The sequence below is a fragment of the Onychomys torridus genome, chromosome 9, assembly GCF_903995425.1.
Source record: "Onychomys torridus chromosome 9, mOncTor1.1, whole genome shotgun sequence".
In the NCBI taxonomy this organism is placed as follows: Eukaryota; Metazoa; Chordata; class Mammalia; order Rodentia; family Cricetidae; genus Onychomys; species Onychomys torridus.
Window position 1 is genome coordinate 7,369,855 of NC_050451.1, and position 69,674 is coordinate 7,439,528.

General features: G+C 49.6%; 5 protein-coding genes across 6 annotated transcripts in view; 3 read left to right on the forward strand and 2 right to left on the reverse strand.

Moving 5' to 3' along the window:
* The first annotated feature begins 5,611 nt into the window (after positions 1–5,611).
* Gdf10 (growth differentiation factor 10) lies at positions 5,612–17,781 on the forward strand. Its single transcript, XM_036199593.1, has 3 exons — positions 5,612–6,218; positions 14,169–15,097; positions 16,840–17,781. The coding sequence occupies exons 1-3, from the start codon at positions 5,912–5,914 to the stop codon at positions 17,029–17,031; spliced, it is 1,428 nt and encodes a 475-aa protein (XP_036055486.1). The 5' UTR covers positions 5,612–5,911; the 3' UTR covers positions 17,032–17,781.
* Positions 17,782–23,858: 6,077 nt separating this feature from the next.
* Gdf2 (growth differentiation factor 2) lies at positions 23,859–27,911 on the forward strand. Its single transcript, XM_036198730.1, has 2 exons — positions 23,859–24,201; positions 26,962–27,911. The coding sequence occupies exons 1-2, from the start codon at positions 23,859–23,861 to the stop codon at positions 27,909–27,911; spliced, it is 1,293 nt and encodes a 430-aa protein (XP_036054623.1).
* Positions 27,912–34,766: 6,855 nt separating this feature from the next.
* Rbp3 (retinol binding protein 3) lies at positions 34,767–42,721 on the forward strand. The gene is made up of 4 exons (XM_036200065.1): positions 34,767–37,820; positions 39,859–40,049; positions 40,918–41,060; positions 42,399–42,721. The coding sequence occupies exons 1-4, from the start codon at positions 34,767–34,769 to the stop codon at positions 42,719–42,721; spliced, it is 3,711 nt and encodes a 1,236-aa protein (XP_036055958.1).
* A 6,054-nt stretch (positions 42,722–48,775) lies between these two features.
* Positions 48,776–59,901, reverse strand: Znf488 (zinc finger protein 488). Of its 2 annotated transcripts, none has more exons than XM_036198477.1 (2): positions 59,701–59,898; positions 48,776–51,203 (listed from the first exon to the last, which is right to left on the reverse strand). In XM_036198477.1, exon 2 carries the CDS (start codon positions 51,108–51,110, stop codon positions 50,124–50,126), a length of 987 nt encoding a protein of 328 aa, XP_036054370.1. In that variant the 5' UTR covers positions 51,111–51,203; positions 59,701–59,898; the 3' UTR covers positions 48,776–50,123. The 2 variants fall into 2 exon arrangements, 1 of the variants encoding a protein (XP_036054370.1); XR_004945858.1 differs by lacking the exon at positions 48,776–51,203 and adding an exon at positions 51,248–51,349 and having other exon boundaries at positions 59,701–59,901.
* Positions 59,902–64,904: 5,003 nt separating this feature from the next.
* The window catches only part of Antxrl (ANTXR like), a 20,784-nt gene continuing 16,014 nt past the window's right edge, over positions 64,905–69,674 (reverse strand). Inside the window, exons 13-17 of the mRNA XM_036199284.1 lie at positions 69,670–69,674; positions 69,134–69,172; positions 68,068–68,190; positions 67,051–67,128; positions 64,905–65,114 (exon numbers count right to left, since the gene is read on the reverse strand). The exon at positions 69,670–69,674 is cut by the window's right edge and continues 256 nt beyond it. Coding sequence (XP_036055177.1) covers positions 64,905–65,114; positions 67,051–67,128; positions 68,068–68,190; positions 69,134–69,172; positions 69,670–69,674 — 455 coding nt within the window. The remainder of the gene's footprint in view (positions 65,115–67,050; positions 67,129–68,067; positions 68,191–69,133; positions 69,173–69,669) is intronic.

Here is a 69,674-nt window from a genome sequence, read left to right on the forward strand (position 1 = left end):
ACATGTTTTAGTTACATCTCCTAGGAAAGGAATATGGTCTTCTTGGGCCTAGAGCAGTCATAGAGGTATAGAGTTTTAAGTTCCTTAAGAAAGCACACCAACCACAGTGCCCCAACTCTCAAGGAATCCTCCCTCCCCAGCAGGCAGGCCCCTTACTTTGATACAACAAACTAAACTCTGGAGCTCTGTCACCTTCCTATTTAAAACCTGGTCCAGTCCTCAGCTGGATCATCTGCAAGAAATGGGGGTTTATATTTTACTGTGAGACCTCCTGACGCCCTTTGCCTGAAGTCGGTTAGCAATCAGCCCTTCGCCGTTCATGATCTCTCTCTCTCTCTTGCCATGTGTCCAGGACCCTCAACGGAGCCTGACATAGTCTCCTACGTTACTCCTTCCCCCTGGACCTCTGAGAGGTAGGTAGACACAGCTGTCTGCCGTGTAGACACTACTGTACCAGTCCCAGCCTGCACACAGGCCTTCCACCCTCAGAGTCCATAGTCTCGGGTCTGAGAGACTGGCACTGAGATGAGAAGGGATATGTAGAGTACTTAACAGAGAACTTTTAAGGGAGAGGTGTGTACATCTGTCCAGAGCTGGAGGGATCTAGTCTTGACCAGAAAGAGAAGCCTAACGTGATGAGCTGTGACATCCTGGAGCATGAGGGCACCCAGGGCTGTTAGGGCCACCAGCCTGCTTCTGCCTGATGTACTTGGCTGGCCCCCAGGGAACAAACAAGGCCAGGAGAGGAAACTGGGGGAGGCTCTTCTGTAAGTTCGCTGAGCGGTTCCTGAGGAGGGACTCTGCTCCGAACCCTCAGTGGACAATAGTCGGGCCAGACAGCAAACCCCTGGCAGTCAGTGGCTTGAGAGTCAGGGAGACATCAGATGTGTGTGACAACATCCACCAACGTCACCTGAGAGCAGCAGGAGTGGGGCTGGGAGGGGGACCAGAGAAGCAATGTGGCCCCTGTGAATTCTGGGGCCTGAGGGGACCGACAGGAAGAGACTGAAAAGGTTGAACCAAGACAAACAGGACAGACGGCAAAGGCCTGAATGCCAGCCAGAGGATGGAGGCTTCGTCTCTCAAAGAGGACCATCGAAGGTTTCAAGGAAGATTGGGGGTTGTAAGATGGCTACACAACCCCAAAGGAGTCGCAAAGTTTCAAAGTGTCTATTTGGCTGCGTCTCCAGCAGACTCCTCTTAGTTAGCTGGCCCTAGCCAACTCAAACACACACACACACACACACACACACACACACACACACACACACACACACCACCGCCTTCTCCAAATCGGCTCCCTTCAAATTGTCACTCCCCACAGGGCTGCATGAATGCAGCCCTTCTAAATAGTCCCACTGTTCAGCTTTAACGAGAAGTAATACCAATCCCCATGTTTGCTCAGAGAGCACCATATTTCATCAAACCAGAGCCCATGCAGGCTCAGATTACTGTCTGAGACAATGTTCTGTAACCCTGGTTTATTCACATGTCACGGGTATTTTAGCAAAACAGAAATGAATGGCCCTCGCCACCCTAGGAAGTGCCGGGAGAGCTGGGTCCCCGCCCAGGGGAAGTCATGCCTTCCCTGGCCACAGTTCTCAGATCCTCTAAGTTTTCCCGACTTTCAGAAAGAGAATATGGGCTGAGGAGGAGTCACAGACTGGGTAGTTATTTCCCCATAAAATGTGAACTCCACGGATGGATTTTGCCAGAGCAAAAATAAAATCTGTCATTGATTATAAAGTCCTTTGTGCTTGTTATTTCACAGATTTATTACACTCTGGCCTGGCAGCCTGGAGAGGCCCCGAGAGATCCTTGTCTCTAGCGCCCCACAGCTCATACCCCAAGTGGGGACAGGGGCTTGCTGGCATTTCTTTTGTCCTTTAAGGGCCAAGAGCTTTGGAAATTTAGATGAAGAGCGGTGAATCACCGCACAGACACACGGATAACAACAGCTCATTCTTGAGGGCTGACGCTTGCTAACCAAGGAAACATGTCCTGTCCCTTTTAGCTGTTAGCAGTAAGCGACTCCTCTGCAAAGCCTCTCATCACGTCTTCCAGGGTCTGGGTCCACTCTGAAGGTGCACTAGCCTCTTTCAAGCCCATCCCCAAAAGAGCAGCAATAATGTCATCAATGCAGTCTTCTACCATCTCTCGTTAGGACCTTACCAATTAACCTCACAATGTGCTGCTCGCGTCGGTGTTCAGAGCTGAGGAGATGGGAGCCCAAAGAAAGTGATTCAGTTGCTTAAGGTTTTACACAGCTGGGGAGTAGTGGAAATAGGACAAGAGCCTAGTCCTAAATGACTGCACAAGGTCATATGGATGCTCCTGCTTTCAAGACTGGGTTGACAAGAAGCCACCTACACAGACACAGCACATAGTCCTGGAGGTGGAACAGCCTGTCGATCAGACTTCCAGGGTTTAGAGGGCCTGTGGGGCTGCCCCAGAGCAACAGAGCTGTTTAGAATCACTAACTGGCTCAGTCACAGAGCTGGGTAGTACCATCAAACAAGGACAGGGTGAGCTTTTCATTTGACATCTACTTGGGGAGTGATTTTCACCCTATGGTCCTGGCTCCCTGGAGTTATCAGCTTGTCCCCTGCTACAGTGAGGCATGCAACTTCCAATCACAGGGGTTCCTCATTTCTTTCTCACTGTTGTCTGAGCTGAAGGTACCCCCACTTCCCCAGAATGTGTGGCACAGAGGATGGAAGGCTGAGGTCCCCTGAACTACCACCCTGTCTCTAGAGAGAACACTCCTCATCCCAATCCATAAGGTCAAGAGTCTGAGTTTAACAGAATGGTCCCCCCGAGAGCAAAATAACTGTGTGGGAAGCTGTGGAAGCAGGGGATTGGAAGGCTTAGATCCATAGTCAGCCATCTCCATTCTTATTATTCTGAGCTGCAGCCGGAGCTATTAAAAACAAAACATGTTCATTGGCAAGTTCTACAATTAGCCTCATTTCTACGCTCAAGCCCTGTTCAGCACGAGCTGCCTTTGCACAGATTGCTTCTTGTCTGTGCTGTGCTGTTTGGAGGGCTGAGCTGGGAGCTAGCAAGGATGTGACCCAGTGGTAATCTGAATTGCTTCACCAACCACATTTTTATCCCATCATCTCGGCCACATGAAAGGGGGCCACAGTGCTCCAGTGTTCGAAACTTTACAATCCCCGCTGTTCAGCAATAAAACGAGGCAAGAAATATTAGCCGTCCTGGCTGATGCCTTAATTCTTTCGAAACAATGTCAGAGAAGCTGTACCCTACAGGTTTTAGTGCCTGCTAAAGCCTGACCCTCGAGCTGCCTTGAATGGAGCCAGAATGAGTTAAGGAGGGCGCGGAGGCTTTAATGGACAAGGATCCGAATAGCCCAGCTTGTACGGCCTCCTGCAGACTCTCCCTCCTTTTCACAGGCTCCGATTGTGTTTGGCCCCAGCAGAGACAAAACTACCCCTGAGCAGAGGCTACCCCCAGCTGGCACAGGTCAGAGGCATTCTAGGGGAGAAGAGAAAAGGGGGGCAAGGGGAAGTGAGGGGCTCATGGAGAAAGGAGGGAAGTGAGGTGGGGGAAGGCCATTTATAAGGAAGAACAGTCCGGGACATTTATTTGGAGAGATTCAGCTAAGGAGCTGGGACTCTCACCTCCAGGCAAACCTTTTGGGGAAACCAGTTACAGCACAATTGGGAATTACATACATATGAATGGGAAGTTGAACACAGTGTGTGTTAATTTACAAAATGATATATATTCATATACATGATAAACGCTACCCTTGAGCACTTCCAAAAAAAATGACAGGCCTGAATCTCGGTGCTCTGGGTAGGATGAACTCCAATGTGACAGTCTGAGATTTTTTTTAAGTTATAAGTGGGTTGCTTTACATAGTGACAGAAACTTTTTCCAGGAAATTTTCAATGATTGCATTGTGATCCCTCCCAGAAAAGTAACTATTTTGGTTCCCAGAGCCCAAAGTCCCCAGATAAGAGGAACATTGGGTTCACAAGTGTGAGGCTATTGCCATGCAACACAGAGGATGTCCAGGAGCTGGCTTTCTAAGAGATCGTGGGTTTGAAGGGGGTCCTCGCTTTCCCTCTAGAGCAGTAGTTCTCAACCTGTGGGTCACAACCCCTTTGGGCGAATGACCCTTTAACAAGGGTCACCTAAGACCATTGGAAAACATAGATATTTCTATTACAATTCATAACATAGCAAAATTACAGCTAGGAAGTAGCAACACAAATAACACGAGGAACTGTATTAAAGGGTCACAGCATTGGGAAGGTTAATAACCACTTTAGAGTTTCAAGATTCCTTAATGTTCAGACTCCTTTTTCAGTCTGCTGAATTCTGCCCCTAAAGAATGTTTTCAAATGCACAAAATGAAATACTCAAGTTAATAAAGGGAACCAACAGTGCTATAATTATAAAAATATTTAAAGCAACTCAGCAGCTTAATAACACATGAACATCCAATTACATATTGAACATAATGAATATTCCCTTTCATTAATTCTTCGATTAGCAGGGGACCAAGCGTTAGAGTAATTTCAGTGTAGTTTAAGCAAAAAATTTTACTTTGGGAAATTTGGAACACCTTCCTTCCAAATGAAGGTGACTGAGCAGTGTGCATCTGTGAAAAAGCTCTACTTCTAGCCACTGTGATTGGTTGCTTGTTTGCATACTATCAGGAAAAAAACAGCTAAGTCGTCCAGATTTTTCCCCAGTAGGACCTTGAATTCTATCTCTGGGGAAGTAGCTTTGCTAGAGTGAAGCACTTTTGGGGTCACCTTCTGCCTCAGGGCTAAGCTGCCTAGCAGGGGTCAGTGTTGCCCTACAGCAACACTTTACTGGGAATTCTTTTTGAGAAAAGTGTGGGCTTTTCCTCCTCCCTCTCTTATGCTTTGAAACTTTTTATAAAGTAAATTGAAAGCATGCCCTTTTCTTTTTTAGCAATCCTGTCTGAAGATTTATAAGGATTTTTGATGAATTTCTTCAACAACTGGAATCACTGTTGCCAAATAAAAGGTCAGTTAATCCGATAATTCTAATTCTGTATTTTGATCAAGACCTTGCTTTCCACTGCCTTGGTTAGGTCGGCTGAGCTTGGAGCCACACACACCCCTTTTGTTGTTAAATCCCAGAGCTCCTGTTCCCAAGGCTGCACCTTTGCATTTGGAGCACAAACTGGCTCAGAGACAACTAGGCACACATCCCCTCTGGGGGCCTCATGGGGGAGCTGTCATCTTCCAACCACATAGCCATAACATGTCATCGCAGGGACAACCCCCGCAGGTGGGCCCCCCTCCAAAGGACGTCCAGGCCCCGCGACGCCCCGGCTCAGCTGCAGGCAGCGACACTCCGGAGCCGGCTGCGGGGCTGGGTCTCCGGCTCTCGGCGGGGGAGCAGGGAGCGCGCCCGCCCACGCCCACGGCCCCCACACTCGCGAGCGCACACCCCGGCGCGCGCACGCCCGCACACCAGGGCGCACGCACAGCACACCGGGCCACAGACGGCCTCTCAGCAGCCGCGAGTGGGGACGCAGCCGGATTCCCCTCCAAAGGCGCCGTCGGCCACCCCGCCCCGCCCCGCCCCTCGAACTCGCCAGTCCCGGGCGCCGCTCCGTGGGCTGCAAAGTTTGCAGCGTGAGGCAATCAAGGGAGCGCGCCGGCGCGGGCTCGGCTGGGCTCCACGCGGCTCCCGACAGCTGTGACCACTCGCTCTCGGCGGCGGCGTGGATGCACCGCGCACAGCGCTGCCGCCCACAGCCAGTCCCGCTACCTCGAGTCGGGTCACACGGGCTGTCCGCCTCCCACACGGACCCTCCAGCCACGGACGAGGTGCGCAGCCAACCCTGAGCCCTCCCTGTCTGTCCTTCTGGGCTCAGACCCTTCACAGTCGTCACTCAGCCATGGCTCCTGGTCCTGCTAGGTTCAGTTTGGGGTCCCAACTGCTGCCTATGGTGCCACTGCTCCTGCTGCTGCGGGGCGCATGCTGCGGCCACAGGGGCCCCTCATGGCCCTCACTGCCTTCAGCAGCCGACAGTCTGCAGAGAGACAAGGACCCCCAGCCATCCCCTGGGGACGCAGCAGCTGCGCTGGGCCCAGGCGTCCAAGACATGGTCGCTGTCCACATGCTCAGGCTCTATGAGAAGTACAACCGACGGGGTGCTCGGCCAGGAGGAGGCAATACCGTCCGAAGCTTCCGTGCCAGGCTGGGTAAGTCGAGTCTACACTGGGACCCAGTCCTCCTTATTCATGGAACCTTGTCTGATCTCTCTGCTCCTTTACAGCTCCGCTTCTCTCTCCTTTCTTGTATTGACTTTTAATTCATCTTTTCACTGACAGTCCACTCGGTTCTCTGTACCAGGCCAGAGCTTGCAGTAGGGACCAAAGTGGCACTGGGTGGCAGACCAGTCCTGCCGCTGGGAACTTCCACAACTGCTGGACAAAGGTCAGCATATGCACATGGCTTTAGGCACAGAATGGAGATGGACATGGGCTGGAGGACAATCCGTGGCGTTAAATTACGTTGGCGCTTGCTGTATGAGAGGGCAGCACTGGTAGAAGTACCAAGCACTGAGCCCAGGTAGGAAGCATGATTTGGGTGGCAAGCAGACAGAGTGCTCTGAGAGGTTTCAGAAAAGGTCCAGAGCACCTTGTCCCTCTCCTGGACCATGCTCCACATCACCACTTTCCACTTGAGCTTGTCAGGGTTGAGCTTGGCAGATGCTCTCCCTACCGTCTTCTTAGAGAAGGTCACTCTGAGCCCTTGCCCACTAACTTCCGGGCTGTGCAGCCCTTGCCAGCCGAGAGCTAAGTGTAGCCTGGGAAGCAGGTGGTGAGAAGCCCCTGGTTGTCATGGTGACTGCTCATGGTTTGAGAATGGTGTTCCAGAAAATGTGGGCAAGGGTCTCCTGCAGTCCTGTCTGAGAGGAGGCCATTCCCCAGAAAAGAAATCCTTCTCTGGGCAGTCTTCTCTCCCAAGATCGATAGGGACAAACCTCAGCCAACTTTGAGGCAGAACAGTGCAGGCTTTCTACCTGCTGCTCACCCTGGGCAACATTGTGGCTTCGGATTCAGACATAACATGACTAAGGGAGCCACTCATAAGGAGGCACATCCTCCATCATACTAACCAGGCCAGTGCCCCTAGGTTCTAGGCCAACTCTGGCCTCCCTGGTACCTTTTATTCACTACCTGGAGTTCATTTCTGGAGAAGCATTATTAAATTAAGCCACTTAAGAAGCATTTGGCATGATTGAGTTCAATCACTAAAACTACGTGGACTTGTTTGTACTCTGTAAAATGGGCAGTACATAGCAGTATCTCCCTTTCGGCCTTGAAGAAGGATGAAATGAAGTGATAACGTAAGTTCAGAGCCCTGGCTGAATTAGGTAGCGAGCATGGCATGTTGTAGCTCCGAGAACAAAAAGCACTGTGATGAGTGCTTTGGGTTCATATAGGCTTGAACTTGACCTTTGTGGCCCATTAACTCTGGTCCTTGAAGCCTTGAAGCAGAGAGAGAAAGGTCATCAAGGTCACCACTGCCACAAGAAGTGAGCGTGTGCACTGGGCACAAGCACCTGCTGCAGCCCATTCATCAAGGGGTGCAGTTCTGTCTGTTTTCACCAAATGGAGGTAACACTTCCTGGTCCAAATAACAGCGACATTTTAACCCCCACAAATGGTCTGGGGACTAACCTTAAATCCAGCTTATAGCCAAGGACAAAAGGACGGGCAGGGGAGGAAGTTATTGTATGCGCCATGCAAGAACGGCTGTTCTCACTGCCACATACCACCCCCACCTCCCCATCAGAGCTAAGCCCAGAGTCTGGGAGCAGAGTGTCAGGGTGGAACAGGCAGACACACTTGAGAATCAAGTTCTGGTCCAGTCCCGAAGTGTCTGAAAATACCTTTTATTTGGATTCCTGACACAAACTAAAGAGTAAGTTCCAACTTCCCAGGTTCCTGGCAGTGCGCTGGGGCACACGTCACTTTTTCTTGTGTCTCTATAGAGGGTGGGCATTGAATAGAAGGTAGGTTTGTGTCTGGCATGGAGTCAGGGCTTGGTTTCTTGTGCTTTGCTTGATTCATCTAAATTGTTTCACACTTAGCCTCAGATGCTCCTACCTCTTGAAGATCTGTCTGTGGGGCGTTTTGAGCAGGGCTTAGACCCCTTTCCACCCCTGATCCCGGAGCATACCAATTCCCCTAGGCTCCAAGGAGACAGGTTTCTGCTGCCTCCCAGGCCGGCACATCCTGCTGTCTGGCCCAGGTTCTGAGCATGAGCTACCATCCTGATCCCAGTTCTGAAGTCCAGCCGCGGGACTGCACTTCTCATGACTTAGAGTTTCTTTCCAGTTTTAAATTGTGACTCCCCTTCTGATTAATAATGTTTTTAAAGGAGCTCAGATATGGCAAGGACTTTGAACAGCTCTTGGTATGTGCTCATTTGCAATTTATTAGCTCTTAACTGTGACGACAGCAGCTTTCCTTGTCCCCATCCACCTCCCCTGTGAAGTTCACTTTGTTCCCTATTAGTCTGCATCTATGGAGGGAAAGCCTTTGAGGCTGACGACCCTAAGTTCAGGTTAGACCACGGTTCACCTCCATACTCCCCATGAATGATCTGTGTGTAATCTCAAGATCAATCCCTGGCAATGTAATACTGAGCTAGTTTTCTCCTTCTCCCAAGCATACCCAGCAGTCAAAATTGCCAAGTCAAGCTCATTTCATTGTCCAGTGGATTGTCCTAATTTTGTTACCGTAGCAAAATACCAGAAGTTAAGCAACTCGTGGAGAAAAAAAAGGTTTATCTAGCTCACGTTGAGAGACTGGAGACAAAGCATTATGGTAACGGCTCTGGGGGTAAACTCTGGGGTTGTGTCATAGGGTAACAGATGCGTTGTGCTGGAAAACTTGTGGGAAGGACTAATCATGAGGCAAGACAGAGAAGCAGAAAGCAGGGAGAACAGGCAGCGTGACAGCGCCTCCCTTGGGAACTAAGTGAAGTCTAATGAGAAGTATCTCCAGGGACTAATGTTTACCCATTAGATGCCACCCCTTAAAGGTTGCAGTACCTCTAAATATTGCCACACTGGAGATGAAATGTCCTGCATTTGGAGACAAACCAAATCCAAAACATAGCATCAGTCATTTCCTAAGCATTTCATTTGGAGGACACATAGATAGATGCATAGAATGTTGTTCTCACCCAAAATAGCCCATGAACTGGCAGGGCAGGTAGGGGGAAGCACAGGATAGGGCAGTGGGATGGGTGTGGTAGGGTAAAGACAGGCTGGGGGTGCTCACAGGGTCTCCCAAGGGTAGTAGCACTGACAGGGGACCAGAGAGGACCCTAGCCTGTTCATGGGCAGGTAGGATGCAGAAGTGAGACAGTCCATTGTGTGTTGGCGCTGTTGAGCATTCGGTTAGGAGGAAACCAAGGAGGCAGATAAGCAGAACTCAGCCAATCCCAGAGAATCTTAATTTTGCCTGTTGACAATGGAGCAATATACCACATGTACACCTGCTGGGGGGGGGGGGAGGAGAGGGGGGTTGAAAGGGAAAGTGTGTCAAAAAAAAAAAAAAAAAGAAGGGGGAAGACAGGCTGTTTTTTTTTTTAAACACAGTAAGAAATGTAAGTTGTTCTTAATCACACATCCAGAGAGAACCAGAGTTAAAATAATATTTTGTAGAATCATTTCAGTCCTGTACAAAAAAATACACATATGTCTACAGAAATATGCACATAGCCATTAACCTTATGGGGCTGCATTTTCTGCATGCAGCTGTTCCCAACTGCAGCTTTCCTTGAGGTCTCTGCTGTGCCCCTCAGCCTCTGCACTTTTGCCCCTGGAGATGACCACCTCCTATGGGTTCTGTTGGGCTTCTTTACGTGGTGGGGATATTAACCCTCCATTTCTCATAGATGATGCTTTTGAAGCATGTGTGACATCGAGGGCTGACAATTCTAGAATAACTGTTACAGTCAAGCCCAGGTGAGAAGGAGACCATGGTGAGACAGGTGCAGCATCTAGAAAGCCAACAGTAACTGGGCTTGGCTTGAAGCCAGAAATGGAAGGACAGAGAATTCTCTACCACTGTTGGAAGGGTGGGATGGCTTGTAAGGCCTCCTACTCAGAAAGACCCTTGAAATCAGTAATTAACTCAGGCCCAGCCTCCTTCTTTGCTGACAAGGGACTGGCCTTCTGCTTCCTACCTCCAGCTTGCATAAATGTTTGCATCTTCAGCATGGTTTGTCTACTCTGTTGTCTCTGATGACTGTTCCAGGGACAACGAGGAAAGGGTGGGTGGACTTCTGTTTGGACAGAGCCATCTGTGCATATGTGTGAGCTGGTACTCTTAGGCTGAGGGCCATCGGGGTACCTGTCTCATTCCCACTGTCACCAGGGTGAACTTGAGTGTTCCACTAAGAGGTTGGGGTCCCGAGAACCCCAAAGATCCATAGAGATTGGTTGTTTAAGAAGTCAAGGCAGCCCTTTTTCCTGGGAAATACAGAAATTAAAATTACCCATGTTTATAGTATTTATGGACTCTTGGGCACATCTTGACAATAGAGCACACTGGAGAGCAAAGGGCATGTGTTTCAGATGAGATCCTCCTGGGGACACACCTTAAATCTGCCTCTCGGCTGCTGTTCAACTTTAGGCTAGTTACCCAAGAACTCCCCCTTTGTTAACTGAAGCAACAGAGCCCACTCTGCCCCACCCCGCCCTGTCTTCTTACAGTGCGGAGCCTGCCCCGAGAACCCACCCTTCACATCCGTTTCTGAACAACAGCTATCACCAGACCTTGGGATCTAGAGATACAGTGTCAAGTCTAGTTGGCAAAGCCTTGCCCTTTAGGAGTATGTGTTCTGGAGGGATGTGCAGTAATAAACAGACACATATCAGAATGCTATGGGTTCCCTGAAGACAAAGTCAGGGTGGACAGGGCTGAGTGGATCTTCAGCCACAAAGCCAAAAGGGGACACTGTAGGAGCAGAGATCTGGAAGGGGCTTGAGGGATCAGGAGAGCCATGAAGGCAGAAGAAGTATCACACCTGACATGTACCACTCATCGGAAGGCCAAAAGAATGGGACCTGGGAGTGAGGAGGACAGATCTAGTTGGGGAGGTTGGCAGAAAGCCCAAGTGGGGCCTTCGTAAAGAATGGAGTATTTAGGTGGCAAGGACCTGAACTGGAGTGCTATGCAATTTGAATGTTCCCTTAGTATGGCAGCTTGTTCAGACTGTTCTGTAAAGCTGTAATGTGACCAGACCCTAAGAATAACTGTGATCACTGCCATTCTGTGTTCCCAAGAGGCTTTCAAGCACCTTTGACTGCCTCTGCCTGGACTCCAAGCAGGCGATCACTTAGCCCACACAGACCTTTTGCAAATGTTTATTGAGAAACTGGGTGGATAAATGGAGGAGTGGAGGAGAGAGGCTGTCTTCTCATTGGCTGAGACAAGAGCCATAGTGTTCTAGCACAGTATATAGGACAGAGGGACTTCCTGTTTGCTCCTTGGTGCCATATGTCCCACTTAGCTGGAAACATCAGAGGTTCCTCCACTCTCAGCCACAGCCTGGAGCTCCTGCATTGCATGCATGCAGGCACATGCATGCATGGACACCCACACTGGGGTTAGGGGTGACCCATCTGGGCCGCAGATCTCCCACCAGGGATCATCTTTTTGAGCAAGTTGTCCAGTGAGGGGTGAGCCCCCTCCACCCAAATGCATTCAAGCCAAGTGTAGTAGAATCGTTCTTTCTCACTTGGCCTCTGGAAGCTCTTCCACAGTCTGGACAAATGATTGGGATAATTGATGAAAAAATACCTGAGCTAGATTAAAGGTAAATAAAACCTGCCAAATCGCATATAGAGGCCAAGTGGTGAGTGAGCAGGTTTGAGTTTGCATAGGAAACCCTTAATCTGCCATCCTTGATCCTTTACAGGAAAATGTGAGGGAAGTACCTTTGTGGACACCTCCTCTGCCAAGCATATGGCATGTGCCATTTCTTTAATCCTCCAAGGATCCCACAAGCCGAGGGTTCTAGTCTTCCTATGAAACTAATAGAAGAATAAGGTTTAGAATATGATGTTCTCCTCTAGGGCCCGGAGCTTGTTTTCCAGCTTAGAGGTGTGTCCTGCAGCCAGTAAGCTTCCCTATACACAGATCAGTGAGTGGGAGGCAGAAGGTGGCCCAGGCTATCCACTTGACACCTACATACATGCTGTGCAGGAGCCCCAGGCTGTGGCCAAGAGCAAAGACTCCTGTAGCTTCCAGCTACAAAGTTCAGCACATCTACACACCTCCTCTGAGGTGTGTGTTATTCCAGATTTCCCAACAGTCATAACCCCTAAATGTACCAGTTAGGATGTGGGCCTCCAAGTCATGACACTCAAAGCCACAGAGTTCTGGGAGGCCAGGTTTAAGTCTTCAAGACCGAGCATCACTTTACATATGGAGCACAGGAAAGGGCTGATGCACCTGTCTGGTGGTGGTGCATGGGGACCAAGTAAGAAACATCTTCAGCCTCTACTCAGCCTACTGTAGATGTTTCTCCCTTTCATTTTTCTTTGTGAGGCCCATTAAGAGATCATGGACATTCCCAATAGAGTTATGCTTCCTTCCCAATAGAAACAAAATATTAGGCCAGTGGGTGGATTTTTTAAGAATTAAAAAAATTTACTTTTTATTATTACTTTCTGTATATGTGCGAGTGCATGTGTACAGTATGCATGCATGGTGTTCAATAGACCATAGTGGGGCATCTAATCCTCTAGAAGTAAAGTTACAGGAAGTTGTGAGCTATTGTGTAGGTGCTGGGAATCAAACTTGGGTCCTCTACAAGAGTAGCAAGTGCTCTTAACCACTGAGCACCTTTCCATTCCTAAGTCAATGGTTCTTGAAAACTGATCCCAGCTCATCCTCTGGATACAGGTGTCATATAGACTGACCAACCTGTCTCACGGAGAGTGTAATGCTCCCCTCAGTACCCACCCCTTCAGCTGGACAAGAAGGGGGAAGTCCAGCCAGCCACTTTGGCCTCCTGCTAGTCCTCAGTATCCCAAGGTGGCATCCACAAAAAGACCTTTTCTCCTTCTGAATCCTTGACTTCCTCGTTATAGGGAATTTGCATTGTCATCAAGGCTGGGGCTGCAGGTGGCCCTGGGGAACCCCCGTGTAGAACCAGGAGAGAAGGAAAGGGCTTCCTGCTGCCCCTGGAAAACGGAAGCAGCAGCTTTCTTCACACACACACACACACACACACACACACACACACACACACGCACACGCACACGCACACACGTGACTGCTGAATGTACCTGGCCCTCCTCAGTTGGACCGTGCATCTCCAGATGGCAGTGTGAGCCTTGGAGTGGCGTGACCTACTGTAATCCTCATACTGTACTTCTTTTGAAAAACTATTTTTTTTTTTCAAGACAGGATCTCACTGGGTAGCCCTGGCTGTCCTGGAACTCACTCTGTAGACCTCGAACCACCTGCCTCTGCCTACCAAGAGCTGCAATTAAAGGCAGGCACCTCTGTGCCCGGCTGTAAAATTACCTTGAAAGGTGCTAAGACTGCCGCAAAAATAATGAAGCTCTCCTTATTTCACCTCATCTAGAAGAATGACCACATTTAACAGAAGCTGCCTTTAAAAACTGCGTAGTATAGAGTGCTGGGCAAACACTGGACTAGCTAGCTGCCCTGAGGCAGGTCTTGGATCTGACCCAAACTGTCACAAACCCTTAAGGAAGGTGTCACTGACACTTCTTTGTCCTTTGGAAGCCAGTGGGAGGCAAGGAGGGAAGAGCAGGAGCTTTGGAGTCTTTGAGTCTTGATCACCCTCTCTGTTCCATTCTCCCCACTCTGCCTGCCACTCCCCCTCTTCCCCTCTGGTCTCATCCTCATTCCTCTCAATAGAATGGTGACAGTTTCCTACCTCTGGATATCAGCTGTGCAAGTTCACTGAGGGTAACAAAGGAGGCCCTCATGCCTTCAGGACTGCAGGAATTGAGGAAGAGGAAGTGAGCCCTGTTTGGAAGTGCCAGTCCATGGGAATTGTTCCATTGCCCCAGCTCTGGGCAGAAACCCAAGAACAGGATGCACTTCAAGAAAAAATCTAACAGGTTGCTATCTGTCTTTCCCTTGCAGAAATGGTCGACCAGAAGCCTGTGTATTTCTTCAACTTGACTTCCATGCAAGACTCGGAAATGATCCTCACAGCCACCTTCCACTTCTATTCAGAACCCCCACAGTGGCCCCGGGCACGGGAGGTATTCTGCAAGCCCCGAGCCAAGAATGCATCTTGCCGCCTTCTGACCCCAGGTCCACCAGCACACTTGCACCTAATCTTTCGAAGCCTCTCACAGAACACGGCCACTCAGGGGCTGCTCCGAGGGGCCATGGCCCTGGCACCTCCACCACGTGGCCTGTGGCAGGCCAAGGACATCTCATCGATTGTCAAGGCTGCCCAAAGAGATGGAGAACTGCTCCTCTCTGCCCAGCTGGACTCTGGGGAGAAGGACCCGGGGATACCCAGGCCCAGCCCACACATGCCCTATATCCTTGTCTATGCCAATGATCTGGCTATCTCAGAGCCCAACAGTGTGGCAGTGACACTGCAGAGATACGATCCCTTTCCAGCTGGAGACCTTGAGCCTCGCCCTGCCCCCAACAACTCAGCAGACCCCCGTGTGCGCCGGGCTGCTCAGGTCTCTGGACCCCTGCAGGACAATGAACTGCCAGGACTGGATGAGAGACCAGCACCTGCCCTGCATGTCCAGCACTTCCACAAGCATGAGTTCTGGTCCAGCCCTTTCCGGGCACTGAAACCCCGCACCGGGCGCAAAGACCGCAAGAAGAAGGACCAGGATACGTTCACCACCTCCTCACAGGTGCTGAACTTTGATGAGAAGACAATGCAGAAAGCCAGGAGGAGGCAGTGGGATGAACCACGGGTCTGCTCCAGGAGGTACCTGAAGGTGGACTTTGCAGACATCGGGTGGAATGAATGGATCATCTCACCAAAGTCCTTCGATGCCTACTACTGTGCCGGGGCCTGCGAGTTCCCCATGCCCAAGGTACGGCCTCTGTGTTCTGATCTCGTCTTATTCTAACTTGGCTCTGCCCTGTTGGCCATCCCTCTGTTTGCCTGATCTGTTTCATCATTTGCAAAATGGAGATGATACATCTCCTGTCTGCAGAGGCAGGAATAGACAGAGATGACCCACAGCCTGTTAGGGTTTATTTGGTTTGGTGGTGCTTTTTTTAAACGTTGGCTTTGATTTTTTTTTTTTTTCCTGAGACAGTCTCTCTGCATGTATCTCAGTCCTCCTGTTTAGCGTCCCAGCTTCTGGGACTGGAGACATGTGCCACTATGCCTTGCTTTGAATTGGGATTTTTCAAAAGCAAGGCATTGCCTCCCAAATGCAGGGAAAGGGCATTCATCCCCACAGAGCAGATGTCTTCAGAGACTGAGTCGGTGCTGCCTCCCTGTGGACTAGGCAGGTATCCAACGTTCCCTCCTGACCGAGGCTCTCCTAGCCTGCTGTAGTCTGAACTCCATGATCAGACTGCTTTTGGTGTCAACAGCTCTCCCAGTGGGCTCCCCCTGTCTGTCCATCCCACAGCCCAGCCAGCCTTCACAGTGCACAGCCATCTGAAAGATACACAGTCCCGGACTAGTTTATCTTCCTGACCCTGAGTTTTCCCTTCCCCCCAGACTGGGGTAACTCCAGCCATCATCCTGCAGCCTGTGCTGCAGTGGGCTGCCCGTGTCAGCCCTCAGCACCTACAGCAGTTCCCCCTGTTTGGTTAGCTCTGCAGACTCCGCTGTGGTATGTCTTCCAAGAAAGAAAGTCGGTGTGTAAATCCAATTTGAACCTCAATAAACAGAGCGAGTGGGAAATGGCAGGCCAGATGTGGGCCATATAATCTGTCTGGAATTAAGGGGCTTCCCCTCAAATCCATTCATGTACAGAGAGAGGAAAGGAGGCAGCTGGTAGAGAGAAGCTGAAGGCATTCACAGGGGCCAGGACAGATGAGGGCTCACAGCAGCTAACTTTATCAGGCTGGCGTGCCGCTGCCCACTTTCAGAACGCTGGCTGAACCCCACACGGACAGGTGCTCTTGCCTTTCTCTTGCTGCCCCTCCCCCCACCCCCTGCAGCCCCACAACAACATAAGGCTTCTTGTCCGCTACAGCTCTGATCAGCCAGCCAAGAGCTGAAGTCCACGACCTGGCTGTTGGCGTTCATCTTTTCAGAAGTGGCCAGTTTCCAAGCCAGGCCCCTTTCTAACTGAGGCGTCTTGATCGTGATTCTTAGCCATTTTAAGCCTTGTTATCTGTGTCTGTAAAACGAAGGTCATACTGTCCACATAAATTAATGAGATGTCAAGATGAGACGATGCCCTAACGCTGCACCTGTCACCCCGAGTCAAGCGCATATTGAAATGCCTGTCTGCAGCCCGAGCAACGCTTAAGCATGTCATTTTAATTTTAGCCAGGGGTGCTCTGGAGGCGTGTCTGAGGGCTGAAGCATGGTTCTAGGCAGGCTTGCAAAAGCTTCCTTCCAGCTCAGCTCCAGGTGCTCCCAGGAAGGTGACATGCAGGCGCCCCCAAGTGGCCAGTTTCAAGTAGCAGCTGTGACATCCCTTTTAGACTAGAGTAAGTGAGCACCTAAGGTTCCAGAATTGAGCCTATAGCTGATTTTAGAGGAAATGTGTCCAGCTCTGGGGTTTTCTTCCAGGCCACCCTTTGCATGGCCTTATTTGAGAAAGAGCGGTGAACCCTTTGCTCTGAGCTGTCTTTTCTCATCTTGCAGATTGTACGACCATCTAATCACGCCACCATCCAGAGTATCGTCAGAGCTGTAGGCATCGTCCCTGGCATCCCAGAGCCCTGTTGTGTTCCAGACAAGATGAACTCCCTTGGAGTCCTTTTCCTGGATGAGAACCGGAATGTGGTTCTGAAGGTGTACCCCAACATGTCTGTAGAGACCTGTGCCTGCCGGTAAGACAGAAGACGGAAGACAGTCCAGCTTCACCCCTGCCCTGCAGAGTGGCATTCTTGGAGCCAGGACTTGACTCTGGGCAGTTCCAGGTGCTAGACAGAGCTTATGGGCAACCCTGCTGGGACCTAGAAAGATCTGAGCACAGTGCCATCGTTCTTCAGTTTTTTCCTTGCTGGGGTGGCTCTGTGAAGACTTTTTGAGTCACTGGAAGGAATCTGGAATTAACTATGGTCTGAAGTTTGCCCATCAGCCCTACCCACATTTCTCAAGGTCTGTGTCCACAATGTCGACTCCATGCATTCATCATCTCAGAACCTGGAAAGACTATGCAAATCTTGGGGTACTTACCCTATAGCAGTTGAAGCACTCATCAGAGAACCCTTGGGCTACATACCAGAAACAGGGCCTAAATCTCGGCATAGATGGGTGTTTCTCTTACAGTTCGCTACCCATGCTTTTATACATGCAGTATGCACATGAAATCAAGATTGGTCTCTTCCTTTAGTATATGTATTCTCTATTTTAAAACAAAGGAGAGAGTTGACCCCATTCCCCACAGAGGTAATAGTGCAGGTTAGGTGTGGGCAGTTTGAACATGCATATGGAAATAACACATACAGTAATATGTTGGAATACTAAAAAATAACCAAGATTTTATATTTTTGTAAATTATACTTTGTATACTGTAGATTGTGAGTGTTCTGTGTTTTTATGGAAAGCTAATAAATTAAAGGTACAGTGATGTCTGGAAAAGCTGAATGTCACCCAGTCCAGAATATCAATTGTTCCCTTATTCAGTCTGTAAATTCCTACCCTGGGTTAACATCAAAATGAGAAGTGGTTCCAGGACGGTAGCCACATTCCTAGAGATGCCTCGTATCCCTAGCCTAGATGATTGGCAGGTGTCTGTGGCAGCTTTTGTCTTGAGTGACAAGAACAGATCTTTTAGTCAGGATAATAAAAACAGATTTGACCTAAGCAGTTAGGGACTATCTCAGGAGGTCCACAGTTCAGGAGGGACTGGAAGGGCATGTTTTCTCCTTTGCATGTTTGCAAAATGCGAGGCTGTCTCCCCACAGCCCTATCACAAACAGCCACCCCAAGTGACTCCTACTATAAATAGCTTCCACATGATCCTTGCCTTCCTTGCAGTGGTTATTTCTGAAGCCCAGGCCTGGGCGTTTTTTTTAAAGGAGAGTATGGGTCCAATCTGAGGCAGATGCACCACAATCCCATCAGCCAGGCTCTGGGGGGATAACAATGACAAAAGCCTCACCACATGGCCTATAAACTGCCAAAGCTAGGAGGGGAGTGAGCTGAGAAGCAGCGGGAGCATGTGTGCTGTGTTTAGTCCTCGGTAAGGTAATGTTCTGGGAAATGCAGGTAAGGCAAATGCAGGTAAGACGGGGAACTGTGCACACCACCCCCACCCAGCCACCACATTCCCTTGGGGCTGTGGGGTTCTGCTGTCTGCATAACCCTTCAGTGAGTCCAGCCCTGGAGAAGTGGAGCTGGATGTGCAGCAACTTCTGCTTCCAGGCTGCCCCTGAGTGAACTGCCAACTCCCAATTCCATGGCCCTCTGCTTAGGTGGCCCCGGTGCCTTGACAAGCCTGGGCAATGCAATGACAGCATTGTGGTCTGGGTGAGCTGCAAGAGCATCCAGAATGGGTAAGTAAGAGAGAGAGACGGGCATTTGAAGGGATCTGTCAGCAAGCAGCCTCATTCCCTATCCTTGGAGGTGCTCCATGCATGCTAGGACGTGTGCTTACAGAGCTCCCCATGCTGGTTAGTCAAGAGAGACAGGGCTATGCCCACCAGCACAGCTTATCTGAGTCTTCTCAGCTGTGGTGGCCGGTGTGGATGTCTCCAACTGACCTGCAGACTTGGTGCTTTGCTGGCCATGGGCAAATGCTTTTGAAACATGGTAGATTATAGTTATATGAATAGCAAAATAAAACACTAGGCCTTGAAATGGCTCCACCCGTTGTTCCAAATATCAGATCCTGCTGTTACCTCTGTCACTCCGTTTCCCATGGAACTGTTTGCTCTCTTTCCACACCTGTGGTGGCTTCATTTAGTTCCTTCCAGCACCTGTAATTCCTGGGTGACCACTGAGATTCTCAAAGGCCTGCAACCCCTCCAACTCTTTGTCTCTAGATTTCTGGGATGAGTCAGAGCAACCTGAGAGCCTCTGGCTGGGGTCCAGCCATTGGCAGGGGGACAGGCCCAGTCTTTGAGGTGTGGTAAACTGGACATGTAAATGATGATATCCCCACTGCAATGGAAGGAGCTTGTTGATCCTCTCTAACTTATACAGCAGCCTTTATTGCATATGTGTCATCTGTTTTGTCACCAACTGCCTTGCAACTTAACAACCAATGAATGTCTCAGAAAAAAACCATACAAAATATAATATGATCACTAGCATCTTATGAAGGCCACAGGCAACTTCAGGTTTGGTGCTGAGAGCTGCCTGAGTCAAGGGCAACATGGCCAGCACTACCCATGAATTTCCCAGCCAGTGGCCCCTTCTATGAGTGTAGAAAGGGTTGCCTCAGTGACTAAACACAATCACTACAAAGCAAGGTCTAAGATGAGTATATGTACAAAATTATGTCTTTCTCCTTAAAACCAAAACATAACATTGCATTGTCTCAAGAACCAAAAGGTTCTAGAACACTGCCTAGATATGCATGGGTCCCTGAGGTCACTCAGTGGAGCCTGTGTTGGTCTGAAGAGAGGAGTTTTCATAGCTTTCAGTGGGCTATGTACTTGAACTTATACACCCTCTAAAAGGAAGGCTGCAGCATCTTAGAGAGTAGTTCACCAGACCAAAATCCAGGCTTTGAGAAGTTTTGACTCTGTTTTTATGAGTGTGAAAACAGAATCTTGGTGAAAGCAGGTGGCTGGTCTGAAGCATTCCAATAAGTGCCTCTGCATGTATATGCCATTCATAAAATACCATGAGAGCCACCAGACGTCCATACCTAATGCTGCTTCTGTAGCTAGACTGTAGATGGAGCTGATATGATGGAGAAGCCTACAGATGTCTGGGGTGTGGGTGGGAAGGCATGAGAAAGGGTCTTCAGAAGAGGCGGGGCAACTGTGGGGTCAGAGAAGGAAGAGCTGGCCTTGGCTGGAGGAGGGCATTGTGGGTGCCACCTGCATTTGAGCATTTGACAATGGTATATCAAGAAGGATAAGAGGAGGCCTGGCTGGGAGACCAGGAGGAAAGCTGTGTCTGTGGATTCCAAATCCTTAGACTCAATCACCCTGGAATTGAAAATATTTGAAAAAAACTGTCTCTGTACTGTGTATGTAGGGTTTTTTTTCTCTAAATTGTACAATATAACAACTTGGTGTGATTTTATTTTATTTTAAAATATATTTTGACTGTCAGTGGGCACATAGAAATTGCACATATCTCCAAAGTACTGCATAGCATTTAAATTTATATACACACTATAATGATTAGATCAGAAGAATTGCCTCATCTATCAACAAAAATATGCATTATTTCATTTCTGTGTTTCTTTGTTGTTTTATGCTTTTTAAATATTTGTTTTCATTTACGTGTGCATTCGTGTGTGTGTGTGTGTGTGTGTGTGTGTGTGTGTGTGTGTGTGTGTGTGCGCGTGTGCGCAGGTGCACATGCACCATGTAAGTGCAGGTGCCCACAGAGGCTAGAAGAGAGCATCAGATGTCCTGGAGCTGGAGTTACAGGCAACTGTGAGCTGTCTGGCATGAGTGATGGAAATTGAATTCAGTTCCTCTGAAGGAGCAGCAAGTGCTTTTATCTGCTGATCTGTCTTTCCAGGCCATGTCATGACAGAAATTGAAGCATCCTCAGATTTTGGTATATGTAAGGGAACCCTGGGACTCATTCCCCACTAATTCTGAGGGACAACTGCTTCTTTGTGTTTCATTTTGTAAAAGACTCATAGACTCATACAATTCTCCTATCAAAACTTCTGTACTTAGAGCAAATGCTTAGCAACACATACAACCCCACACACATACACACAGAGGGTGGGGGTGGGGTGTACAATAGCACATGATCCTCTCCAAATAAAGCCACATCTAGTGTTCAATTTGAACATGCATCAGAACTTCCTGCTAGGATCACAAAACTCTCTGATCTATTCTGAGCCTTTGTGTTTCTAACCACCTCCTAGGTGTTGGTATGGCTGGTCCAAGGACCACACTTTCAGAACTACAGTTCTAAACAGTGAGCTGACTGGGCACTGTCACAAGCCAGGAACATTCAATGAATTGGTGCTTGTCATGGGCCAACTGGAAACAGGTTCTCAGGGAAGCTCTGCCCAGATCTGGAAAGCAATCCTTCCCAGCTCTGCCTGCCTCCAGCTACTCTCTGCAGCTTCCGTGGGGATGTATTTTTATTCCTAAGGACAATTGCACTGAGTGTGTCTCCGAAGAACTGCAGGAAGCTAGGCGTGCTGGCATATATCTTTAATCCAAGCACTCAGGAGGCAGAGACAGTAAGACAGATCTATGTGAGGCCAGCCTGGTTTATAAATCGAGTTCCAGGACAGCTAGGGCTGTTACACAGGAAACCCTGTCTCAAAAAACAAACAAACAAAAACAACTGCCGGCAAGACAGCTGTGTCCTTAGAGTGGTGTGTTCTGGGACAGAAAGGGTTCCTGATATCCTAGGGCAATCGTGCTATGGAAACTCAGGTGACCGCTTTCTCACCTCCATGAACGGCAGCTGAAATCAAAGCTCCCACCTTGGGTGAACAGGCTTCAGTGACACTTGAAATAAATGGATGAACCAAATATGCCTCTTGTGTTCACTCAGCTGTGTCTCTCCCTCAACACAAGAATGTCGTGAGATGACTTGGTGACAGCCTGAAGATTTCCGAATCCCCAAAGCATTCCAGGCCACCAGAGTTTGGCAGGGACTCACAGAGCTGTACATATCTGAGACTGTTAACTCTCAGTGGGAATGGCTAGACCATGAGCCTGTAGATGACTTTTTATCTCCTTTATGTTTGGCCTTTCCCCAGCTTTCTATACCATACGGTGCTGTCATCAGTGGAGTGAAATTTTGTCAACTATTAAAAAGAGTATTGGGTAGCCGCCCTTTGCTCTGCCCAGAATTCATACTGTCCATCTGGAGACCCTTGTGCTCAGCCTCTGAGTGTGGAAGGGACCTGTGGACCCCAGAGGCTATAGTACATCGTGAGACTGTCCAGATCATTCTCCAGCTGCTCCTGGCCCTGACACTGCAGCTTCAGCTCCATCTCCTGGGCGTGGCACTTGCTCTATTCATCTCCCCCAGCCTTTATACGTCTTACATGGATTGGTGCCCAGCACACTTCCTTTTCTACCCCCAAGCAGTGTCTCCTCAGCTGTCTCCTTCCTTCTGCCCTGATTGTGTCCCTAAAGGGTAGGTACAAGTTCTGTCTGGCAGTTCACCTTCCCACTCAGATCTCTGACCACGGCCTCCAATGGCTCATCCTGCAACCTCCTGAACATTCTTGGTCCTCTGTACCCTGTCCCCAGGACCCCCAACAGCACAGAACATCATACCCCATCTTCCCTGGAGTAGGCTACCACACATTCCAATTATTTGTAACTGTGCTCTTTCTTTGTTACAATTAATGCCACTTGTGGAAATAGATGGAAGCTAAGAATGGGGACACCACTCTTAACATAAACACTGTCCTTGGGCTGCCACAAGCAGCCTCCACAGGCTGGAAACCATCTCTGGGCATGGGATCAGTCTCAGAACTGCGCAAATGCTACTGTGTACCCCAACTGCTGTGTGGGTCTCCTGGCTGATAGGTATATCCCAGGTGGCCTCCCCACTGACATAAACCAAGTCACCCTCTGAATACATATGCGCGCGCGCGTGCGCGCACACACACACACACACCTACACATGTGCACTTGCACACACCAGCACCACACAGACCAGAGACGGTACTGCAGCTCAGGGTCTCTGGGTGTATATGTGTGTGGTACTAAGGAGCAGCTGGCCTAGACACAGAGCTTCCTCCCCCAGATTTAGCTCAGTCAGCCCCAGCACTGGAGCTGGCAGTGGCTGCCTGTGTATGCGAGCACACCTTCTAAGTCCTTACCTCTATGCTCCTGAAAGAGCAGAGGCCACAGCTTGGGGGAATAAGCAATGGAGCTGGGACTGGAGCCCTCATCTGTTGGCTGAGATGTCACTGGTACACTGAGCGTGCTGGGCCCATGCATGCTCCATTCTTGATACCCAGGAGCTCTTTCCTCAAAGGGCAGTGCCTAGCTACACTGCCTGGGTCTGAGAGCACAGGCCCAGCCTTCTTTAACACTGATGCAGCCCATACCTCACCCCACCTTCCCCCACAAAGTTTGTATCTTCTGGGTACTCGGGGAGCTTTCTATATTTGGGGAACTGCCTGGCCTCATTTCCTGGATTCTTTATTCCTGTGGTCCAGAGGCTGGGGGTCTGGGTCCCCCTGCCTGGAGAGTCCTCTGACCAAGCCAGCAAGGAAATGGACAAAGAGCCTAATTAGGGTGGATGACCCCCCGGAGAAATGCCTATCCTTTACAGTAGTCGGCGTCCTTCCCACCAGCCCTGTGCTTGTCAGATGTTTATACAGTCTTCATTAAAGAGAGCTGCCTTAGATAAGAGGTCCGAGCATAGCATCCACACCCAGATAAGGAGCGGGGAGGCCTTCAGATTGTTGGGGAGAACCTAAGCCAGCCACGCTCCCTGCTGAGCAGTCAGCAAGACAATGTGGGCCCGCTCCTCCTGGGCTCCTCACTGTGCTTGGTGACACACCACCACAACCCTGCAGCCCCCCTTCAGGGCCCAAGATGTCCCCTGGGGCCTTCTGGGTGGCCCTGCTCCTGCTGTGCCTGCTGGTCTGTCCCACACACCAGAAGCCACTGCAGAGTTGGGTCCAGGCATCCCCGGGGGGAAACGCCCGCAGCTCACTGGGATTGTCTGGAGGTGAAGAGGAGGGCGTCTTTGACTTGAAGATGTTCCTGGAGAACATGAAGGTGGATTTCCTGCGCAGCCTTAACCTGAGCGGCATTCCTTCCCAGGACAAAACCAGAGTGGAGCCACCCCAGTACATGATTGACCTGTACAACAGGTACACCACAGACAAGTCATCCACTCCAGCCTCCAACATCGTCCGGAGTTTCAGTGTTGAAGGTATAGTGAATGCTGAGGGTTCTATGGGGTGGGATGTATGGCGCCCTACCCCCACAGTGAAATGGCTCTGTGAGGTGATCTGACCACAGGCAGACCTTCAAGTTTATTTTAAAGTGAATCACAGTCAAACAGGGTGAAAATGCAAATACACAGTTCAACTTCTGTGTGTGCCTAATGGCTTCCCTACAGGGCAGCACAAATCATGGGACCTGTCCATCAACACGGAAGGATCTGATGGACAGCCTGGCTCCTCCCCTGGGGCATGGCCACATTTAACCCAGCAGGTATCGAGGATCCCAGGCTTCTGTGTCCCTCTGTCTGTTTCCTTTTCTCCTCTTCTCTCCCCCGCATTTCCTTTGCCTTCCCTCTCCTTTGCTTTCCTTCCTGCTCCCCCCCCCCCCCCACTTCCCTCAAGTGTCTCCTCTCCCCCCCTCCTCCCTCTCTCTTCCCCCTCCTCCCTCTCTCTCCCCTCTCCCTTCCACGTTCCCCTCTTGTCCCCTTCGGACTTAGACATGGATCATTCACTTAGCTCCAGTAAACCTGTATTTTTTCAGCTTTAAAGGAAAGCCAATTTCTCTCTTATAAAGTGACTTTAAACCTAGATTTCAAAATGTTAATTAGAAGAGATCTCAGTTATTTTTTTGAATGTAGTCATCCTCCACACAGAAGGCATGTCCAGTATGCTTTAAATATAAGTGTCCTTGATTTAGGAGTACTGGAAGATAAGCATGGAGGTGAGGTCGGTAACTGGTAAGTCACAGAATTCCAAAATCTGGGTAGAACAGGTTACTGGACAGAAAGCTGGGGTTGCTAGGGCTGGGGAACCCAGGCCAGGCCCACTTGTGAGGTCATGTCACTGGCCCTGTTTCCTGCACAGATCCTGCTCCCCTTATCCTGTTGTGGCGTCTCACTCAGCAGGACCAGGAGCCCAGGACCTCCCTGCTTCTGGTCCAGAGATTTGCCCAAGGGTCCCACTTCAGGGCCACAGCCAGCCCTGGCCAGATGTGGCCAGCCTGCAGAGTGTGTGCCTCTCTAAGGACACTTGTGGTTACCATGCATGCTCAGTGCTGCTAAGTTCTCTGGCTGTCCAACAGAAGCTTCAAGGAAACTTGCCTCACTTTTTAAAAAAACATGGATTTGTTTTTTTAAAAATTATATAATATAGTCTGTAGGCCACTGGACCTGGAATTGTCTATGATCTATGACTTAAGGAAAGGCTGAGATTTTGTTGTTGTTTTGTTTAGTTTTTATGGGGACCTATTCCATGGGCTATCATATTCCATGGGCTAGAATGTGGAGCTTAGAGACACCAACCCACCTACACATATATCTTCAATACATTTATTATATGCACTAGCAGCAGCAACAACAGCAGCAACATCAACAACATACACATACACACACACACACACACACACACACACACACACACACACACACACATGACCTAGGAAACATCCATCTAATCCCAGCAGGCACATGGTTTCTCATGTCTGACAGTGGTCCAATGGCCACTGTGGAGGTACCCCACAGTAAGGTGACCTCAGGCCATGAATGCAATACACAGTTCTCACTGTTCTGACTTGTCATGGCATTCACCATGTTACTCAGGAGCTGGAACGGCGCATCCACGCTGAGTGAGGGGACCACAGAGAGCCTGAGTAAAGGGCCACATGCTTTGTCACAGCCCTGGGCTTGCATGGGTTGGGAGGGAGACAGAGGTATTAACTGAGCATCAGCTCTTAGCTCATGACTGGCCTGTAAGTCCCATATGCTACCTTGTTAAAGGTGGGTAAGATGGTCCCCACTCTACAAGAGAGGAAATTGAGGCACCAAGAAGCTCAGACTTCCCTAGGATACAAGCTCAATGAGAGACAGAGTCATGACTGAAGCTTCCATTCTTTAGACCACTTGCTAGGTTTCAGCACAGCATGGGTCTCTGCTCATGGTGATGCATACAGGAGTCCCCCTAATCTGAGAGAACCCATGCCTCTTTCTCAGTGAAACACTATGCAGGGCTTAGAAATATCTGTACTCATACTTCCAAGCATCCACTGGGACTATCAGAACATGTCTCCCAAGGACAATGCATGTGGCATGTGGGTGGGGACTCACAAATGGCAGTGTCTATGGTCAAGCCACAACCCAGAAGTGGGACACTGAGATATTTATGAGCCTAAAAGAAAATCCCCATGTTTGCCCAGCTTAACAAAACTGTTGGGGCACAAATATTTTTTTCCTCTAAAAAAATCCATTTTCACTTTTGATGGAATTTATTAACACAATTCCTAACACTCTAATGCTGCGATTTTTAATTTTATCTAAATATGGACTTTCATTGCCTCCAGCCAGGACTGTAGAATCTTCACTCTAAAGCTGACAATGTGTTTTCTGGCCTGCCTTAGATGAGGGTGCCAACTCCCTGTGTGTATTATAACAGTAAAAAGTTATGAATACCATTTCCACATGTATGAAGTTGGAATAATAACAATATTCTCCCAAACTCATAGTGTAATGCCAAGCACACAGTAGGTACTCAATAAATAGTAGACACGATTAGCCCTAACTGAAGGTATCTGCCTCTGTTTTCCTTGGAAAATCCTAAGAGAACCTTCTCGAATGCTCTTGATACAGAGTAGAGACAATAGTGGCAAAATCTGTGTCCTAGATGTCCCTCATAGTAAAGCATGAAGATTGACTTTGGTGTCATAAAAATGGGCACCAGGTAGATGCTCCTCTGTGTGTGTGTTTGCCTTTCAGATGCTATATCAACAGCTGCCACAGACGACTTCCCCTTCCAGAAACACATCCTGCTCTTCAACATCTCCATCCCTAGGCACGAGCAGATCACCAGGGCTGAGCTCCGTCTCTATGTCTCCTGTCAAAATCATGTGGACTCCACTCATGGGCTGGAAGGAAACATGGCTGTTTACGATGTTCTGGATGGAGAGGACACTTGGAATGGTGTCTTGGGGACCAGGACCTTCTTGGTATCTCAGGACATTCAGGTTGAAGGCTGGGAGACCTTGGAAGTATCGAGTGCTGTGAAGCGGTGGGTCAGGGCAGACTCCACCACTAACAAAAATAAGCTAGAAGTAACAGTGGCGAGCCATAGGAAGGGCTGTGACACACTGGACATCAGTGTCCCACCAGGCTCCAAAAACCTGCCCTTCTTTGTCGTCTTCTCCAATGACCGCAGCAATGGGACCAAGGAGACTAGACTGGAGCTGAAGGAGATGATTGGCCATGAGCAGGAAACGGTGCTTGTGAAGACACCCAAAACTGGCTACCAGGAGGCAGGTGAGAGCCATGAGGAGGAGGACAAGGAAGTAGATGGGCACACAGCTGTGGGACTATTTTTAGCTAGAAGGAAGAGGAGCACCGGGGCCAGCAGCCACTGCCAGAGGATGTCCCTCAGGGTAAACTTCGAGGACATTGGCTGGGACAGCTGGATCATTGCCCCCAAGGAATATGATGCCTATGAGTGTAAAGGAGGCTGTTTCTTCCCACTGGCTGATGATGTGACACCCACAAAACATGCCATTGTGCAGACCCTGGTGCATCTCAAGTTCCCCACAAAGGTGGGCAAAGCCTGCTGTGTTCCCACCAAACTGAGTCCCATCTCCATCCTCTACAAGGATGATATGGGGGTGCCAACCCTCAAGTACCACTACGAGGGAATGAGTGTGGCAGAGTGTGGGTGCAGGTAGTCCCTGCAGCCACCCGGGGTGGGGATGAACCACAGGAAAGAGGTCCTGATAGGATCCTGCACCCCCTGGGCATGATGGGGGCTAAGCAGATTGGGAACTATCCTGGAGTGGGGAAAGAATCACTTTCCCTTCTTGTTCCCAGTGGGTTCCTCTGCTGAACTGACAGTGACTGGGGTATATGGGTCTGTGGGCAAAGTGGGAGACCCTGGAAGGGATGGTGGCCAGAAAGATGATGAATAGGACAGGGGAGGAAAGAGGATTGGGGGAGAGCAGAAACTAGCAGAAGATGCAGGTGAGGTGCAGAGCATCATGGGAGTTACAGGGTCCAGGAAGCCAAGAAGTGAAGAAGTAAAGGAAGACGTGGGCTCCATCCTTCACGTCATGATATTTTCCACACCCCACTGAGATGTGCATCTTGAGCGCTGATTGTCAGTTGTAGAAATGAAGCCTCAGCAAGCAAGTTACTGCAACCGGGCAGTAGGAGTCTGCCCTGAGTCTGCGGGGCCCTAAAGCCTGGGACCTTCCCAAGTGCCCCATGCAGTTGAGCAGGTCACTGTGTGCTACAGGAGTCACTAGCTATGGAAGGCCCAGCATGAGGCCAGGCAGGGCTGAGTTAGGTCCGCAGCCAGCACTTGCTGTGCCCCAGCATGACCTGCTTGCTCCATGCCCATGCTCATTTTGTGGCCATGTGGTTTCTGACAAAACCCAGCCCCTGAGTAAACATCCCCAAGCAACCACAGAATGGAGGGGCAGTTTAGGAACTTAGCCCTCTGACACTCACTGTGATCTGAGCTGCTTTCATATGTTTTACTCATATGTTTCAGGGGTCATGCAAGGCCACTTGCCTTTATTTCAATTCTGTGACCATCTGGGAGGGATTGCCTATGACTTGGGCCTCTGAAATTATCTACTCTGTCTGGACAGCAGCCAAGGCAGGAACATCTCCTGCCTGAGGATCCCACCAAAGACAAGGCTGCAATTTGAATTTGTTGGGATCAAATGTGCTGCTGTTGGCTAACTATCTTAAACTTGCCTCCTTTCCTTCCTTGGTGACCTGCATTGAAATGATTAGAGGTCCAGCCTTACTTGGTGAGGATTCCTGGCCCTGTTGCTCATCTACTGCCATTGACTCTGCCCACACCTGCCAGCTTCCTTAAGTAGTGTGTCCCCTAGGGAGGACAGGATTCCCATTTTTGTGCTTCAACCTCTCATCTGACTCTCCTGGTGGCTCATAGGACTGGATGGGGTAAGGAAGAGCCTGATGCCCTCTGGCCAGGCAGATCCCCAAGGGACTTGGAAAGGTCTGGACCACTCTCATGGCTTGATGCTCCCACATAATTTAAAACAATGATCTACATTAAATGTTTCCATGGAACCAATTAACAGCTTTAACACAAAACACAATGGAGTATTATTCTTTATTGGTAGAATTGAAGAAAAGATACATTCCTGAGACATGCCAGGCAGCATGGAGTGGCAGCGCTGTTCACAAATGGTGATTGGTTGGTGATGTCTTCTCCAGGTCCTAGGGATGATTCTGTGTGTGAGAGAGAGAGTTTTACTTAGAATTCAAGTCTAATATCTGGTATGTGTCTTTCCATAAGGCCGCAGCTGAGGTCTCTCCAGTTCCACAGCCCTGCCCATCTGCCTAATTAGCCCCTAAAAGATTTACCCTCACTTTCCCTAAGGTAGGGGAGCCAGGGGAGAGGGGCATGGAGCTTCCACAGGATAAAGGTGTGTGGTATCTGCACATTGGGGTCAGTGAGCACATTTGTATGTAGAGGCGTGTGTGTGTGTGTGTGTGTGTGTGTGTGTGTGTGTGTGTGTGTGTGTAGGGTTTCCCAGACACATGTGTGCTGGTGGCATGAGCAACTATATGGACAGCAGTTTGCTGGAAGATAGCTGCCCAACTTTACCCTCACTCCTTCCCACATACACGTGTCAGAGCAGAGCAGAATGTCTCTCTCCAGGAGACAGATAACCTTAGGGTATTTCCACCTAGTGTCCAAGGGCATCTCTATCAGTATCTGTCCACCACTGTCATGCTCAGAAGCCCATCTCTCCAGCCAAATCCTACTCACAAGCCACCTACCCTCTATTCTCCTTCCTCAGGCCAATGTTCTTCCCACTCCCTCTCCCAATTTCTAGCTGCACAACCCAAGTGCCATCACCTGTGAGAGAGACCCCAAACTCTAGCACCACCCACTCTGGCCTACCAGATGTTCTAGCTCTGGAGAGTGACAATCCAGGCTCAGGGGAACATCTCCCACCCAAGGACTCCAGCTGGGGTCAGGGTCCCTTACAGACAACCATGAAGTTTGACTTTAGTGCCATAAAAAATGGACACCAGGCAGGTGCCCCTCTGCATGTGTTTGCCTTTCAGATCCTGTCTCACCAGCCCCTCAGAGGACTTCCCCTTCCAGAAACACATTCTTATCTTCAACATCTCCACCCCTAAACGCATGACAGCCTGTCACACAGTTGCCAAGGCCCAGCATGGGAATCTGACATCCTTCTTGCTTGTGCCACTTAAGGTCATGAGTCTTCTGGAGGTGAGACCATAAGTCTCTTGCTTTGGTCAATTCTGGAGGGCCAACACGCCCTGTGTTACAGAACAGACTGATGTTGTGCAGTATGCAAGAACAGAACACACAAGGAGAGACTCGAGATGGGTCTCTGGCTTTCCTGCCACTGGGTTATTTTTGCATAGCATTTGTCAAAACTTGCTCACCCACCACCATGGATTGAAACACAATATGGCCATCCTCTGGCCACTTACATGGCTGATGAACCCATCTCCAGTGCTACATTGGACACAGCTCCTAAAACACCTTCTGTTTTTGGTAAAGTGGTCACTGCAATGTACATGGAGATGCTGAAACCAGAGAAGGAGAGTGTTGGCCTTATGTTGCTCACAGAAAGGCAATCTTCTACCTCTTGTTTGGCCTTTCCTTTGTGCCAGGAACAAGGGGAGAGAGCTGAAGAATGCCAAGAAAATGTGCCAGACACATGAACACAGGGACAGATCTCTGGGAGAGGTTTCTAGGCAGACAAAATCTGGGCTTTGCTGCAGAATATCTGCCCTGGGGTCTGATGACCCTGTTATCTCTGCCCCAGTATGTGCCAAGGAAGCCCACAGGGTTTCTCCAACCTGTGAGCCATAGGCAGCAAAACCATCCATCTCTCAAAGGCCAGCCAGGTGTGTTCACCTGGCAGCTTCTTGGGAGACAGTTAGGACACGTGCCACTCTCTGCCCTGCACTGTCCCAGCTCCGCCTTTAATGAGGAGACTGTGCCCATACCTGAGCAGGACCCCTCAGGTGGTTTGTCCTGGGTCAGACAGCACCCTGTTTAGAACCACTTTCTCTTTTGATAGCGGTCTGTGCTTCGTAAATCGTCACCACTCCAGACAGCCATGTGCTTGTCACCAGCCTCAGCTTCCCTTGGACACATCCTGCTCAGACGCTTACAGTTCACCGCTAGTGCACATCCCTGCTCATCAGAAAAACGTTTCCGACCCGTTCCACTGTCAGTCTCTCTGCAACATTCTCTCACCAGCGTCTGCTTGACTTGATTTTTCCTTTAGGGCTGACAATTCCTAACAGGAGCATCTTGATGGGGGCTGTAGAAGCCCCTTTGCCACAGCTGATATGTTGAATGGTGTGCAGGTTTGAAGGGGGTCGGGGGCTCCTCTAGTCTGTGTTACTTTCTGGGTCAATGTGTTTATAAAGCAAGGACAATAAATAATGACCAGAAAAAAAACATGTGTGCTTTGGAGCATTCACGAGCTTCCCCATTTTTTATGTGTATGTGGTATGGTATGCATGTGCATATACCCATGTTCTCATGTATGTGCACACATGTGGGGAGGGATTGTCATGCATGTGGAGGCCAAAGGCTGGTGTTAGGTGTGCATCACTCTCCCTCTTGGAGCAGGCTCTCTCACTTAAATCTGGACTCAGGGATTAGACCTAACTAGCCAGCTTGCTCTCGGGACCCTGCCTCTGCCTTCTATGTGCTGGAATTATAGGTGAGCCACCATGCCCATCTGATATTTACGTGTGTGTTGAGGGTTGGAACGCCAGGCCTCGTACTTCTATGGCAAGAATTTTATCCACTGAGCCATCTCCCCAGACCACTTACTCATTTTAAATGAAATAATTGACGTGGTAGGTAATTGGGGTTTTTTATAATCTAAAAAAAAAAAAAAAAAAAAGCTAAAGCTAGACCAATCCAAGAAACCACGAGCCCATGTGCTTCAGGGGAAGAAGCAAGATTTGAGAACTCCAAGGCAGCCCTGAAATAGTACCTGAAAAGGGGTTCCACTTTACTTCGCTGTTGCTGTGACAAAATACTGACCAATGACGACTTACAACTCCTGAGCTCCAAAAGAGGGTTTTCGGGAAGTGACTTTGTTTTACAAGTAATCCTTTTCTCTGTCTCTGTCTCTGTCTCTGTCTCCTTCTTCCTCTCCTTCCTCCCTTTCCCCTCCCCCTCCCCTCTCTTTCCTCTCCCTCTTACTCCTTTCTCTCTCTCTCTCTCTCTCTCTCTCTCTCTCTCTCTCTCTCTCTGTGTCTCTCTCTCTGTGTCTCTCTCTCTCTCTCTCTCTCTCTCTCTCTCTCTCTCTCTCTCTCTCTCTCTCTCACTCTTGCTCTCTTCCCTCCCTCATATCTATCCACCATGAAGTGAGCAACTTTGTTCTAGCATGTTCTGTCACTGGCCTAAAAGCGATGGAGGCAGCTAAAAACTCTGAAACCATGAATCAACTTTCCTCCTTTACCTTGTTTATGTCCAGTGTATTTTGATGTTGTGGCCTTCTTGTCAGTCTTGCACTAGTGTGTCACAATACCAGATCCAGATCTCACGTCACCCAATCAAGGTATTGTGTACCCTAGGCAGCGGTAAGGGTTGTAGGTAGTTTTGCAGCCCATGCTGGACAGCTGTTCGTGTGTATACATGAGGACCTTCTGCCTCATATCCTTGGAGGGCATCTTTGTGATACGTGTTCCCCCCCAAAAGAGCATTATTCTTGGTAGTCTGCACCTCTCGCTGTCCTGAGCTTAGCCTGGGCTCCAGCAGTGATAGATATGTACCCTCAGAGGAACTCGGACAGCATGCTTGGAGCTGAGGCTTCCCAGGTGGAGGGTGGAAAGACTCAATCATCCCAGAGAGGCCCTGTGTCTGCCGGCGGCTTCCCACCCCAGGCTGGTTCTGACAGTAAATCTGCCTCATTTCTATTGGCTGTAAACAGTGCAGTGATGAGACCATATGTCACTTGGGTATTAAACAAATCCTAATGAGCTAAAAATATGTTTGTTTTAGCTAATTGACCTCTCCGGCCTTTGTAAACCACTTGGTAAACATCTTAAGATAATGATTTCCAGAAACTGACTTGTGGGTTTCCAGCTTGCAGGGTAAGCTCGCTCATCCTCACCCCAAAGACCACCATCTCCGGCTGTGACACCGTGGGACTCTCTGCTCTTCACTGGGCCCAGCCAGTATGTTCTAGATAGAATTCAAAAGCCAGAAGGTGGAAATGGGGAGTGGCTGTGCCAACTGCTACTCTCTATCTGTACAACACCCCCACACATGCTACAATCTGGCCTAGGGATGTCTGCTAAAAGACTAAACAGTGCCCACTAAGAGGCTGGCTGGGCAAAGCAGGGGTTCCGGATGTGGGCTCTGTGGCAGAGGTTTTTAGGTATCCAGGGCAAGTCAGTCACAAGCAAAATCCATAGCACTTCCATGAGGAAAAGGTGGAACATAGTAATGCACCTGAGACTGGCTCCCAGGTGTACTCCTGCGGTATGAGAATGACCTGTATTGTGTATGTGACTTAGGGCCACAGACAGCCACTCACTTCTCACTGCAAGCGCTGGGCTGAAGCTGAGCCCTTAGCCAGCCACTGACAAAGAGAGTGATGCTCATTAGATCTCACAATTAACCTTATCTGACCTGGAAGTATTGACCCCATGTCCCTGTCACCTGTCATACCATATACTGAAATCCAGACATTTCATTCATCTTGTTGCAAACTTGTGGGGGGACCTATATTGTACCTAGAAGCATAAGCAGGGTATAGGAATAAACTTCAATTCCTGAGGCCAACATCGGCCCCAGACTCGGCCTTGGCACTGAGATGATGGTAGCCTTCCCAGCCTCTTCTCATTGTCTTTCACCTGTCCCTGTCTGGAAATGGTGGGCTCAATTAGCTACTGAACTCCATGGCAATAAAATATGACACTTGTTACAGAGTCCTCATTGGTAACTTCCAGACACAGCAATGCTTTGTGAAAACTTTCACATTTAATCCACCCAACAACTCTCATAATCTACTGATTTAACAAGATACTCTCCTAAGTCTACGGGATAAACAATAGCAGAACCCAGACCTCCAACTACATCTGCCTAATTCCCAAACCATGGGTCACCCATAGTAGTAGGAAATAATGATACTTATTTATAGATTAACAACTTTCATTTGCAAGGCTTTAGTAAAAACTGTGAGTGTGCAAAGCATAGCATAGGGTCTAGTATGTGGCAGGAACTCAAAATAAACACAATTATTTGTGTTATCCCATAGAGATGTGGCTCAGCAAGATGAGATGCAGTGTTCCTTCCGGGGCAAACCACCCTGGCCTCTTCCTCCTAGTCCCCTGGTGCACGCACTTGAATTAGACAGGATTAAAGGCTTACCGGAGCTGGAAGCCTCACATCTAACTCCCAGGTTGAGCCCCAGACCTTCTGTCTGCCTGCTAAGGAGGACGAGGGAGAAAGGCGGCCGAGGGAGCAAGACCCCAGCCCTGTCCACAGTCAAGGGAGCTCTGACCCAGGAGCCAGGGCTCCTGGGATCCCAATGACGAGAGAATGGGTCCTGGTTTGGTCCAGCACACTGCTCTGTGTTCTGGCTGGCCCCATGCAGCACCTGTTCCAGCCAAGCTTGGTGCTGGACATGGCCAAGGTCCTCTTGGATAACTACTGCTTCCCCGAGAACCTGATGGGAATGCAAGCAGCCATTGAGCAGGCTGTGAAGAGTCGTGAGATTCTGGGCATCTCAGACCCTCAAACGCTGGCCCATGTGCTGACAGCCGGAGTGCAGAGTTCCTTGAATGACCCACGCCTCTTCATCTCCTATGAGCCCAGTACCCTCGAGACTCCTCAGCAAGCACCAACACTCACCAACCTCACCCGAGAAGAACTGCTGGCCCAGCTACAGAGGAACATCCACCATGAGATTCTTGAGGGCAATGTGGGTTACCTACGAGTAGATGACCTCCCTGGCCAGGAGGTACTGAGTGAGCTGGGGGGGTTCTTGGTGGCCCATGTGTGGAGGCAGCTCATGGACACCTCCTCCTTGGTGCTAGATCTCCGGAACTGTGCTGGTGGTCACATCTCTGGGATCCCTTACGTCATCTCCTACTTGCACCCTGGGAACACTGTCATGCACGTGGATACCATCTATGATCGCCCTTCTAATACCACCACCGAGATCTGGACCTTGCCCAAGGTCCTAGGGGAGAGATACAGTGCTGACAAAGATGTGGTAGTCCTCACCAGTGGACGAACCGGGGGCGTGGCTGAGGACATCGCCTACATCCTCAAGCAGATGCGCAGGGCCATCGTGGTGGGTGAGCGGACAGAGGGTGGTGCCCTGGACCTCCAGAAGCTGAGGATAGGCCAGTCCAACTTCTTCCTCACAGTACCTGTGTCCAGGTCCCTGGGACCCCTGGGAGGAGGTGGCCAGACATGGGAAGGCAGTGGAGTTCTGCCCTGTGTGGGGACACCTGCAGAGCAGGCCCTAGAAAAGGCGCTGGCCATCCTCACCCTGCGCCGTGCCCTGCCAGGGGTTGTCCTCCGACTTCAGGAAGCCCTGCGGGACTATTACACGCTGGTGGACCGAGTGCCGGGCCTGCTACACCACCTGGCTAGCATGGACTACTCAGCCGTGGTCTCTGAGGAGGACCTAGTGACAAAGCTCAATGCCGGCTTGCAGGCCGTGTCAGAGGATCCCAGGCTCCTGGTGAGAGCCACTGGACCCCGAGAAAGCTCCTCTAAGCCCGAGACTGGGCCTAATGACCCCCCAGAAGCCGCACCTGAGGTGCCCAAGGAAGAAGCTGCCCGGAGGGCGCTAGTGGACTCTGTGTTTCAGGTGTCTGTGCTACCAGGCAATGTGGGCTACCTGCGCTTTGACAGATTTGCAGACGCCTCTGTGCTGAAGGCACTGGGTCCTTACGTGCTCCGCCAGGTGTGGGAGCCTCTGCAGGACACAGAGCACCTCATCATGGACCTGCGTCACAATCCTGGAGGGCCATCCTCTGCTGTGCCTCTGCTGCTCTCCTACTTCCGGGGCCCTGAGGCTGGCCCTGTGCGCCTCTTCACCACCTATGATCGCCGCACCAACGTCACCCAGGAACACTTCAGCCACAGGGAGCTGCTAGGCCAACGATACGGCAATCGGCGTGGGGTGTACCTGCTTACCAGCCACAGGACTGCCACCGCTGCCGAAGAGTTTGCCTTCCTAATGCAGTCCCTTGGCTGGGCCACACTGGTAGGTGAAATCACTGCGGGTAGCCTGCTGCACAGCTGCACGGTGCCACTGCTGGACTCGCCAGAGGGTGGCCTGGCACTCACGGTACCTGTGCTCACCTTCATCGACAACCATGGTGAAGCCTGGCTGGGTGGTGGTGTGGTGCCTGATGCCATCGTGCTGGCTGAGGAGGCCTTAGAGAGAGCTCAGGAGGTGCTGGACTTCCATCGCAGCCTGGGTACCTTGGTAGAAGGCACCGGTCACCTGCTGGAGGCCCACTATGCCAGGCCGGAAGTGGCAAGGCAGGCCAGAGCTCTCCTGCAATCCAAATTGGCCCAAGGAGCCTACCGCACAGCAGTGGACTTGGAGTCCCTGGCCTCACAGCTCACAGCTGACCTGCAGGAGGTTTCTGAGGATCATCGCCTGCTGGTGTTCCACAGCCCTGGTGAGCTGGTGGCAGAGGAGGTCCCCCTGCCACCTCCTGCTGTTCCCTCCCCAGAAGAACTCTCCTATCTCATTGAGGCCCTGTTCAAAACAGATGTGCTACCAGGGCAGCTGGGCTACTTGCGTTTTGATGCCATGGCTGAGTTAGAGACAGTGAAGGCCATCGGGCCTCAGCTAGTACGGCTGGTGTGGCAGAGGCTGGTGGACACAGCTGCGCTGGTTGTTGACCTGCGCTACAATCCTGGCAGCTACTCTTCTGCTGTGCCTCTGCTCTGCTCCTATTTTTTCGAGGCAGAACCCCGCCAGCACCTCTATTCTGTTTTTGACAGGGCGACATCTAGCATCACGGAGATATGGACCCTGCCGCTGGTTGCCGGGCAGCGCTATGGTTCCCACAAGGATCTCTACATCCTCATGAGCCACACAAGTGGTTCTGCAGCTGAGGCCTTTGCTCACACTATGCAGGACCTACAGCGGGCCACAGTCATTGGCGAGCCCACAGCTGGAGGGGCACTCTCTGTGGGCATCTACCAGGTGGGCAACAGCCCCTTATATGCTTCCATGCCTACCCAGATGGCCCTGAGTGCCACCACCGGGGAGGCCTGGGACTTGGCTGGTGTGGAACCTGACATCACTGTTCCCATGAGTGAGGCCCTTTCCACAGCCCAGGACATAGTGGCCCTGCGTGCCAAGGTGCCCACAGTACTACAGACAGCTGGGAAACTAGTAGCGGATAACTATGCCTCCCCTGAATTGGGGGCCAAGATGGCTGCCAAACTAAGTGGTCTGCAGAGCCGATATGCAAGGGTGACTTCAGAAGGGGCCTTGGCTGAGATGCTGGGAGCAGACTTGCAAATGCTCTCTGGGGACCCACACCTGAAGACAGCACACATCCCAGAGGATGCCAAAGACCGCATTCCTGGAATTGTGCCCATGCAGGTAAGATTCAAGAAAGACTTGGCCTGACCCAATCCTGGGAGTGAGTTGTCCAGTAGACAGCATGTGTGTGGCTGTATGCACAATACAAGACTGCAGCGCCAGTGTTTACATTTGTATTAGTAATGTCCTTTCTTCCCCTCACCATGCTGTGCCTTCTACTCTCTGGGTATATGGTTACTGGACAGCCCTATAGAATACTCAACAAATCTAATGTGAAACATTGAGGGGGAAGGACTTTCTGTCTTAGCCAGGAAGAAGGCCAAGAGTTTCCGTGAGTTCCCATTATCAGTGTTGGGGAAGGGCTCCACCATGAGATTTTCCTTCCCCTGAAAGTGTGAGATTTATGTTAGCTGGATCTACTGTGTCCTTAGAGGTAAAGTATGGAGGCTGGTCCATACTTTGGGTGCTAAGGCACAGCCCAAAGACCTGAGTAGGGGGCCAACTTGTCATCTTCTCTCTAAACAATGCACAGTACTTATCCTGAGCTGAGGTGTGTGAATATAGGTCTGTCTGCTCCAAGAACCAGCTTGATGGGAAATCTGGAGCAAGGTGGCTGCAGTCAGAAAACTTGAAAGCCAGCACCGAAGCACCTGGGAACACCAGCGGGTGCAATAAGCTGATTGTGGCAGCTGGGAGAGGGTGGAAAGGGAGTGACCTGGCCATGGCCAAAGTGCATGCGATTCACAGAGGCCCCACTCTACCTAAGCCTTCCATCAAAGAGCACTCCATCTAAAATTAATGAATCACATTGTATGGAAATGTCACAGTGAATCCAGTAATATGTACACAATTAATATGCTTTACCAATTATAATAAAATGTGATTAAATATGGTAAGTTATTAGAATAATAATGAAAAGAGAGACTACATATTAAAATATTTTAATTAGTATAAAAAAAAAGAGCACACCAACCACCTCTCCACCCATTCTCATCAGTGACTTTGCTGTGAGGTCACAGTGAGCAGGCAAGGCTTTGCTTTGGCCTGAGGTGAGGGCTAAGGTATAGGCAGCTTATCTGGGAGATAGTCACTGGGCGGGAAGAGGGCAAGGAGGAAATAAGGGCATGGAAGATCCCACTGAGGCCCTGGCGAGTGTGGGGAATGCCCCTTAGAACCAGCCCTCGACAGGTGAAAAGGGCCTATCAGCATCTGTCCTCCAGTGGTAGGAGGTCAAGACTCTTGCAAGCTAGAGCTACATAGACACGTGCCACATGGAGAGGTCTGAGGCAGAGTTGGAAGACGCAAGACGGGAGTTTCCACAGTGAGCCTTGCTGCAGGGCAATCACCTGCAGTCAGACAAGAGCTAAGGGCAAGGTAGGGCTACAGGCCACTGTCTAGACCACACAGACCTCTTTGCCTTCTGTCTAGGTCATTGAGTCCCACCACTGCAACAGCGTTTAGTTGAAAACAAAGGAGAATCACACCAGGAGGTCTGCACTAGACTTCCAGGACCCCAATTTCCAAAATTGCCATGTTGGGTTTTTGTTTCTTTTGTTTTGTTTTTCCAGCATAGGCAGGGCCATGGAGTGAAAGAGAGTGGGTGGAGTTTGGAGTGGCTTCCCTTTTCTCCTGTTCTGTCTGTGAGGGCCTCGGACAAGTTAGACGTCCTGTCTGTGCTTCAGAATTGTCCTGGAAAGATGAGAATAACAGTGCCTTCTGTACAGGGTTGCTGTCAAATGTGATCAGGGCTGCGAAGAGCTTATCCAGGGCCAGGCCCCTGAGAACAATTACTAAGATCTTCCCTCCTCGTCCCAGCAGAGGAGATGGGCCCAGGGACATTAAGAAGTGTCTGGTGAGGTTGGAAGCACCATACTTCTCCAGACACCAAATGAGGGGTTGGCAGAGCTGCACATTCACCCCAAGGGATGTCTCTGATCAACTGACTCACACACCACAAGTGATCCCCATCCCAGGGCCCATCCCCCACATGCTCCCCTCCCAGACACCGCTTATTTCCTCAGTAGCCCATGGCACCCTTCTCCTGGGCACTGCTTTTTGGCAATCTCCTGATACTGACCTAGGCTTCCCACTCTTCCAGATTCCTTCCCCAGAAGTCTTTGAAGATCTGATAAAGTTCTCCTTCCACACAAATGTGCTGGAGGACAACATTGGCTACTTGAGGTTTGACATGTTTGGGGACTGTGAGCTGCTTACCCAGGTCTCCGAGCTGCTGGTAGAGCACATCTGGAAAAAGATCGTACACACAGATGCCCTGATCATCGACATGAGGTCAGTGGGCTAGGCAGTGATTCCAGGCTGAGCCATAGCACTGGCTGAGAACAGTCAGAGCTGCAGGCCAAAGCTGGGGTGGGGAAGGAACCCCATGACACAATCAAGGAGCTAAAAGGAACCAGGCCTCCTGCCTGGCAGAGATCTGGCCAGATAGCCCAGAGGTTCAGATCTTATTGGCTGGTGGGACCTCAACACTGGTAATTTTTTTAAGCTCCCCTGATGACCCCAATGTGTATTTCAGGTGAAGAGTTACCCCACATCTGTTGCCTGACAGAAGAAATCAAAGTGGGGGGCGGGGATGGGAAAGATAAAAACTGATGATCCTTGGCCCCATGGCAGCCCTGTATCAGTAACTCCAAGGGGGATTGCATAATCTATAGTTCTGATTGTCAGCCCTCCACTGTGGTTGTACGTCTGCAAAATTACCCCCAAGACAGCCATTCTCGTGGGCATCACAAAGCCAGGGTCCCAGGGACAATTTGGAAATGAACAGATGCCACTAGAACAAGAAAGCTTTGCATAACAAAAAGGTTGTTGGAGCTCTTCACCTGTTCACCTCCCTTCGCTTCTGAAAGAAAAACAAACAAACAAACACTTTCCATGGGAGTTCGCATCACAAACCCGCATTACAACCACCACCCCCCTCCTCCAAGCAGAAAAGACCTGGGGCGGTGGCCGGACTCAGGCCTATTGGTGGGTGTGTCCCGAGCACCATCCACCAGTATGAGAAAGATCAGACTGCTTCTCTCCCAGGGGAACCTTTTCCACTTCCCTACTGCTGGAGAAAGGCTCAAGCATTTCTTCGCAGGACGCAGACCCAAGCCTCTCTGTGAGCTCAGCCCCTCTTTGTCTCCGCTTCCCTCAGGTTCAACATTGGTGGCCCCACCTCCTCCATCTCAGCCCTGTGTTCCTATTTCTTCGACCAATCACCCCCCATTCTGTTGGACAAGATCTACAGCCGGCCCAATGACTCTGTCAGCGAACTCTGGACCCACACCCAGCTCACAGGTACGTGAAACCTTCTTCTCCCTGTTCTCATTCAAAAACCTGGAAAAACCAGAACAAAAACTTGAGAGTATATAAAAATAACAGTAACAGACCATACAGTCCCTGTTCTGGTGGCCCACAGGACACAGTACTAGGACAACCTTCAGTATCTGAAAGCACATGTCTAGAGAAGAAAAATAGGCACTAGATGGCTTGAATGTCTTGTCTAGGGTCCCCTAGCTAACATGTGAAAGAGCCAAGAATCAAATGTTACTTTGCCCGATGCCTGTGTGTCCCCTGCTCTCAACAGTAATGCTAGCAGCCTGTAGAACAAAGTCAGAATCTGGATGCCACCTCACCTTGCTAATCAAATGGGTGTTTTCACAGCTCATCTTGTCTGAGCTCTCAATAGCAGCTCATCATAACTGCCTGAAGAAATGTCCAGATGCTAACAGGCCTTCCTTTACCTGCCTGGGCCCGAGAACATCCAGAGTAGCACTGGCAGCCCTGAGCTTCATAGAGATGCACCTGGCCAGTTTCACGTCTACACATCCTCATTACATAAGCATTTTGCCACCATAGCTTTCAGGGTTTATCCAATAACACCGAAAACTGTCAAGGAGAAAAATCAGAATCAGGTGAACTCTAAATTTAAACAGATATTCAAAACCAGAAGGTTAGGACAACCTCAGATTTAAAGATTCTAGAACTTTGGCCCACCTGCCACCTTCAGCCACTAAGACCCTAATTGAGTGGTCTTTATTAAGCTGCATTTCCACTGTAAAATCCACACCAGATTTAGAAAACCTACTGTGGAAATGAACGAAATGAAAGGGGAAGCCATTACGGGGGGTGGGAGTGGGGAGGGAGAAAGAGAGAAGGCGAACCTCTGTGTTTCAGTGTAGTAATTTCATTTTAAATAAATGTATCTTTGACATACTGTTTAATCAAATTATGATTAAAGTTAATTTCATCGGTTTTCTTCTATATTTGTCAATGTAGCTACTTAAAATTTTCAAACAACCACCAAGTAATAAAGTAATAAATGTTGCCCTTCTGGGGAACCAAAGCAAAAAGACTCTCAGGTTAGAGTTGGGGTACCATGATTCAGGACACAGTTGCATGTCTAGAACTCAGGGAAAGCCAAGTCTTGCTTTTGTTAGCCCACAAGCAGCAACATGGAAGTGCGTGGGCATATGAATGACTGTCCCTGTATCACAGGGGCAGACTGAAGCCAATGGCCCACATATTGACACATGAGAGCAAGACTCAACCTGTGGCCCGCTTCATCTCATCTGGACAGTGTAGAAAAGGTAGGGTGTTGATTTGATCCCATGCTGAAGGGTCTCTATCCTCCAGGTGAACGCTATGGTTCCAAGAAGAGTGTGGCCATCCTCACCAGTGGTGTGACAGCCGGTGCTGCTGAGGAATTTACTTACATCATGAAGAGGCTTGGTCGGGCACTGGTCATTGGTGAAGTGACCAGTGGAGGCTGCCAGCCACCACAGACCTATCATGTGGATGACACCCACCTCTACATCACCATCCCCACAGCTCGCTCTGTGGGTGCCACGGATGGCAGTTCCTGGGAAGGGGTGGGGGTGACACCTCATGTGGTCGTTCCTTCAGAAATGGCCCTTACCAGAGCCAAGGAGACACTCCAGCGGGCCCTGCGAGGGTGAGGCAGAACCTGGGGGTCACTGAGAAGGGCCTCCATGGCCAGTGTTGCAATGGCAGGTCCTCTGGGCCACTACTGGGGCTCTAGCATGGGATCCTGCTGAAGGTCACATGGTCCAGGGCCTGCTGAGCTGGGGCATCCTCAAGAGCTCATCCAGCTGACCCCACTGCTACACCAACCTCTCCCCGGAACTCCAAAAGTGGGAGCTCAGCCACCTCAAAGGCATCCCCTGTAGTAGTTATTCTGGGGAGATTGAAGTCCATCTCTCTTCTACCCATGCTTCCCAGCCTCCATCCTCTGGTCCCCATACTGTTACCAAAAGCAGTTCTGTCATGATCCACAGCTGTAAGGCACATGTGCCAGTAGCTTTTTCTAGTAGCCATCTTTCCAAGAAGGAAAAGAAAGAAGTGCTTAATGTTAGCAGTGCTTTCTAATGTTACAGTGACTCTTTAACTTGGGATGGCATTGTCCTCTCTAAGTTCATTCTTAGTTGACAATATATTAAGTCAAAATGCATCTGATACCCAAACAAGCCTATGAGAGAGTCAAAATATCCCAAATCGAACCACCCTAGGTCAGAGCCCATGGGTGTCATTTATCTGACTTACTCTACCCAGTTATCTTTTGTGAATATCAGAGAATAACAGTGATGGAAAGTAGATTGCTTCTGTGTGATCTCTTGATTGCAGTGTGTAGTCTGGGGTTGCTGAACATCTCTGTGTTTCTGGTACGCAGTGGCTCCCTGCAGCTCAGGGCTTCAGAGGTGGGGAGCCCTTCCTCATACATCCCACCTGCACTAGAGTACCTCCCCACAACCCTGAGGTCATTTTTTTACCCACCACGCATTGTCACCTTTATTTATCCTCATCTGCGACATGGTGCTGGGTGTGCAGGAAATGTGTGACTGCTCTGCAGGGCCGAGGCACTTAGATTCTAGGGACCCCCTCCCCACCTTCCTCCTCTTCCCTCTTCTCTCTTGCATCTTTCTCTAATTTAGGTTATAACTTAAATTGAATTCTTGGTGATAGAACCGAGTTAGTGGTAATTCTATCTTTCTTTTTAAAACGTCGTTCTTTTTCTAGGTCCTCATACTAAGCATATAGCACTGTTTGCAGATATGGCCGTCATTCTGAAATACAAAAGTGCATCTGTAATTATGGCACCAGTGGTTGTTCTGTGTGTGCCTTTCTCTCCTTGTCTGGCACTGCATGCACTTAGGGATGGAGACTTGGGTTTTAGGCCCGAGACCAAGAGCTTTAGGGGCAGCAGTTGGCAGAGAGCCCATGGATGTTCAGCAGAGAGGATAATCAAGGTTCTTAGTTTTCAAGTGAGCAACTATCACCACCCTTCACCTGGGAGGCCACTGAGGTGCAGGAAGCTCAGAAACCTGCCTGATGCCACACAGCAGGCTCGCTCTCCTTTAGGCCACCTAGTGTTTGCACTCTGTGGAGAGTCACTCCCAACTGCACTGCCTATAGCCAAGAGCCCCTAAGAGGCCATGTTCCTAGACTCTAGAGTCAGCCTGCCTGAGTGGGAAGGCCAGTCCAGCCTGCTCTGCTCTGTGTGGTTCCAGGAGACTTACTTCACTCTCTGGGCCTCCGTTCCCTCATGTGTTCAGTAAGAGAGGTAAATATTACACCTGTGAAAAATCACAGTTAATCAGAAGTGCAGCCAAAGTCAGACGCCATCATTTTTCTAATTCAAAATTGGATGTCTTGGAAGCTCAGCTCCCCGGTAGTGGGCAAAGGTTCTACCTCGGTGAGTTAGAGGAACCTGAGGTCAAGATTAAATCTGGAACAAGTGACAAGTCTAGGCACCAGCATCCTGCCAGATGCCCAGTGGGCAGACCGACAGCAGCAGCATCCTCAGGAGGCAGCTCCAGGTGTGACGTCAGCTGTGGAGGCCCTAAGGAGGCCCAAGCCACCTATTTTTAATACCCACCATCCAGCCAGACCTCTCAGGCTGCTCTTCTGATACTGGACACAATCCAGGCTCCTACCATAAACCCCCTTCGGCCTCCATCAGCCATATTGTTTTCTCTTAGAGACTAGTGCAGTCTGGAGCTGCTGGAGAGGGGATAGGCGAGACCTCAACCCACATCTAATGGCCTGAAGATCCCAGTGTTCCTGTCACATGGTGCATAGTGTCCCCTGGGCCTGGGGAGGGGACTTGAAGTGGAAAGAAACCAATATTCTCTGCACAGAAGAACAAGTCAGCCTTCTTTATGGGAGCTTCTCACGGTACCTGCTCAGAGACAAGACTAAGTAAAAGAAACAAGGAACAACATATATACAGGTCCCCGAAGCTCTGTCTGTGCTTAGACACTCTGTGCCACCAAACTCTCCGGCCCCACCTGACCCAAGGCAGCTCCTGTCCCCAACTCAGCATCTCGGACTCACCCATACATTACTTCCCGACACCGCCCTCTCTTGCCCCTCTGCCATACTGACACCAGGGTCTGGTGAGTTAATATCTAACATTAGTCCATATTGGCTCCATCTGTCATTCTCTCCCTTGTCTTGAGGCCCCAGCTTGGTGCCTGAACACCCACTCCAACCTTTTACCTCATCTATGGGCTGCAAGGGGCTGATCTTACTGAAAGGCCTTGATCTCTGATGGTGTTCCTCTCAAGGGTCAGACTTACCTTTCCCATCCCGCAGATCAGGTGGAGAAGGAACCTAAGACTGTAAGCGGAAAGGGTGAGGCATCTCCCTTGACCTTTATCCGGGGTGCTGGAGTGCCCGAGAGTCCAGCTGGTCCTAATAGTCCGGGTGTTCACACCACTTACACGGTTAGTGGATTGTAAGAGCTCTGGAAGGACTCCAAACTGGCTCTGGGCAAGACCTGCCTTAGGGGCTTCTGTTGTTCTCAACCAAAGCCAGCCTTTGGGTACAGAAAACAAATGCAGGGTTGTTAGACCCATCGCCTTCTGTACGGTTGCCTCTCTCCCTGGGGCAAATCTTGAGGATGCCAGGCAAAGAGTGAATACAGAACAAAGAGCTCCAGAGAAGGTCCGGGGATGAGGGATGAGTGTTAGGGATCTGGCACAGTCTTCACCCTGGCGGGGGTGTGACCAAGAGGACCAACGTGGGCAAGATGGCACTGTGTGTGCTCAAGTGCCATGCCAGGTGCAGTTGGTCATCAAAGGAAAGGACTTGGACCTCCAAAGTCTTGCTGGAGTATGTATGGTCTGGCTCCTACAGCAGGCGGTATCCGGTATCAGGGATCCCATCCCCACTCAACAAAGGAGGTAAAGAGAGCATTTGGAGGTCCCTACAGAACCCCTACTGAGGCTAGGCCAGTACAGCAGAGGAGAGGCCCCTGGCCATCTCCTGTCTCACTCACCCTACAATGCCCAGAGTCATTGCCATTACCAGAATGCAATGAAAGGAAGCCAGGCATATTAAAGCCCACTCCTGGGCCAGCAAGCTCTCCAGGTCCCCACAGGAGGGCACTTAGCTACCACCTACTGGTTCCTGAGGGATTTAGCTGCTGCCACCTGGCCTGGGGACCTCAGCTCTGCTTTACAGACCAGCGACTAGTGCTGAAGATAGCCTCTTAACCTGAGGATCTTAGAACAGCAAGGGGAGCAGACACCATAGGTCCCCTGCCTCCAGACCTAGGAAACACATCATGGATAAAAGAGGGAAAGCTACATTTAAATCTTCCCACCCCTCATACAAAACAGACTTCTAAACATTTTCTCCTAAGAGGTATCTTAAGTCACAGCACATCATAGAGTAACTTCCTTAAAGGGGGAGGGGCTTATCCTAGCAGATTCATATCTCATATACTATATGACCTTTAGGCCTGTCACAAGACTTGTAATAAGGAAAGTATAAAATGATGGGGATATGTGAAATCTCTATCTGGAGAAGCAGCTTACAGGGGCATCTAGTGAGTGCCATCCCTTCCCAGGGGGATGGAGGAGGCAAGGGCTGTAACTGGGCTTTTCATATTTCCATCCTGTGCAGCACGTCTCTTCCAGCGCTCATGAGGATAAGGGCCATGAGTGAGGGTAGACGGGTGGGCCTGGGCCCTGGTGCATTCATCAGCTGGAAGCCTGTCAGACTTGGGGGTGGGGCACCAGCCGATGGTTCTTTTATTCTCCACAGAGCAAGTCTATGCCACTTGTCCATGTCACCCACATTGCCAGAATGTAGCGGAAGGAAGCCAGACATACCAGATCCCAACCCTGGTCCAGGAAACCCTCCAAGTCACCCCAAGAAGGCATCCATCTGCCTGGCTGCATTTAAGCAGCAGTTAAGTTAGTAGACAAGTGCTTTTACACTAATCCTGGCTTGCTGCTCTCTCTTTTAGCTTCTTTTAGGCCAGTTCTGGGGAGGCTTTTCCCAGGAAACACACCCAAGCTCATGGCAAGACCTGTCACCAAGGTATGCCACCACCATGTCTGTGCTCTGGCCCCTTCACCTACATACGATTTTCTAATCATACACAGTCATTTGCATTTAGGACCCTTGACCTAAAGATCCAGGAATCTGCAACAAGTTTAGAATTAGGACCTGGCATCATAGTGATTTTACTTGTTTCCAAGATGACAGTAAAAAGAAAAGCCCAATGATGGTCTAAATTCAGCACTAGGAGTGCTCAGGATGAGCTGTTGTAACTGTCTAGTAGGTTGATCTGAATTCAGCCTGGCCCTCCTCAGCCTCATTTTCACATTCCTTTTTTTAAATTCTGGGCAGTGCTGAAGACTGAACCTGTGTCTCACACATGCTAGGCAAGCACCCTACTACTGAGTCATAACCCCTGGCCCCTGAGGACTTCTTAGAAGCCTTAGTTTTCCAAGAATTACTTTTATTTTTACTTATAGATGTGGAAGTGGTTGTGCCACATGTGTGCAGGCACCCCTTGAGGCCACAAGAGGGCACCAGGTTCCCTGCAGCTGGAGCTCAGGGCAGTTGCAGCTGCTCAGCGTTGGTGCTGGTAACCCATCTTGGGTCCTCTGGAAGATCAGCAAGCACTGTTAACCACTGAGTCATTCCTACACCCCTAGAAGCAGTAATTGAACTGTGTATAGAAGGCGGCTGCCTGGTCTGTTCCGGCTACTATAACAAAACGCCATAGACTGGGTGGTTTATAAACAACAGGAATTTATTGTTCACAGTTCTGGAGAGTAAAAGAGGGACAGGTGTCAGTGGACAGAACACCTTATGTGAGGACCACCTCCTAGTTCAGAGGTGGTTGTTTTTAGCCATGTCTTCAGAAAGAAAACGAGATGCTGGCACTTCAGAATTTCCACATGAGTTTTGAGGAATGGAAATATCCAGGCTACTTTTTTAATGAAAGAGATAACTCGGGAAGTCATGGTTTAAAGTGGCCTCTCCAGGGGGAACAAGAGACATGAAGAGAGGAGAGGGGAGCTGACCTCCAGAGGAAGCCTGAGAGCCCAGCATGCTTATTCTGAGGAACTGTGTCACTAACAAAGTCTCCCATGGACTCCCAAACATCTTTGAGCTTGTAAATCTGAAGGGCTGCAAAACAGCTGAGCTGGCATCAATCCCGAGCATCAGCTGCACCTCATGACAGAAGCATTCCCCTTTCAAAGAGACGGCATCGGAATCACCAGTCTATCCACTGGGCCAGAAATAAGCGTGAACCTGCTTTTGACAGATGGCACCTCCTGCCCCCCTTGCCAACTCGAGTTGTCAGGAGCAAGGCCAGAGTCAGGCAGATCATTTATTTGGTAACTTGCTATTTCTCTCAGCAGATACGTGTTGAGTGCCTACTGTATGTCTGCTTTGTTCTAGATGATGGGAATACAGCAGGAACAAACAGCAGAGTCCGCTTTCACTCTAGTGATGAGTGCTACAGTGAACAAGACAAATCTATACACTACTTATAGACAGGATGGAGAAAAGTGCTCAAGAAAAGAGTGGTGTGTGTGTGTGTGTCTGTGTGTGTGTCTGTCTGTCTGTCTGTGTGTCTGTGTGTCTGTATGTGTGAGTATACATATGTGTCTGTGTCTGTGTATGTCTGTGTGTGTGTATGTGTGTGTCTTGTGTGTATGCATGTATGTGTCTGTGTTTGTGTGTGTGTCTGTGTGTGTGTCTGTATGTGTGTGCATGTGTATTGTGTTGTATCTGTGCACAAGTAGCAAGTTTAAGTTGAAATTGGACGTGAGGAGACTAGGCCAGCCTCTAAGTTCCAATTCTTAAGTCATGCAGTATGCTCTGTGACCATACTAGCTAAGCCGACATGCAGCAGGCTGGAAGAGACATAAACTCAGATCTGGGGGGGGTGACTGGATTTTGTTCTTCTATCAATACTCTAGAGTAGTGGCCTTGGGAAAGTCACTAACCTTCTCAAGTTTAAATTCTTCTGCAGTGGTATGAGAATTCACTGCCTATGTCCTCCAGTGTTGTGAGGGAGGCATGACCAGAGGTAAAGTCCCTGCTGGGGACCTCATTCTTAGTTCCCCCCAGTTGTCCCTTCCTGCCCAGCTCAGGATCACAAGGAAGCATGTCACCTGGGAATCACACAGATGAATGATGCACGTCTGTTTTCCTCATCTCCCATATTCACAGTGCAAAGACCCGGAGAACAGGAGGGTTGATTGCTGCCCTGACTCCCTCATCAGGGCTTCAGCCAGGCCACTTTTCCACTTAGTCCCTTGAAGCCCTGATTTAGGTTGTCTCAGAGGAGGTTAGGCTTGTGACCCAGGCGGCCGGGAATCTCGCTGAGCTTTTCGGTTGCCATCTCCGCTCCCAGCTTCACTGCGTCCAGCAGGAAAATGACATAGACTTGAATGCAGCCTGAGCCACGTCTACCAAGCCAAGCTCGTCTTCAGCCTTGCTGCAGACGAAACCCAGTACTTGTTCACCCCTGAGGTTTCACAAATAATGTAGCTGACCAGCTCAAGCAGTGACTATGAATTTCATATGCCTAGTGCTCACTATCTACTAGGAAAACGAACTGGCCACTCACCACATACCTTCCTCAAGACTGATGACATTCATTAACACACCATTTTAAAACAAGAAAACTGAGGGTCAGCAAGTTAAAGGAACATGTCCAAGGTCGCGGCTCTTAGGTAAGAGAGCCCAAATTGAATGCAGGCTTGCTTGCCAGCAAAGCCAACGTCTTGTGCTCACATGCTTCCATGCAGGGCACGAGGAACAGAGCCAGGAGCAGCCCTGTTCCCTGGGTCATGGGTCCCCTTATCCCATGAGCAAAGCTCACCATTTTAATGCATGAACTTCCAGGAAAACATATCACAGGGGCTAGGACATGACACATTATAACTGAGCTGTTCATCTCTGGGAAGCAAAGGGAACAACCTTGAAGACACCTGAGACAACCTTATCAATAAAGGCCAGGAATCCCCTGTGCCTCACCACTGAGCACTAGATACTATGGCCGTTGGGTTTCTCCTTGGCCACCTACTAACTGTGTGAGGTCATATGCCTGGAAAGATGGTGGCGCTCCCGGAAGTACTCATGGCAAATGGGGCAAGTGAGGACTTCCTCTCTCCGTTTCTTAGAATGTGGATCAGGGCCTACATGTTCCCTTTTGTGATGGGACCGCATGTGGAAGACCAGGTCAGCCGTCAGACGAAAGGCAAGGTTGCACTTTGCACACCAGTTCTGAGTGGACAAGCCTGGGGAGGAGAGCGTGGGTGGCAAGAGAGCCCGAGAGGCTGTGGCAGAAGGTGGTGAGGATGTGGGTACTTGCACCTGGGTGTGATCCAGCCATGGTGTGGAAGCCCCCTGGAAAGCATTGCAGAGTAGAATGTTCTGGGATAATGTGTGTAATCTCCAGAAATCACCCATGACCTTGAAAGTTGACAGCTGAGCCCAACACGGGATGTCCACAGTGGTGATGAGTCCTGAGAGCTCCCATGGGCCCTCTGCATTTCCACTGGCCAGAAACATGTGGGAGCGCCTGGGTTTCTCTGCTGGGCGCTTGGCCGGCTTGCTGAAAGCGCTTCTCTGCCCACTCCTGCCTGCACCTGGCCACACTGAGCACACTGTGCCAGCAACTGAGGCTCTGGGGAGATCCAAGAGCGGCTGCTGAGTGCCGAGCTGGCCTTCTGGGTCCTCTGGCTTCCTCTTCTGGGCCTGACTATCCCCTGGCCTCTCCTGGAGACATGGCAGCTCTGTGCATGCCTTACAGGCCAGAGGCCTGTCCAGTGGAGGCTTGGTCAGTGCTGTCGACAGGCTCAGTTCAGAACAGGCCACATCTTGGCCAGCGTGACCTGCAGCAGCTCCAGAGGACAGGTTTGTCTTCTTGATCAGCCCTGCCTGGACCTGCTCTGGGGCCATGAGACTCAATTTTTTCTCAACTGAAGAACTCAGAGAAACCCCTTTGCCCTCAGCCATGTGATCAGCAAGGCCTGACAGGCTAAGCAGGGTGGATGTTCCAGCAGCCATTCATCTAGAGGGCTTTGGAATTTCAAAGGACCAGTCTCCACCCCCGGAGGAGCTATGAGACTGGAAAGTCCCCAAGGCAGCCTAGACCACTCTCTGCAAAAAAAAAAAAAAAAAAAAAAAAAAAAAAAGAGTAACGATGAGGTGGGCACTGGTCATTCAGTGTCCCATGTAGGCTGACACCAGCCCAGCCCACTTTTTCTGGCCTTCCTTTGCTGTCTGTGAAGTGGGAGCAGGCTCATCTGAGGAGAAAGAGAGAAAGGATGAGCTCAGATAGTTTAGACTCCAGCAGCAGGTGGAGACAGGTGTCTGCCAGAAAGAGCGCTGGAGCACTGGCACCAGATAAATGTGCCACGGCCCCATTCAGGGAAAGGCAGAGAAGCCGCAGAAATAGCTACTTCGATTAACAAGCCTGGCTCAGAACCACAGAAGCTGAAGAGGTAAGGAAGGGAGCCTGCTGTGAGGCAGAAAACAGGAGATCCTGGACACCTGCCCACAAGCTGACCCTGCAGTCAAGAAGAAGGTACCATCAGCTCCTGCTCCAGGAGCTCTGACTGGCCCTGACTGGTCCAGAGCCTGGGGGAAGCCACAGCATCAGGAGGAGGCATTTGGGAGGTGCATGGATTGGTTATCTTGGCTGCTATGGCATGCCTCTCCTTCCCTGTTTCCGACACTAGCGACCCCTGTCTCCACATCACGACTCCAGCCTGCTTCCACATGCATTGATCCCTCTGGACCAATCTTGGATCCCTTATCCTGATCTCCCTACTCCCACCCAAGCCTTGCATGATCAGGCTGCCTTTCCCTGTGGACCGGAGTCTGGCCGAGACCACCCAGTGGCCACCACTTAGTTTTATGCACTTTTCCCCCTGCTCCGGTCCCTGACAGGGAATGCTTTCTGTGGAGTCCTTTGGGAGTCAGGGGCTTGACAGACAAGCCAGAGACGGGGAAGAAGGGTGGGTGTTTGTTGTGACGCTTCAGGACTGCTCCATAGAGACGTTGCTTTCACCTCACCTAGTTCTGGCTGTCCTCTGAGTCACAAAAGGAAAGCTGTCAAAGGGTCACGGTACAAGTGGAAGGGAGGTACATGGGTAGCCACAGTGGGGCGCAGCAGCCGAGGACTAAAGCCCCAGAGTCCCGAGGGATGCCAGGGCAGGGTCTCATGGATGTTCTTCCCACACTGTGGGAGCTAACCACCAAACACATGCTTAGAAGTGGCTTTTGCTCCTAATTGAGATTATAACTCAGCACCGTTTCCTTTGAGAGCTACAGATCTCCCCACGAGTTCAGATCTGAGGGTCCCTAAAGAGCCTGCCCATCAAGCAAAGGAATGGCCTCCATCAGCACCCTGCCCTCCCCTGCCTTAGTCTTCATATTGTCCAGCTGCAGCTCTAGGGATGAATGTCATTTCTACTCTGCTGATGTCTTAGGCCCAGAAGAAAGAGCCTTTGCCACTGTCTACCCCCAGAGGGCACCTAGGTGAGTCATATAGCAAGCAATCAGAGGGTACTATCTGGACCAACAGATTCCTAAACCAGTCAAAAGGAAGCAAAGATTATTGCTTCTTGGGACAATAGATCAAACGTCTGATCATTTTTGTACCCAGCATCTTCCCAGCCAAGTCCAGTTTCTAGTGTGCTCCTACTCCTGGGGTTTTCCACTGCTGCTCAGTCCCTGTCTTTCTCCAGTCCAGGTAGGTCTCCAGCCATCCTTCTGACGATGGGACCTACTCTGCCCCATAGCTTAATAAATGCCTTCTCTGAGCTGGCCAAAGCTGATGTCTGCTACTTTTATCCAAAGCACTGTGACTGTCTAGAAGTGACAACCCCACCCAACTCTGAGGGCTGGCCTCCAGGACTCTATCAGGGAGGATGTCAACACAACACACACTCACATGTGCACACGTGTGAGCAAATACACACACAGAGGCTACAGCCCCGTGGCACCAGCATCATCCCTGCATCTGGGGCAGCCACTACCGAATCAGCAGAATATAAACAGCGTCACCTGCCAGCTTGACTTACCTAACAATTCTAATGTGTTTGCACCCACATTAACAGTTTTCCTTGCTGGTTGGCAAGATGATTTTAATTCTTGTTGTCAGGTGTGCTACTTCAGGTACTGAGAGGGACAGATACAGGGGCTTTTGTAGGTGCAAGTGACCAGAGGGCTAGAGGAATACTTGGCAGGGTGGGTATGGACTGTGTCTGGCCCTTGGGTCACCCTGAGGCACAGTCCGCGCTCCACCTGGCCTTGTTCCTATCTAGAGCTTGAGGCTCCCTGCTCGCCACTCACCTAAACCCACTCACTTCCCCTCTACCCATGTCAACTGTCTACTTGTCCCAAACCACTGGGCATCTACCAGTGACCTGGCTTCTGACTGTGCCTGGAGGTGCCATAGTTTAGAGAGAACAGCACACTATGGGGGAAGCACACAGGAAGCAATGCCTTCAGCTCTCTCCCCTCTCCATTGGCTCAGCCGTCTGGTTCTAAAATTTAGGAAACAGAACCTAACCATCTCCCTCCACAGTGCTGGCAGAACCACAGTGCTGACTGGACCAGGATTCTAGGGTTTTCATCATTGGAAAACCTTACCCTGAGTCAGAGTGACTTAGAAGTGACTAGGCTCCATCCTCACTGGGACTCAGGCTTATTGGGCAGCTGCATCATCTCACTGCCTTCCGCCTCCCTGTGCAGGGAGCACACAGCACATGCATCTCCCACCTGCCCCTTTCCTTCAGAAGTCCCCAGAGAGATTCAACCAGCATGAGCTTTTGGGGGGAGTTAAAATGCATAAGTTACCCAAAGTGCAGCAAAGAGGAGCCTCAACACACTCTCCTCTGACAAAAGTTTTTAATAGCTGCTGTGGCAAAAACAAAAACAAAAACAAAACAAAACAAAACAAAAAAAACCAGTCCCCTCCTCTATGTGACTCTGGGTCCCCAGGTCCCTCATCATACTGTGTGTTGATGGGATGAAATGGACCACCTCAACATCCTTTCTAAACCACAGCTTCAGTGGGACTACATCAAGCATCAGACATCATGCTGCCCAGTGTTTTGAGAGTGCAGAGGCAACAACAGCCCCAGGGTAACCCTGAGCAAAGCAACCAGCCCCTCAGAGCCCCAAGTCTCTACTATGAAATTGGCTAAAAACATCTCCACAGTTCAGCCCTGATCTCCCAGATATAACTAATTGGAATAAATTGCTCCTCTCTTTCTCAAATAAGAGCAAGTCTGTTTGATCCCCAGGAGTGAGTTTCTATTCCATGAGCTCACACAGACATACATATACAGTCACACAGGCACATTCGCAAACACAAACACACTTTACACACACACTTAACACACAAATGCACATATACTTGCACACAAACACACACTAATACACATATGCTCCCACAAATATATTCATACACATTTATACGAACACTCCCACAGTACACTAAACCACACAAGTCCTCTGCCTCTTCTTTAATCTCAGATACTTCTCCAAAGTCAGCTGGATCCAGACAATTGGATCAAAATCCCCTGCATCAAAATTCCCTGATCTCACTGCACTCGTTCCCAGCTCTTCAGAGGCCCCATGATGCCACTTCATGATCCAGGCAGCATTTTCCAATCAGAGACAGCTAATCCCAGGAACCAGAACTTTCAGTGGCATGCAAGAAGATGTGACCACCTTCTTCTCAGGGACATACAGGAGAGAGAGCTGGTCACCAGGTTGCTTCATTATATAAAATGTAAAGTGGGGATAATCTACTGTTTAAGTGTGTATAGATCAACAAGTCTGTGCATTTGATTTCACTTAATTTTCACAAAACTTATGCAGTGCATGTGTTTCTCAACCCAACATTTATTGCCAACCTATGCCCATGTCATTTTGCTCAACTCCACAGGGCAGCTTTTGACACCATTGTGAATCTGGAGAAAGCCAGCTATTAAGTTAGCTAGTCAATCCAACCATATACCCCATCAAAGCCATCATCCCAATCCTTAATAAGGGTGGTGGGAATAAAAGGGGGAAATGAATAAATGAGGAGAAAGAGAAAGGAGAAATGAAGCAGACAAAAGCAAACTAATAACTAACCAGAGGACAGTACAAAGAAGAGTGTGTATATGTGTGTGACTTATGCATGTGCACTTATATGAGCATGTACAGGTATTAGCGTGTGCATTTGTCTGTATATGCCTTTGTATATGGTTGTATGCATGTGCATGTGTACATGTGGAATCATTGCCTGCCTCCCTGAGACTACCTCTGGCTCATGAATCAGCATTGCTTGGGGTTAATGGTGCAGGCAAGTGCACGGGATTTCCTCTAAAGCCCGTCTCAGGGCCTACTCCCACGTCTATCCTCCATGAAAACTGCCTGATGGAGCCTCTCAAAAGGGAATAGAGTGTGAGGCTGCTGTGGCTTACTCCTGCAGAAACCCTGCTGCCTGACTCCCAGCCCTCCCTTTAATGCTACCATCTTTCCCAGGGCCATCTCCAGCTGCAGCTGCATTGCCTCAGCCCTGTGCCTCCCAGATGGCCACCACAGATGTGGGGGCTCATCTGCAAGCCACTCCACATCCCAGCCACTGAGTTCTGTGGGTCAGAAGCCTGACCAATCACACAGCACTCGGCACCTTTGCCTTTTCACCTGCCCCTCCACCACCCTGTGCCTGTGGACTCACTCCCTGTGCAGCTGTTTTCTGGGCAAACTGCCCCTCCCTCATTCTCCTCCCACAGACGCCAGCTGCCCTAGGTGGCCATGGATCTGTGCAGTCCTTTTTCCTTGCTCTGGACCCCATATGAAAAGACCCTTTGTTGTTCTGGGCTGTCCTCAATGGCCTCAGTTCATCCTGGTCTCTCCATCCTGACGCTCTTTATGGGTCCTTGTCACTCCATCATTGTATGTGTTCCACTAAAAGGCTTTTCTTATCATCCTTGGCTCTTTTCACCACAAGGCACCCCTCTGAATTGTACAAATGTGGTTCAGAACCACTCCATGTTCTTCTATCTGAAAAAAAAGAAGAAATTCCAAGACCCTCCCACCATCCTCAGAGACCTCAGATCACGTGATGATCCTATGATCAGAATGCTTTCTGACACCAGGATCTCCCAATCAACAAGATAGATATCTTACCACAGCCCATCTTCCCTGCCATAGTAGATACTTCTCCCTATATATCCTACCAGGGTACTGTCATTGACCAACACAGCAAGTGCTACATTCTGAAAGATCAATCTATTTACAGTCTTATTACTCCTGCTTGAATACAAACTATAGACTCATCATTCCAATGTCTAAGAGGCTCTGGTTACATTCTCCCATTTACCCTTGCTGTTCCAGCTACTGTGGAACCCCACATTCACATCATCAAGGTCAAGTGCATGGGTTCCAGGGACAAAAGACCTGGATTCCATTGTTCTTTGCCATTATCCACACTAGGACCTCTGTTTCTCATCTGTAAAAGGGAACATTTGGGTACTCCATCTCACCATATTATCCTAAAGATTGGTTAGATCAGCATGTGTAAAGTGCCAAGGAACCTGGCTCAGCACTCAGTTTGAAGACAAACTGTTGTCATGCTCATCACAAAGGGACAGTCACCTCATGGCCAACTTTCCATTACTTGTGAACTCAAAGAAATAAGCCCACACTGGTGCTAAAAATAATCAAGTAGCCAGGCCATTTCTTTCCTTTTTGTCCTGTATACAGACAATAAGAATCTTATTAGACAACTGGATGCCTCAGAGTTCTGAAGTCCTCTTAACACTGTATCAACTCCTGTGGATCTGAGTTGCAGTTCAGAAACAAGTTCTGCTCCATGACACCATAATTCCTGCTAGATTGTATCCTGTATTTGCTTTTCTTCTCAATTGAAACAAAACAAGGCATAAAACACTCCCAGTGTATCTAGACTATTGGCATCCCTAGTCTCTGGAGTCTTCCCAGACCCTTTTGGAAGATTCCAGAACGTAATCATACATTAACACCTTCTGTATAAGAATGATGACCACTTGAATTTTTCTGTGGGGAATGCTCCTATTTCTAGGCATCTCCTAGTTCTGAAATATTAGAAACATTGGAAGCATAAAAGCTTTTCAGGCTTTTGTAGAGAATCAGGGCTTCTAAGAGGGCTTCCTAACTAGTTCCTAGAGGTCTCATGTCCAGCTAAAGCTCTAGTCTTCTAGACCAATGTTGTTTGAATGCAAGCAAAGTTGATTCCCAGGACTACAGCAAGGCTACACTTAGTACTAACCCAACTTGGCCATGTGGACCCACATCGAGGTAGATGACATATCCTCACCCTTCCATCCCCAGGAATTTTTGGAAACAGAGTCAATGAACTCAGAGGACAAAAACGGTGCTTCCTAGGGGCTCTACTAGGTGAATTCAGGGTTAGCAATGGCCAAAGATGGCCAGGACACTAGAGCAAGGAGCCACACTCCAATAAACATCACCAACCAGCCAATAAGCAGGGTTATCTGGGGTGATATATTCAACCTGCAGTGTTGAATTGGCCCCAAGGACTCAGATTCCAAGACATAGCTTGCATTGTAGTCTCAGCCTAGGCACTCACTAGGCAGATGACCCAGGACAGCCACTCAGGACGTTAATCACATTATAAATAAAACTGGAATAGTGATTTTTAATTCAGGGTGCTTCTAATTTGATTAAAGGGGCATGTGAGATCTCAATAAGGAAGCTCTTGTTCTTGGTACTATCAGAAAGGAAGAGCAGGTGTCCCACCCTAGCCAGGGTTTTACCTCCAGGCCAGCATTCACAGGATAAAGTACATGGCTTATCTACCAGGCTGTTCAACAGAGACCCTTTTATACTCAAGCAGTAGCATCATCTAAAGAGAGAAGGGCAGTGACATTTTTATAAAGATACAGACTGTGTAATGAAGGAAAATAAAATTTAAAACATTGAAACTCAAGACTTTGCTTCATATACATTTTTTAATGGCTTATCTGTTTTAAATATAAGCCGCCAGCTCCTGGATTTCTGAAGAAGAAATCTGCCAAACAAAACTGCCATGCAATTCTAAGTCAGCTGAAAATTACCCCTTTCACCACGGCCATTACCAGTTCTGACTCACTGGAGCCAGTGGTTTGATGACTCACAGGACAATTGAACGCTCCAGTGCCGAGCAGCCTCCCCAACCCAAGCTCCCAGCACATGTGTATTAACTGTTCAGAATTCCTTAGTATAGCATTGCAAACTCTTAACTAACCACACCGCAACCCTCATTGACCAGATGCTACTTCTGCTCACTTATTGACAAGCTTCCTTTTCTGCGTCCGTGAAAAGTTAAACTGGCAGAATTATCATTAAAAGCACAATAAACTACAAGGTCAATTTAAATTATTCCTAAGAAAATAAGGTGGCAAACTTTAACTGGTGATTAACATCTTTGAAAACAAGCAAGTTGGTGTATGTTCTGTATGTGCTTTTAAATATAAAGACAGATCATAAATATCATTAAATGTGAAATTGCATCTTTGTCAAGACTAAATCTTTAACAAAGCAACAAACATTTGCTTCAGTATACATGCTGTACCTGGTTCCCTAACAATTTAAGCAGACTAGCTTTCCTAGATTTCTTCTGTTTAAAATGTTCCTAAGGTAATCTTTGAGGGTAACATGAAATATTTTCACATTTGTTCTTCGACCTCATGTGGACAAAAACATACCCAGCCCTGGGCTCCCATTGTCTTCCTACTGGAACACCACCCACTGTGCCCCAGAACCTGACAGCACAGCTTGCCCAGAACACAGGCACGCATGGTTGGAGCTGTCCCCTAAATGCTGCTGCAAGGATCCACTTGCCTGGTGTGCTGTCTGTGCCTATTAGAGAAGAAAACAATGTCAAGAAACGGACGCAGCATCTTATCAAAACCAGGTATTTTCTTTCTGCTCACCCAGAAAACTCAGACATTTATGTATTTTTCCACAACAGGCATTGAGTTACATTTCTAGATCTTTGTAAATATTGGTTGGAGAACACATCTGGGATCAGGTCATGGTTCTTACCAAGGCAATCAGCACAAGCCCTTTTGAGAATAATAGAGTATAGGGATGCGTGCGTGAAAACGTGAAATCAAGAACTGCAAAACACACACACACACACACACACACACACACACACACACACACACAACGTCAGTCTAGGAGAAAAACCAAACAGAATTGTATGCAAAAACAAAAACAAAAACAAACAAACAAAAAAAAAAAAACAAGAAGAAGAAGTGGTGGCAACGGGAAGAAAAGAGGAGGAAGAGAAGATTTAAAAAAAAAAAAAAAAACCAAGGGAAAGAAAACGGGAGTGCAAGAAGGAATCGCCAATAAAGAGGAGCCCTACAAGAAAAAGAAAGTGAGAGGAGAGAGGCATGGGAAGAGACAAGAGGATGGGCCCCCAGAGAGTGGACTGGACTGGAGAAAGATGTAGGAGCTGGCCATAGTGGGGGAGGGAAATCTCGCCCTCAGAGCGAAGGCAGACTTGAGAATTCTGCCCAGGAAAAGGCCACGGGAAGAAGAAGCATCTGCCTCCCTCTCCCGCTCTCCGGTCTATCCATTAGAACCGCGGTGCGCGTCTCACCTGGGCTCTCCGCAGCATCAGCGAGGCTGGTGGGTACCAGCTGCGGGGCAGCTAGCCTGCGTGGCTGAACTTGGCTGAGGAAGGAGCCCCCAAGGAGTCCAGGCCCCGCCTTGGGGGCGGGACCTTCAGCTCCCTAGCCCACAGAGTCCCCACCCCTGGCCCTTCTAGGCTGAGGAGGCACCAGGGACGTAGCTCCACTCTGCCGTCTTCTCCCACCTCGCCGGCAGGCTCCAGAGCCTGACTGGCAGCCAGGAGCTCCAGGCTCAGTCCTGCTGTGCTTGGAAGTGATGTCTTCTGTCCTCTGAGCCGTTGCACAGTGCACTTCAACATCTAGGCTCTTGACCCTCCTGGCCCTGACCGCGGTGGCAGATTGGTGGCGTGCAAGCTGCCTGAGATGCCCAAGGACTCTTGTCTGCGCTCAAATCGCTTTCCCCTAACCTCCAGGAAAGCCGCCTGAGCTGCAGCTGCGGTTTCACAGCGCCCTCCTGGCCTTCACTGGTGTACCAGCTGCCTCCCTGCCTTTCCAAGTTGTGCATGGCAGCAAGGTCCCTGCCTGTCATCAATCAGCAGGTGTCCTCTAGATAACTACCCCGGAAGGAGGGTAGAGTGAGGCAGAGTGAGGGTCCCTGTGAGCGAGATGGCTGAGAATGGGTGTACATTAGGCCATGTCCTGCAGGACCAGGGATTTTTCAGGGAAGATAGGGTAGAGCGGAGGCAGGGTGGTGCTTGACCAGTTCTAGTACTCTTGTGTGTGGGTAGGCGCTACTGTTTGAACTTTGGTTGCTAATCATCTGGAAGTAGGTAGGGAAAGGAGACTCCTTCTGGGCTGAAAGGAAAACCAACCAAGCTCCCCAGCTGCTTCACTCACCCATTCATTGACATAATTGTTCTGAGGCCAATGGGGATCCAGGATGCACAGAGATAAACAGAGGACTCTCTGGAACCTTTCCCTGGGTTTGGGGAGTCAGTTACCAAAGTAAATGGGAGGTGGGTAAGGTTGGAGCTGCACATCCCTCAGAATCAATGGTCTCAGTCAATGACCTATTACTGTGAAAAGACATTGTGACCACAGTCACTCTTATAAAGGAAAACATTTAGTTGGGGGCTTTCTTACAGTTTCAGAGGTTTAGTCCGTTATTATCATGGTGGGAAGTATGGTGGCATGCAGGCAAGTGCTGGGGGAGTAGCTGAGAGCTACATCCTGGTCCTCAGGCAGAGAGACAGGCTCTGAGCTTGGCATAGGTTTTTGAAATCTCAAAGCCAACCCCCAATGACACACTTCCTCCAACAAGGCCACACCTCCTAATCCTTCTAATACTTTCAAGTAGTTCCACTCCCTAGTGACTAAGCATTCACGTATGTGAGCCTATGGGAGTCATTCTTATTTAAACCACCACAGTGATGTTCCCACAGCAAATTTTATTTGTTAATAGAAAGGAGAATAAAAATTAGGCACTTGACCAGATCTCCAAGCACCCACACAGGCAATCATCAAGGTCAGAGAAATACATTTTAGAAGCCACTAAGCTCAAAACATGGATTAGCCAGGAAACATTGACTGACAAATAGCCACACATTGCTCATGAATATCAGGCTGGAAGATCTTCGGGTGCCTTGGAAAAGCAATATACATATTTACAATTAGTGTCCACCTGCACTACTGCTCGGGAGTAAGCAGAAAATGAAGATATCTTCAGAGGTGCAAAGCCACCAATGTTGGTGAAAAGCTTAGGAGTGCAGAGGAGCCGAAAACATGCTAAGCTGGGGGAACGATACACATCAGCACCAATTTGTAAAGTTCTTTGAAAGGGAAGGAGGGAAGGAAAAAGGACTGGAGAAGAAGAAATAGGTTTCCAGCTGCAAGAACAGTCTGACCAGGAAAGAAGGGAATCTCAAGTTACTAGCATGGGCCCACTTCCAGATTGCTGGGCCCAGCTGTTGGCTAGTAGCAGCCTGGGAGGTGGTCTCCTTGGTGGGGATGTGTCCTAGAGTATGGGAATGGGGTAGGTTCTAGTAATACTCCATTCCAGTTACACACACACACACACACACACACACACACACACACACATACACATGGGTGGGGGAGAGAGAGAGATCTGAATCACACACACACACAGAGGGGAGATCCAAATGGTAACAATGAATGACACACTCATAATGGCAGGTAAAATTCATTTCATCAAGCAGCATACATTTAGAAGACAAATACCTAATAAGAACAAGCAAAATTGAAACAAGAAGGGGTCATAAATGATACCCAGGGCAGGGATGGTGAGCAGACCAAAAGAAATCAACTTCAACACTGTAAATTGTTCTTAGGGCTAAAGAGAACAAGTTCCTAATGAAAAGGCTTCATTAACCAAGAAAACAACAAACATTATAAATATGTATGCATCCATAACTAAAACAAATGATTTCTGGAAAGGGGTATTTTATCAAATCCTCTGTTACACTGGAGAACTTGAATACAACATGTGCCAAAATTCAGATTTTAACAGCAAGACACTTACTAAGCTCTACTCAATGGGGCTCCCCAAATCATGAGTTAAGATAAATTTCAAAAAAATAAACTTAAAAGAAAAGTACTGTACAAGTCAGGTTCTTTGATCATAAATGCAGTTAATGTGGAAATCAATGGCAAACAGAATGTTAAACACACACACACACACACACACACACACACACACACACACACACACACACAAAATTGAAAGCTTTAATCCATACATATAATAATGTGTCTTAGGGAGAAAAATCACTCAAAACAACACACAACAAAATTTTAAATATTCTATGAAAGAAGAAATGGGGTTTGTGTTTATAACAAAAAGTTTATGTTAACTGAAAAGGAAATAAATGAACTAGAAATCTATCCAAATGTATTAGAAAATGAATAGCAAAATAAATCTCAAGAAACTGAAATGGAGTGATTTTTAAAAGGAACATATATGTTAAATAAAAACAAAAGTACAGGAGATCTATACAGCCTGGACTCCAGAAGTTTCTACCATTGCAAAGGTCCAATACTGGTGAAATTATTAAGGCCACTCCACATAGTTAAAAGGGAGGTTTATTTTGTGGGGTAACTTACAAATGAAGGGATAGGTAGGTTGTAGGGTCTGGCAAAGGTATGGCTCAGTCTGGCGGTGTTCTCTGGAGCTCCGTCTACCTCCAGCGTCCAGGGTCCTAGAACCAAGAGAGCCCCAGCATCCGGAACTTGGGTCTTCAGTGTCCTCTCTCAGCCCTGCCTTGTAGGCATGACCATTACCGAAGCCTCAGGGGGGGTTGGAACTTCCAGGTCAAAGCTGGAATGGCTACCCACTACAGTCCAAGGCAGAATAGACACAGGGCAGAAGCCATGTCAAATCACCAAGATCTCCATTTTGTCCTGGACAAGCAAATTCCTGCCCAGTCCAGCCTCCAAGTAACTCTTGGGGAGCAACAGTTGCTCTCCTTGTCATTCTACCATCATCACAGAAGCTCAGGGACCCCCAATTTCTACAAACAGGTCAGACCAGTGTGCTCAGACCCCATATCATAGCCCTCTGTGGCTGACTTACTTCCTGAAGGCAAGGAGGCCACTGTAGGGCTTCTGGGTGCTGTACATTACCCTGGCCCCATCTGGGTCTTTGATACTGCTCAGCCCACTGGCTCCCAGAGACTGCCTCCTCAGCCCTCTGGGCAGCTCACCAGGGCCTATGCAGAGACTGCTAATACCACTGGGGCTTCTCATCTTGCCTTTGCTGCCCCTAAGCATTTGATTGCTTCCCATCCCAATAGGAGTCTAATCTGTCTAGGTGTAGCGCTGGGTAGACCAAACTGACCCTTAGGCCCGTTCTGGCTGTCAAGGGAGGGAATGGAGACTGGATTTGTTCCTTCCTGAGCAAGCTAAACCTAAGCAGTAGTACAGCCAATGGAAGGTTAAGGAAGTCCTGGCTGGCCTCCGAGAACTTTCTTCACCTGTGCCAGCATCCGCCCAACGTCCCAGGCTATTAGTGTCCTGGGCGGGGTACACACAGGCTGCTGAAGGCATCTGTTGGTGACCAGACAGAGGCTTTGTGGTCAGGTCTCCTTCAGCTACCCTTGGTGTACATCCTCTCACCTTCTTGGAAATCATGGTCCTAGCTTCAGCTCCCCAGCCAGGCCAGCACTCTTGCCTTTGAAAGAGAATTCCATCCTCTGCTTAGCCCAGGGACAACCATATGAGAAGCATGAACAGATCTTGACTCATCGATGGCTAAGCTAGCACTGGTGGGAAGGGAAGGGTGAGCTTTTGGAAATGACCACCTCATTGGGCCAACTCTTCCAGAGAGCTCCTGTGAGGCCAAAGGATATACTCAGTAGACACCCTGTTACCTGTCTATGTCTTACCTTCTGTAAGGAAGCCTGCTGTGAGGTCCAGTGGGACTAAGCCATGCCCTGGGATGGATAGGAGGACTGTTGATCCAAGTGAAGCTGCACATAACCGCCCTGGGCACACCTTGGGTGACATGCTGCCGGACAAAGGCATTCTAAAGCCAGGAAGTGCGCTGCTAAGCCATGGCCGCAGGTTGGACTGTTGGAGACAATTCCTCAGCTGAGGTCCCTTCTTTCCAGGTGATTCTAATTTCTACCAAGTCGATTTAAAAAATCTAACCAGCACAGGTTCTCACTCTGGAAATGAGTCCGAAAATGGGGCCAGATGGAAGTTCTGTGTCCTCCGAGAGGTTAAGCACACAGATGCAGGACCCATAGTATAACAGCTCGAGATCTACAGTGTAAGCAGCTGCTAGCTTCTTCTGTCAGCTCTGGTGTGCCTAGCAGCTGGGTAGGCACATGGACACAGTTGGGCAGGCTGGATGGCTGAGCACACAAGGCACAGCTCTCACGGAGCGCATATGATACTGACGATGGACACAACACATATTTGTCTCCTCCGGAGAAGTCCAGAGAACCCTCTGAAGTCTGCTGGACTTGGGGATGGCATGATGGATCTGGAAAGAGAAGTCTTGGTCCTGAAGAGGCCTTGCCTCTCTCTAGGATCCGTCTAAGACCGGGGTAGCCTACATCTCAAGAAATAGAGCGTCTCCCTGGGAGACAGATTTGTTAATGAGCAGTAAGTTCCAATATACTATTTCTTTTATTAAAATCCTCACCCTGATACACAGGGCACGGCAGCGAAGCCCTCTCAGCCTCGGCTCTGTGGCACCTGAGAGGTTCACTCACTGGGCTGGAGTGACCGTGGGACTCTGGAAAGAGGGGGTGAGCAACTGCAACCTGGACGGAAGCCTGGAGCAGCTGCCTGGGAACTGGCTGCACTGGGAGCAGGAGGCTGAAGGCAGGCACTCATGGCTGGGTGGCAGGATGGCCTTGGGGCCACAGGCGTCCTGAGCACAGATGGCCTTCAGGAGGGCAAAGTTGGTGCACCGCCCCTGCAGGGAAGAGGAGAGACAGAACACTGAGATACTGCTGCAAGCAGGCCCTGCTGTGGTGGTGCCTTTAATCACAGCAGGCCCTTGAAGCTGTGGCGGCTTGGCTGGGTGTCCGGAAGCACCACAGCACCACTGGGTAAGCTTGAGTGACTCCTCTCCTCCCCTGGGTCCACCCGACCCCAGTTGTACTCTCCTTCCAGATCTACTGCAGGTAGCAGGAGGGTAAATGGTGTGGAGACCAGGTTAAGAGCCTCAGGTTCCGAGAAACTTTGCTTTTTGTGCCTTACGCAGCAGAGGGATTTCTATGAATGCAATTAAGGATTTGGTGGTGGGGAGCCATGCTAGAGATGTGAAAGGAGCATTGCAAACCCCAGCAGCAGACAATGCCAGGGTTGATATGGGCAGTGGGCTCCTGGAGGGCTCTGCCTTGCTGCCTCTGTAGGTAGAGAAAGGGCTGAGGCTTCATCTCCGGAGGCCATAAAGGGCAAGGACTTCCACAACCTCAGCAAGCATGGCTTCCTGGAAACAACTTGATTTTGGCTCACTGAAGTCATTCTACACTTCAGTGTGCAAAGTCTGTCACAAGTACAAGGGGCCATTTATGCTCTGGGGCAGGAAATAGGGGTGAGTTCAGGACTATTAACAGTGTTTTTCAAAACAACCTTTCACAATCTTCCTCCCTTTTCCTCCTCAGGATACTGTTGTGTTTATCCGAGCATGAGCAGACACTTTGTGAGGGGCTATAATAATCCATGAGTCTGATCAACTGAAGACTTGTCAGGCCTACCTGTGGGGCTAACACGAAGCCATTTAGATCAAACTTCTTGGTGCCTCTAAACTTTCTCAAGCCAGTGTCTTCCAAAATGAAGCCTCTTTGAAAACCCCTTCCTCTTTGCACTTATTTTTTTCAAGACAGCATTTTCCTGTGTAGCCTTGGCTGTCCTAGAACTCACTCTGTAGACCAGGCTGGCCTCAAACTCACAAAGATCCGTCTGTCTCTGCCTCCTGAGTGCTGGGATTAAAGGCATACGCCACCACCACCTGGCTTCTTTGGTACTCTAATGTATTTTATAACACAGCTTAGAGACCTTATGCATACATCCATGGGAGCCTCTATTCACGTCCTCAGACCTTGCTCTCTGCCATATGTCACATTCCCAACTCTAGAGCAGCCACAGACCTTGGACTGGAGAAAGCAAAGGACACTCTTTTCCACCTTTCTTCTAGGCTCAGGACAGGATTCACAACCCGCTCTACCAATGACTGCCATGCACACCATAAACTGGACAGCCAGAGCCCAGAAAGCATCATTAGGGTGAGCCAGACCTGAAGTAGCCCTGTAAGAGTGACCTTAGTCACCTCCCCTGCACCCACATAATAGCTGGGCACAGTCGTGTATGTCCTTAACCCCAAAACTGAGTAAGGTATAGGCAGATTCCATGAAATCACTGGCAAAGCAGTTTGGTAGAAACAGCAAGCTACATGTTTAATAAGAGACCCTCTCTCAAAAATTAAGGGGAGAACCATCAAGGAAGGCATGCATTATTGACTTCTGACCTCCATTTGTTCACATACACAGGCAAGAATACCTGCTTATACATGTGTATGCACACGCTTGAACACACACACACACACACACACACACACACACACACACACACACACACACACACACACACACACACACACACGAGCTTTATTGCCTGGTAAATGGGGTCACTATTGCTCAGACAGCACTGTCAATCATGGCCAAAGTGACCAGCCATTGACTTCATGGAGGATCTAGGAGGCTCATGAGTACCAATTCTCATGTCTCAGAAATTCTTCCTCAGCTCATGCTGGGACATGGTTCTGAGCCACAGTCCTGGAAGGCAACCATCACGGGCAAAAGAAGTTGCCATTCTGCCCCTTTGGAGTGGCCTTGGGGCCCACTCACCTGGTCATCAGTCTGAGGCCACATCAGTGGCAACTGGTGGCAGCTTTGGGGGTTGAAGTTGCACACAGTCACATTGCCCTGAAAAACAGAATCATGCCATCATGAGAAAGAAGCAGGGCATGGACTCTGCCTGAGAAGGCACACAGGTCCTTATTCTAGGACTCTGCTCAAGGAATTCTGAGAAGGAGCCCAAGTGTGCTCCTGGAGAGACAAGCTTACAGCTTTGAGTGCCTGGAACCATCACTGTGAGACACAGTTTAAGAGTCTGGGATGAGACAACATAGGTCTCTGTGGGGAGAGAAGCTGGCTTTGAAGAAGGTTAGAGGCTGGAAGGGTGTGTGATGGCAAGCAGAGGCCTTTAGGGGAGCCATGATGTGGACATAGACCTGGAGAGGGGACATACAGAGAGGCAGGTTAAGTAGCCTATGTCTTGCTCAGTGTAGGTGACACAGACCAAGGCAGAAATATAGAGAGCAGAAGAGGCTTAGCTCTGGGGGTCGGGAACCCCACAACTTCAGCTCTAAAGTTCAGACGTAATAGGCCTGGTGCGGGAGGTGGGGCCAGGCCCTGTATGCTAGGCTAGGCCCAGGGCCAGTAGCCTTCTCTTCCACTGGAGAACTTGTGTTGACTTCTCTTCATGCAGTAGGCAGAAGATAGGTGGGACTGGGTCTCAGCTAGCTTGGGAGGCTGCAGAGGAACTAAAGGCTTCCAGAAGGAAGCAGGGACCATCGCAGAGGCAGGACCAAGGAGGAAGAGGACAAATCCAGAAGAAACCAGAGACGGTGCAGGCTGCTTCCAAGCCAACTTTCCCTCCTTCAGACCTGGACCTCCTAGATGAAAGAGGACTCAGAGGACAACTGGTCTGGGACCCTCCTGCATGCTCTCCTCCCTAGATAAGGGAAGGTCTACATCTGGTTGTTCTCATATACATATCAGTTCATATCCTGTTCCCTAGAGTTGTTGCATCCTCCAACAACCAGGCAGGCTGGAGTCACAGTCCCCCTGGGGCCCTCTCACCTCCACATCTCTGCTCACATACAGACTACCACAGGTACAGCAGCAGATGATCACAATGGGGGGTGGGTTTACAGGTGGTGCTGGAGGAGACACTGGAGGAGGGGGCTGTTTCTTCTTTTTGGGCTGATAGGAGAGAGAAAAACCTGTCTGATCCTTGTCTGTACTTTAAAAAAGCACTTGGCCACTCAGCTATTGTTTTGGGGTGAAGGAAAGAATGTAACCCACACCTTAGGGAAGTCTTCCATGGAAAGAAAAGCAGAGAGCTCCCTCTCCACAGTTTTCAGAGTAATAGCTTCTCGAAGTAATAACAGCCCATTCCCTAGGCCAGCCTGGCTGGCAGAAGCCTGGCCTGGTTGCTGTACTCTAAGCCAGCACTAACAGTAACTGTCCCTTACATCTGCCTCTGGCCTTTGCACAGGCATCCTCATCTAGGCCACTCTGCAATCAGCACAGTCCCAGCAAGATGGGGAGGCTGTTTCTATCCCAGCCCAAACCCAGGCTCCACCTGCCCGAGCCTCTCACTATGACTCCTGGTCCTCACCTGACTTGAGCCACAGATGCTCATCCACCTTGTTCCTGTGCTTCCCTGGGTACAGCCCTCCCAGCTCAGGGCCAGCTGGGACTCTTTGACCCTCCTTATCCCTAAGGTCGTTAGGCTGATCCCAGCCAACCCCTCTACCCTGCCAGGAGACAGGGATGAAGACAGATCCAAAGGAGAAAGAAGACCTCCAACATGGGGATGGGGACCAGGGCTTGACAGAGAAGCCTGTTCTCAGGAACCAAGCTACAACCTCAGCATCAAACAGAGTCCTTTGAGGTCCCCTGAAAACCACAGAGTCAGTAGATAACAGCTGCTCATGCTGAAATAGTGCCACATGGTGCTGATTGTGTGGCCAAGGCAGGATATCCTAAGAGTCTTTGAGTGATGTCACCTTGAGCCCCTTTGTAGACCCTTTGAGATCCTCTACCCTTCTTCCTTCCTGAGTACAGACAGGTCTTCGATGCCTCTTTTGAAGGTCATTGCCCTTAGGCATATGACAGTATCAGCATCCAAAGCATGACTTACCTGGGGTTGGGGCTTAGGTGGGGGCAGCTCCTCGGCAGGCTGGAGGGTAAAACAGACAAAAGAAGCTGGTGTGTATAAAACGGGTTCTGCCTCAGCTTGGCAGACAGGGTAAGCTGGTCTGGAGCAGAGATGCACATATCCTGGAACGGGTGTGGGTGCTCACATCTGGGCTGCTGTGTTCAGCGGCCCCGCCTGATCTACTGGAGTCCCCACCCTTCTCTGCAGGTGGGAGTGATGAGCTGGGTCAAGGTGCTGATCCTGGAGAAGCCCAGCCGCTAAATGCTGCATACCTGCCTAGCCCTACCTGCATCAGAGCCCACACCCCTTCCCTTCCTCTAAGAGAAGCCCGGGATCCTGCAGTCTCCCCTGACCTCAGGGCTCGTATTGGCTTTCTCTACTGTGTGCTCCCCCGGATAGAGATGGGACCTGAGTCTCTGTGCTCTGTAGTCCTCAGGGTCATGGTGCTGCCTTGTGTCTATGCCTCTGGACGGAGGGCATGTTCTTGGGCCCCAGACTGAGCATGTAGGAGCACTCACCGGAA

What these genes read in the sequence shown, in the direction of transcription:
- Rbp3 (XM_036200065.1), top strand. Translation starts at nt 34,767, where the DNA reads ATGACGAGAGAATGGGTCCTGGTTTGGTCCAGCACACTGCTCTGTGTT. An exon ending in CTGGAATTGTGCCCATGCAG is followed by an intron (nt 37,821 to 39,858) that starts GTAAGATTCAAG and finishes CCACTCTTCCAG; the next exon opens with ATTCCTTCCCCAGAAGTCTT. An exon ending in GCCCTGATCATCGACATGAG is followed by an intron (nt 40,050 to 40,917) that starts GTCAGTGGGCTA and finishes CGCTTCCCTCAG; the next exon opens with GTTCAACATTGGTGGCCCCA.
- Gdf10 (XM_036199593.1), top strand. Translation starts at nt 5,912, where the DNA reads ATGGCTCCTGGTCCTGCTAGGTTCAGTTTGGGGTCCCAACTGCTGCCT. An exon ending in AAGCTTCCGTGCCAGGCTGG is followed by an intron (nt 6,219 to 14,168) that starts GTAAGTCGAGTC and finishes TTTCCCTTGCAG; the next exon opens with AAATGGTCGACCAGAAGCCT. An exon ending in GCGAGTTCCCCATGCCCAAG is followed by an intron (nt 15,098 to 16,839) that starts GTACGGCCTCTG and finishes CTCATCTTGCAG; the next exon opens with ATTGTACGACCATCTAATCA.
- Znf488 (XM_036198477.1), bottom strand. Translation starts at nt 51,110, where the DNA reads ATGGCTGCTGGAACATCCACCCTGCTTAGCCTGTCAGGCCTTGCTGAT.
- Gdf2 (XM_036198730.1), top strand. Translation starts at nt 23,859, where the DNA reads ATGTCCCCTGGGGCCTTCTGGGTGGCCCTGCTCCTGCTGTGCCTGCTG. An exon ending in CCGGAGTTTCAGTGTTGAAG is followed by an intron (nt 24,202 to 26,961) that starts GTATAGTGAATG and finishes TTTGCCTTTCAG; the next exon opens with ATGCTATATCAACAGCTGCC.